This window comes from Mesocricetus auratus, unplaced genomic scaffold (assembly GCF_017639785.1).
Source record: "Mesocricetus auratus isolate SY011 unplaced genomic scaffold, BCM_Maur_2.0 Super-Scaffold_100676, whole genome shotgun sequence".
Classification (NCBI taxonomy): domain Eukaryota; kingdom Metazoa; phylum Chordata; class Mammalia; order Rodentia; family Cricetidae; genus Mesocricetus; species Mesocricetus auratus.
Window position 1 is genome coordinate 182,916,365 of NW_024429266.1, and position 71,541 is coordinate 182,987,905.

The following is a 71,541-nucleotide window of genomic DNA, read 5'->3' on the forward strand; positions in this document are numbered from 1 at the left end:
CATGGCACTGCTCCCCAATAACAGTCACGCCCCCTTTGGGAATTGGCCTGGAGCAGGATGTGCAGTGTAGCTCCACTCCCAGAAGGTTCAAGACTGTGTAAAAACGTCAGATTCATTAAATTACCTTGAAGGTTACTCTGCAGCCGAAGCTGACATTCTGCTTCTCCGTTGATCCTCATCTGGTGTATGCTCAGCCCTGCTATCTGTAATTCCCAGAAAGCCAGGCAGAAAGATTGAATAAAGTGATGGAAACACATCAGCAATATCTTGGCCTCATTTTTAAAAAGTGTGGCCAGGCATGGAGGCTCACAAGTGTTATCTCAGCACTTAGGAAACTGAAGCAGGAGGATTGCCACAAATTCTAGGCCAGCCCAGACTACACAATGAGTTCTAGGCCAGTCGGAGCTACAGAGTGAGACCCTGGAGAGAAAGAGGGAGGAGGGGAGAAATGGACAGAAGAAAACAGACAAATTTTAATATACTTCTTTTAGTGTATATTTTGCATATTTGTATTAAAACAATACATAAAGCCATTGAGATGGCTCAGTAAGCAAAAAACGCTTTTACCAAGCCTGATACCTCAGTTCAGTCCCTGGAACCCACATATGAAAGAAGAAAACCAACTCCTGGAAGTTGACCTCTGACCTCCACGTAAGTGCTGTGGATCACATATACACATGTGCACACACAAAATTAACAATGTTTAAAGGTATAATATATCAAAAGTAATAACAGATTTTTATCTATCATAATGGCCACTCATCTGTTTTTTAATTTTGTACATTAAATGTGCAGAACAATGTACAGTTATATGTCGCGCCCGCTGCGCAGCCGAGAATGTGCAGAGGGTGTCGGGATTGATGACACAGAGACCAGTTGGCAGTGTAAAGAAAACTTTAAGCAGGCCCCAAGAAGGCTCAAGAAAACTTCCCAAGAAAGGCTTCCCTCAAGAAAAGCTTCTGCTCCCTTCCTTACCCCTGGCTGGTTCTCTCTGACACCAGAGGTGGCGGTGGGTGGGTCAGGAAGAGGCGGTTAGTCTTTGGAAAAGGTTGAGGTCAGGGCCTTCTTGTGGGTGAGCTCTTTTCAGGAACTTATTGCTCCAGTAAACATTTCTTATGGACACTGGATTGTTTTCAGTAAACATGATTTTAGTAAACATTGTCTCACAGCTGCCTGCCCCCAGGCTGATGGGGAAGTGGGTCTCCGGCCAAGGTCTGTTGTTCCCACAGTTACACTATTTTACATTTAAATAATGCACCTTGCATTCTCCTATGTGCAAATGATGTATTTGATCTTTCATTCCATTTGACTCTCCTGTCCACCCTTCCCTGCTTCTGGTGCTCCTTCCCTCTCCTTGGTTGTCCCCCTTCTCTTACATCTTTTATTTTTCCACTCACAAATTAAAAGAAAGAGGAAATTTAGGTCAGAAAGCAAAAGGATAATTCATAGTATGTACTAAATGCACATTTAAAATAAGTTCATCCTGAAATGGTGAAAATAATAAGAGTAGATAAGAGAAAGCAAAACCAAACAAAAAGAAAGAATTACAAGATAAATGTCAAACATAATAAATTCAGGTCCAAAAGCACTACATGAGGGAGAAAACTACTTCATAACGCTAACATGTGTAATTCCCTGTGAAGACAGCACTTTTACGCTAAAACAGATAAGCAGGGGCTGTACTTGAGACGGGCGTACAAGAGATCTTCCGCCAGTCTGAGATGGATGGATAGAGTGGGCTAGGACTGTGGAACAGCCTAGGTGTCCAACAGCAAAGGACACCATCAAATTGTTTCAGCCATGACTAGAACGAAGTTAGGCTTCTTGCAGGAAAATGGATGTGAGTGAAGACAGTCACATCAAAGCAAACGAAGCCAGTCTCAGAAAGACATGTATGTTTTCTCTCATCAGTGGCCCTATATTACATAGTCACATAGAATTGTGTGTGTGAGTGCAAGTGCTTATATAAGATGAAACCAGAAGTGAAAATGTCTAGGAGCAAACAGGAGTGCAGAGGACCAAAATACTGGAGGTAGAGAGACTTTGGCAATATATGTTCAGTTTATGTGAAGTTTTTGTAGTTTATACTTTATTTATTTGTGTTTATGAGTACAGGTGTTTTGCCTACATGTACGCCTGTGCATGTCTGGTGCCCACAGACACTAGAAGAAAACATGAGGTCCCCTGGAACTGGAGTTACAGGTGCCTATGAGTCACCATGTGGATGTAGGAATCAAAGCCGGGTCCTCTGGAAGAGCAGCCAGTGTTCTTACACCCTGAGCTGTCTCTCCAGGACCCAATTGTTTTTAAATTAATAAATACTCATGTGCAATCAGTTTGTAAAGTGTCTGCCACACAAGCATGAGAACTTGACTTTTGATCAGCAGCCGCCATGCAAAAAAGCTAGGTGTGTCACCGTCCACCTGCAGCCCCAGAACCACAGAGACAGAGACTGGAAGATTCCTGGTGCTTGCTGGTCAGCAGACCCAAACTGGTGAACTCTGGCCTCCACACTCATGTTTATATGCATATACACACATTGTATACATACCATACAAACATATACATACACATAAACACCTAGGCATGCATACAACACACACATCAAAAAATAAATAAAATAGAACCTCATTTACAGAGAAAAAAGTAATAAAGAAGGCTCATGGTGTGTGTCTTGTGATCCTAGAACTCAGAACCAACAAAATTAAGCGTACTTCATTTTGAAATTGGTGTACAGTGAAACTAAATAGATGTATCAAAAGCATGGTCCTCGAACAAAATTAAGAAAATAATAAACCATTAAAAACGATCTTAGAAGTGCCCGGCAGTGGTAGCACACTAGTCCTAGCAGGTGGATATCTGTGAGTTCGAGGTCAACCTGGTCTACAGAGTGAGTTCCAGGACACTCAGGGCTACACAGAGAAACCCTGTCTCGAAAAAACAAAAGCCAAAATGAGCAAAAACAATAACAACAAAAACCTGACAAAAGAAAAGGGTTGTTGTCCCAACCTGCAGGACACTCAACGTGGGTCTGGTGGACACCTAGGAAAAAGATGGGGGGCAGGGGACACAAGGACAGACGCCAAGACAAGAGTCTGATCAAGGCAACAACTTTATTCATCCCAAAGGGATTTATATAGGGGAAGGGAGGAGGGGAAGGAATGGGGGTGTGCTGCAGCTGCAGTAAGCCTGGCGGAGCAAAGGTCAGTGGGATGGGTAGGGCATCCTGGGTCCTCTGGTAACCTGACTGCAGATTCTAACTTTATATTTCACATTCCACCTTCTATTGTTTAAGCCTATGCCCTAGATGAACCGCAGGTCTGTTTCTGGAATTTGGCAGGTAGCAGGGTGGTCCAGAGTCATGTACTTTCTGCAGCAGTTTCTGGTTGATGGCCAGAGGACCCTGACATCTCCTCCTTTCTGGTTAAACAGAAATTAGGTGCAGCCAGAGTATAAGTTACCCCAGAACCACAGTGATGATGGAGCCTGTCTTAGGATGGATCTGAGAGGCTTCCACCTTACCCGAATGGATTACTTTGCCAGCCGTCAAAGCTCCTGGCTTAGGAGGTGAAAGCATCAGAAGGGAGCCCGTCCTCAGTCTGCCATCAATAGGGGTGGTTATTTTTGTGGGTAAAGGGGCCTTCCAAGGCCCCTGGCTAGGGCTGCAAGCGGGGCATGAGCGGATTATGTGCCCCAGGGGAGTTTGTCTCCTTTTTGCTATGCGGAGACTGGAAATTAGGTGAAGGTCGCCTTCCTCCTTGCCATGACTATCCTCAGCTTTCTGATAAGGACCACTCTCTTTCATGGCCAGCCTCTGATAATGGATCTGGATAGGCCTTGCGGCAAGATTATCTACTTGCTGTTTAATAAAGTCTGTCATGTGCCTAGGGGCCCATGGGCCAAAGGAAATAAGCAATATAAAGCCTAATAGAGGGCCCAAGATGTTGGGTAATAAATAGAGATAGCCAGGGAGAAGTGGAAAACCAATTATTACACCAACTCCCCTGTTGCTCTCTCCCTTTTTCTTTTCTCTAGACCCTCTCTGTTTTTCTTCACACTATCTATGACTCTCCCTGTTTTGTTAACGGAGAAACAGATTCCTCTTTGTAGGAGAGCACTATGAATGGAATTCTAGTGCCTGCTCCCGTGGCTCCCAGCCCCAAAAACACATCTAGTTAGAATAATAGTTAAGGCGGGGAATCACTTTAACTAAAATGTAAAACATAGGGGCAGAATTTAGCAGGTAGTAAGGCCATCCTTGACAGGCCCATGGTTCTCAGGGATCAGATAAGAGGAGGGGTTAGTATCCTGGAAGAGAGAGAGGTTGCAGAGGTGGGATAGGTTGAGGGAATTTGGAAGCTGGGCAGGGGAGGGGGCTATGCAGATTCAGGAACTCTGGTTCAGCATGTTTCCCTGGACTGCTTTCCATGGTTTCAGGTCCGGCTTTTTCTCTGCTCCATGCATCCCGCCAAGCTTTGTTCTTTTCCTGTAAGAGAGCACAAACATTCCCTCCACCCCAAATTGGGTCTTTTCTACTGTCTAATGTATGGATATCTTTATCTGACCTGGGCAAAAGTCGCTCGAGTTCCATCATGTTAGAATCTGTCTTTAGCAGATTGTTTACTGACAGGTTGTAGCATGAAAAGAAGAAAATTATCAGACAAGTTTTTTTGTTTTTTGTTTTTGTTTTTAGTTTTTCGAGACAAGGTTTCTCTGTGGCTTTGGAGGCCGTCCTGGAACTCACTCTGTAGACCAGGCTGGCCTCGAACTCACAGAGATCCGCCTGCCTCTGCCTCCCGAGTGCTGGGATTAAAGGCGCGTGCGCCACCAACGCCCGGCCAGACAAGTTTTTTTTTTAAATCTTTTTCCTTAAATATGAGACTCTATCGTCCCAGGTCAAGTAACCTAGGAAATGCACACTGACGTTATCAGCAAGTGCTTTGGGAGCAACGTCTCCCAGGCAGACAAGAGAAGAGTTGGACAAAGAGATACTCAACTACACACACACAGACACACACACAAAAAACAGCAAAGGCCAATGGAAGGGCAGCATTCATATAACCTGTCTAGGTCACCAGACCATGGGGGCCACATGTAGAACACTGCAGAAACTCCAAAGGTTGAGCTGCATGTTATCCCTGCATGGGGGCTGTCTGTCTCTACAGCAAGCAGACTGGAATGGGTATTTGCCGACTAAAAGGATGGACTGTTAGCAAGACAGCTAGCTGATGACTCAACACCCACACTCCTCACTATGGTCAAGCAGCTGAACTACAGTTCCCAGCCTCTCCTGCTATTAAAATGCTCGTAGTATTAGTATTAGCCAGCAGGCCATAAGAAGAATGGTAAATGCTGTTCCCAGGCCTTGCTTTTGAAACCCTCCCAGGTGCCATCCTCTGACTCTGGTACAACTGCTGGAGAGAGACTCCTGCTGGTTGAAATGCTGACAAGTTGTGCAGGGAGCTCCAGGCACACAGCCTTATGAGCCCTCACCCATGGTGGTGTGAGTCATCCTGAAGTAACTCCTAATAAACTCACTCCTAAAAGTAAGTCCAATCAACTCACTGGTTCACCAAGGTAGACTCGAGAGAAGTTGTTTCTTCTATCTGTGACTGGTGCTCTATCTGGGGTGACTGGGCATTTGTTCATGTCTCCCCAGGAAAAAAAAACCACCCAACAGAAAGTGACTATGTAACTGCACTCCACTGAAAGGCTTCCTCCCACCCCACCCTACCCCAGAGCTTGGGGTAACTCTCAGTCTTCTACTTTCCAACCATTGTTTCCAGGGAGACATAAAAGAGATGTCTATTCACCCCAAATAAGGAGGAAGCAAACAGACCAAAGAAATATTCCACCCAGGACTGGTCAATGAATAAACAAGTATATAGGGGTCACAGGAGCATGGGTAACATTTTGGGCCTCTGCATAATTTAGATTATTATGGCAGGGAGTGGTAACTGGACTCTTACAGGAGAGGCTGCTGACCCTCCCTCCTTTCCAATAGAGAACACTAACACATTGTCAGTTAGATAGGTGGTGAATGCCTGCACCCCAGAGTTTAGGAGGCATATGCAAGAGGATCAAGAGTTCAAGTCGCCGGGCATTGGTGGCACACGCCTTTAATCCCAGCAGAGATGGAGGCGAGGCAGGTGGATCTCTGTGAGTTTGAGGCCAGCCTGGTCTATAGAGCGAGTTCCTGGACAGCCTCCAAAACAATACAGAAAAACCCTGTCTCAAAAATCCAAAAAGAAAAAAAGAAAAAGAAAAGAAAAGGGTTCAAGTCATTCTTCTATACAAAGTAAGTTAGAGTTCAAGGTCATTCTTCTATACATAGTGAATTAAAGTTCAAGGTCATTCTTCTGTACATAGCAAGTTAAAGTCCCTATGCTACATGAGAACCTATAAAAAATGTTATTGTAGATCTGGCTATTTTTGTCTAACTCTGTTTATGTCATCGACAAGGTCTCCTGTTGGTCACCACAGCCCTTGACTTCATAATGGCAATGGTTATGTCCTGGTCAGAGGCCACAGACATACACACCTGCTCTGTCATGAACTCTACAGCAGCTCTGAGGGACTGTCTCAAAATAATATGCTTCAGTTAACGCGATTTTAAATTAATATTTAACTTACTGAAATTGTAAGTAGAAAATCTGATTTCACATAAGCCTCTAAATTCAGCCTGTAAACCTTGATATCCTATGTATAACTGTACTAAATGTCATGTTCCAAAAGTCACTTCTTGTTCTTTGGTTGCTGTTTAGGTCACTATGAACAGATTTGAATCCCCTTAACCATCAGCCCTGTGTTCATTCCCTCTCTCGTTGCTATGGGGTTCATTACCTTATTGCTGTGACAAACACTGACAGAAGACGATTTATTTGGCCTCGTGGTTTGGAAGGGACAGCCATCATGATGGAGAAAACATGATGGAGTTCATGATGGCGGGAGATGCTGCTGGGACTTTGTCTTCGGTGACCAGAGTTTGAGGTGCAGTTTGTCATGCCCAAGGACCCGCAAGGTGGACGGAAAGAATCAACTCCTATAAGCTGTTCACTAACCTCTATTCACACACAGTTGCCATGGAGCGTACTCACACACACACACACACACACACACACACACACACTCACACACACTCACATACACACACTCACACGTAAATAAAACTGTAATAAATGTTTAAAGGATTTTTTATTCCATTAAATGTTACAGTCTTAGTTACTTTTCTATTTGCTGTGACAAAACATGACCAAGGAAAGTTACAAAAGAAAGCGTTTAATTTGGCTTCCGGTTACAAAGAGAGTTCCTGATGGCAGCAGCAACAGCTGAGAGCTCACATCCTGATCCATAAACAGGAGGTACACAAACTGGAAATGGTCAAGCCTTTTGAAAACTGAAAGCCACCCCTGTGACACACTTCTTCCAACAAAGCCACATCTCCTAATCCTTCCCAAACATTTCCACCACCTTGGGGCTAACGACTCAAAATTATGATCCTCTCAGGGCCATTCTCATTGAAACCATCATAGCCATAATATTGCTTATTACTTTTAATAGCATCAAATTGCCTGCAACTGAAAGTTAACCTAAAGCCAACACATATTTCCAGTTAAAGATATAGAGCTCATCCAGGCATAGTAATGCATGCTTAAAATCTCAGGACTTGAAGCAGAGGCAGGTGGATATCTGTGAGTTCAAGACCAACTGTGGGAACACCAGACCTTGAGCAGAGACCCACTTCCCCTTCAGCCTGGGAGTAGGCAGCTGTAAGACAATGTTTACTAAAAACATGTTTACTAAGAACAATACAATGCCAGGGGCAATAAGGTCCTGGAAAAGGCCTGCCCACAGAAACCGCCCTGACCTCGACTTTGTCCAAAGACTAATCGCCTCTTCTGACACGCCCAGATCAGTTTCTGGTGTCAGAGCAGAACCAGCCAGGGGAGAGGAGAGAGCAGAAGCTTCTCTGGTGGGAGCCTTTCTTAGGAAGTTTTCTTGAACCTTTTTGGGGCGTGCTTAAAGTTTTCTTTACATCGTTGAACGAGTCTCTGTGTTGTCAATCCCCGACACCCTCTGCACATTCTCGGACACAGGCTGCGTGGCAGGCATGACAACCAACTACAGTTACATAGTGAGAACTTGTCTCAAAAAAAGGAGCAATTTTCAAATTCAACAAAATCCTAATTAAAATACCCATAACACTCCCCACTGAAATAGGAAAAAAAAAATCCCCAAGTTCAGATGGAACTGTAAAAGATCCCAGATAGCCAAAGTAACCCTTAGCAAAGGGAACAATGGATGGATTACCATTCCATATTTTAAATTACATTATAGAGCTCAAGTAACAAAACTGTGACAGTGGTACAAAAAATTGTGTAACAATGGGACAAAATAATAGACCCAAGCATGGGTACGCATAACTACAGTCACCTGTTATATTTGACAAAGAAGCAAAAACATACTGAAAAATACAGTATCTTCAACAAACGGTCCTTGAAAACTGGGATGTCCACACACAGAAGAATAAATTACACCTGTATCAATTCTCTACACACACACACACACACACACACACACACACACACACACACACACACTAACTGCAAGTGGGTCAAAGGGGCCTCTAGTGAAACAAGAAACACTGAAACTGCTGGAAGAAAACACAAGTGTAGGAAACGACTTTCTGACTCTGAGCAGGACTCCACCTGCTCAGGAACGAAGACCCACAATTGGCATGTGGGACCTGTGAAACTGAAAAGCTTCTGTCTGGCTAAGGAAACAGTGAGTTAAGTGAAGGAGAAACCCACAGGGTGGGAGAGTATCTTTGCCAGCTACACATCTGACAGAGGGTTAACATGCACAATATACAGAAAACTCAAAATACAAATAATGAAGAAAATAAATGGCCCAACTAAAAACCAGGCTATGGATCTGAACAGAGAGTTCTCAAAAGAGGAAAAACATGGCTAAGAAATACTTCAAAATATTCATAATCTTTAGCAGTTTAGTAAGTGCAAATTAAAACAACTTTGGGATTTCATCTCACCACAATCAGAATGGCTAAGGTCACCAAAACAACTGGCCGACACAAGGGCTGGAGGTGATGTGGGGAAGGGGACCCTGGCTCACTGCTGAAGGGATGGCAAACTGGAGTGACCACTCAGAAAACGAGTACGGAGAATCCTCAAAAGCACCACATGGCCCAGCTGTGGGTATAAGGATAGGGACTTAGAATACAGTTAGAAACTATGCTGGTTTAGTGAGTATTGTTTAAATTTAGTAAAAACACTAACCACTCCTTGACACACGTCCGAAGGACTCAGTATCCTACTCCACGAGTGTCCAGCCATGCTCGTTGCTGCTCTGTTCACAATAGCTAGGAAACGGAAACAACCTAAATGCCCTTCAACAAATGAAAGGATAATGAAACTGCGGTACAAAATGGAATACTAGCCAGCTGTAAAGGGAAATGGAATTCACAGGTAAATGGGGGGAAATAGAAAATAGTATACCGAGTGACATGACCCAGATCCAGATGGAGAAGCCTCATGTTCTCTCTCGTCTGCAATAACGCTTCAGAGCTGAACATACAACCTGGAATAACCTCAGAAGCCAGCACAGGGAAGTGAAGAGGGGCCACGAGGGGGATGTATGTATGTATGTATGTATGTATGTATGTATGTATGTATGTATGTATGCATGCATGTATGCATGCATGCCATAGTCTAACAAAACCTGCAGTACCAGACATAAGAAAGTTCCTTTGGAAGGGGTCAAGACCAGACTGAGGAAACCCACAGAAACATCTGACCTGAGCAAGGGGGAGCTAATGGTCCCCAGACTGACAGCTGGAAAACCAGCACAGGACTGAACCAGGTCCCCTGAATGAGAGTGTCAGTTAGGAGGCCTGGGCAGTATATGGGACCTCTGATAGTGAAACAGTATTTATTCCTAGTATACAAATGGACTTTGGGAGCCCATTCCCCATAGAGGAATACTCTCTTAGCCTAGATACATAGGGGAGGGCCTAGGCCCTGCCCTAAATGATGTTACAGACTTTGATGATCCCCATGGAAGACCTCACCCCCCCCCTGGGGAGCAGAAGGTGGATGGGATGGGAGGGTTGGTGGGGGGCATGGGAGGATGGGAGGGAGAGGGAACTGGGATTGATATGTAAAATAAGATTGTTTCTAATTTAATTTTTTTTTTTTTGGTTTTTACGAGACAGGGTTTCTCTGTATTGTTTTGGGGGCTATCAGTCCAGCCCGGCCTCGAACTCACAGAGATCCGCCTGCCTCTGCCTCCGGAGTGCTGGGATTAAAGGCATGCGCCACCAACGCCCGGCTCTAATTTAAAATTTTTTTTTAAATCTAGAGAAAATAAAAGAAAGTTCCTTTGGAGTGTTGGTCAGGGGAGTCCAGGTGACTCCCAAAACAATCCAGGCTATTGCTGTCACCCTTTGGAGTGTTGGTCAGGATAGTCCAGGTGACTCCCAAAACAATCCAGGCTATTGCTGTCACCCTTTGGAGTGTTGGTCAGGATAGTCCAGGTGACTCCCAAAACAATCCAGGCTATTGCTGTCACCCTTTGGAGTGTTGGTCAGGATAGTCCAGGTGACTCCCAAAACAATCCAGGCTATTGCTGTCCCCCTTGGTTGCCTCTCAGAGGATGACGGTAAGTTCCTATTGCTGAAGACACCACACACTTAGGACACAGGACTTGGATGATTCAAGTTGATCTGATGTGAAAGCCACTTCCTGAGGGCTAGCTTGCTATGCCAAGCCGCCAGCAGAGGGAAGCAATGAACAGTCCTACCCACAATTAAGGCCAACATAGCAGGAGACCCCTAAAGATGCAATAGTGGCACTCGCATCATGGTGATAACCAGCATCTCTCTCACTCACATCATGGTGATAACCAGCATCTGTCTCACTCACATCATGGTGATAACCAGCATCTTTCTAACTGGATTTAAGGCCTCAACAGAAAGGAAACCATGCCTGGTACAGGAAACGCACCAGACTCTCCCAAGCTAATGAAATCATGAACTTAGAGAAGAACCTCCTAGCACCACTTGGCTAAACCTGCTTATTTTTCTAACAGCATTCTTAATACCTATCTTTTTTAAGATTAATTTTTTATTATTTTAATTTTAAATAGCTTATTTTACATGTCAAACCCAGTTCCCTCTCCCTTCTCTCCTCCCGCACCCCCCACCATCTCCCCAGCCTCCCACCCTATCCCCAGTTCCTTCCACATAGGGGATATCTAGAGTCTGTCATTTCATTCAGGGCAGGGTCCAGGCACTCCCCTAAGAGTCCAGGCTGAGAGAGCATCCCTCTTTGTGTTATGGACACACGATGTCTGTTAGTATTCGAGGGATAAACACTGATCCACTGCTTAGGGCCCCCATAGGTAGCCCAGGCCTCCTCACTGACTCTCACATTGGGGGGGGGGTCTGGATCGGTCACATGATGGCCTCCCAGCTGTCGTTCTGGGGTCCAAGAGCTCTCCCCTGTTCAGATCAGCTGTCTCTGCTGGTTTTGCTAGCCCATTCTTTGCCAATTTGCTCATCGTTCCTCTCTCTCTCTGTCACTGGGTTCCATGGGTTCAGTTCAGTGTTTAACTGTGGGTGTTTGCCTCTGCTTCCATCAGTCACTGAATGAAGGTCCCAGGATGGTGATGGACATCAAGTTTGTTATCAGGAATAATACCTATCTTTATACCCACAAATACATGTAGATCTCACACCTCATCTAAGAAGCTTCCCTTTTAGGCAGATGGAGGACAGTATAGGAAATCACAACTCGCCAAAGTACAGGGAACAACTGATCATGTAGCGCCCGTCCCCAACAGATACACCCACAATACAACTCCTGTACCTACGGCTCAGGAAACATCATGGAAAAGGGCATAGAAAGATTATAAGAGGCAGACAGCCAGGAAGACAGTCCCTCTGCTGTGAGACTGTGTCTCCTAGAATAAACAGGGAAGTTACCCCCATAACACCTCAACAGTGTGGCTGTCAAATAAGACATGAACAGATTTGCTACCATGACATTACAGGGGCAATGTCACTTCTAGACAAGGAACTATAGGCAACGAATGAATGCTGAGAGAGTTTTTCACAGCTTATCCAACACCAAGTGATACGCCCTGAAATCATATACACACAAGCAACAGATCTTATTTGTATATATTTGTGTGTATGTTTGTGTATGAATGTGTGTCTATGTATGTGTATGTAGAAATAATAATCAAAGAAAAAGAAACCATCAATTAGAGAAGAATTGGGGGTATGGAATGGTTGGAGGGAGGAAAGAGGAGGGGCAAGTGATCTAGTCCTATATGTAAGCTTACATATAAAGCTTAATTTAATTATAAATTCAGACTTCTAAATTTATTTTCAAATTAATTTCAAGACATTATGATTTTTCCTGTCTCTACTCTAAATTCTATACCTTCTCAGGGTTTTATGTAATTTGTCCCACTAATCCATGACGTTTGACCTTCTCAAGGAGGTTGAAGTCATTCAGTTTAAGAGCTGGGAGGGAATTGGGAGGCCTGCAGCACAGTGTCAGAGTACTACTTCTCCAGCATGCACAGACCCTGGGTTTGACCTTTAACACCACAAATAAGCAAAAAATAATAGTGTCCGTCATGAGCAAAATGCTGTGTCTACCCATTCATACACTGAAAACCCAATCTGGTCATATAAATGGCTGGAGCCTTGGGGAAGTAATTAGGTCATAGTGTTGAGACTTCATGAATGGAACTAATGCCAATGATGGTCGGAGTTCATTGTCAGCTAGAATTGTGTGAGCCTCTAGGCGCATCTGTGGAGAATTGTCTTTATTACAGTCACTGATGGAAAGCCCCATCTTAATTGTGGGCAGGGCCTTTCCCTGGTTATTCCTTCTGGAATGTATACAGTGGTGCAACCAAGCTGAACACTAACACACGTGCATTAATTCACTGGCCTCTGCTCTTGACTGTGAGAACAAGGAGTCCAGCTCCCACAAGTTCCAGCTGCTGTAATTGACCTGCCATGATGGGCTGTAATCAAAAACTGGAACCAAATAAGCGATTTGCCCTTTGTTGGGGGCATTTCACCACAGCCATAGGAAAAGGAACTAAAGATATACAGCTCTGGGAGGTAATAGGACCATTTGCCCTAGCCCTTGATGCTTCCTTCCATGTGAGAACAGAGGAATGAACTAATCTACAAACCAGGAAGAGAGCCGTCACCAGACACTGGATCTCTTGGTGCCTAGATCTTAGACACCCTAGCCTTCCAAACTGTGACAAGTAAATGCTTATCGTCTAAGTCACTCAGACCATGGTACTCTGTTATAACATCCCAAGCCAACAGTCAGCTTTTTAGTGATCTAACAAAATGTCTGAGATAATTATAAAGACACTTTTGCTTCCAAAATATGACATGATAGAACAATTGTTTGTAGGCCATTGTTGTCATGCCAGGTGGCAATGACAGGGAATACATGCCATAGCAAACTGCCCACCACATGGTCCGGAAACAGGAAAAGGAAGGAGGTCAGGAACCCACAATCCCTTTGATAGTACAGCCCTAATGACCTAAGAGCCTCTCACCTGGTCTCTCATTAATTAGATGCCATCTCCTAAAACGTCCATGACCTCTCAACAGTGACACTCTGGGACAAAACTTTCAATCCAGTGGCTATAGAAACATTCAACAACCCAACTACAACTCAGTACCAGGAAACTCACTTTCCAGATGAGACAGCAGCACAGGAAAGCTCAGGGCTACACAATGTCATGGTCATTCTTATTGGTGACCTCTTAGAACTTTCTCCTGGTGGAATTGCCTCTGCTGCCCTCCAGTTGAAGTACATCATGATTCATATCAACCAGGTATCTTTCACATGGTGCTATATCTAGTCTTGGGATACATGGGCTGATCCTGCACTCTGCAGAGCTCAGCCAACTTCCCTCATATAATAGACTCTGTACACCCTTGGCATTTTGATAATCTACACCAGACTCTATTGACCTGTCAACAGCCTCTTGTCAGCTTCCCATTGCCTTAGCAAATGCCTGAGATAATCTACTGAAGGAGAACAGGTAGGACCAAGGAAGCTTAGTCGGTGAGGGTCATTGGGCCAGTACTTTAGGCAGGAACCAACTCCACGGGGACAGGTGGCATGGTACTCTGGAAGCATAGTCATACTGTTGTCTGAAAGTTGTGCAACTTCTATACCATCCTTTGGACTTACTTTCCCTCTCCACAGTGCTATGGAAAGAGAGAAGATGCTTCATGGTGACCTAGCAACAAATCAAAGGTATTCTCTGATTGGCTGTCATACCTACTAACAGACTCCCTGAGCCAGCCTCATTGCAACCCACAGAAAAAGGAGGAAAATACCAACTGATAAGTGAGGGAGGAGGGACTGGAGGAACTGGGGTCATGTCTTAGAGCCTGGGAATTGAAAGAGCGGCTCCTTCATCCTTGTGGACTAGAAGGCACACCCTGGAGACGCAGGCTTCTGACGCTTTCTCTGACAGAGCCAGCTCCAGTATATCCCAGAGTCTCCATCCCCCTCCTTCTATCCACTGTCTCTAAATTTAGAGCTTTGTCTGTCCTTTTCTTGTAGGATGAGGGTATTTTAAGTACTCTCGGGATGATGTCGCAAAAGAGGCGATAGCTCTAGCACCACGGAGGCAGATACATCAGCTCCCCCTGCTGCCTGCCAGGGGCTTACCCATCACCCTCACACCTTCCTCCCTTCCCCATAGCTTCCTCCCTCTCAGAAGGAAACTGGAGGGGGAGAACTGTGAGCCTCTACAAGCTGCTGAGTAAAGTGGACTCAGGAAATTGGTACCCACGGTGCACGGAGGAACTGTGTGGGCACCAGTCCATTCTCACACGGTATACTTACAGTCAACCTCAGCAAACACCCAAGGGGTTGAAGAACCTAAGGGACCCTCACACAGCCCAGTGGAACCCCATATTGTGACTGGATTTGGGAGTTTTAGTGAGTCTACTTCAGGGAGTTCCTGAAAAGCTGAAATCTGGAAGGAACCCGAGATCTTCCACAACTCCTGGGAGAAGGAGAGTCAACTTGTTCTTGACTCTTCCCAACAGAGCCCCCAAGGTGAGGGCTGGTGGGTTGAGAATCCCTAAGTGTTACTGACCAGCCCCAAAGAGCAAGGTGGATGTGCACATGCCTCCACTGAATTTGCACCCTCCTGCCCTGATGACACCAAGGCAAGTCTCCAGGTCCCTGGTCTGGTAACATGAAGAAAGACACAGTTTGTTCTTGACCTAGTGGTTGACACACCTGCCTCTCCAGTGCAGCTTCCCAAGAGCTCATCTCTTCATCATGGATCAAGCTAATTGATTTTTACAATCAAGGGTGGACTTAGGAAGGAAAGAGCCTCCCACTGCAGGAGGGAAAAATTGACTGTGGCCAAGGGAAATGCGTTTGCCATTTCTAATTAAATTGAGAATAGGTGAAGCTGAAGTCCAGCCAAATCTGAGATCCTGGAGTTTTGCCAGATTCTGTTAGGGAGGCTAGAGAATGTTCCAAGAGATCTTGAGAAAGAAAATAAAAACCCATTTGGACTCTTGCCTGCTGCCTTTTCCCTGGATCATTGAAGTTGGCATCTTGCCTAATTCTATTCTATTAGTCTCTCTTAATCTCTCTCTCTTTCTCTTGTGTGTGTGTGTGTGTGTGTGTGTGAGAGAGAGAGAGAGAGAGAGAGAGAGAGAGAGAGAGAGAGAGAGAGAGAGAGAGAGAGAGAGAGAGAGAGAGAGACAGGGAGACTAAGAAAGGCCAGGTCAGAAGGCGATCAAGAGATCAGGAAGAGGAATGGAGACATGCGATGGTGCAGAAATTATGAAGAATGAACTGAAAGTGAGTGATGACCCCAAGGCCTGAGCCTCGGTCACAGCATAGGGGGCTCCAAAGCAAATAAAAACAATGGTATGGCCTGGCTTCCGCTCTTCCTCTTGGGAAGCCTCGGTCTCTGAGATCCAGGATGAATGCAGATCAGGAGGCTGACAAGAGAGGGAGGCTGGATTCACTAAAAGTCATGACCATGGACTTCAAATTCCCTTGTACTCTGTGGATAGGTAAAGCTTTCAGTTCTCTGGAGCCTCTTCACCTTGGGCTGCTGAGACATGACAGGAGTATGACAACACCCATTCGGTGTTGTCACAGATACTAGCAACACCTCGGGGCAGCTGCTGGGCCGCCTTCCACCCACCTTCTTCTGCCTCTCTGGGCCACCTTCCACCTGCTGCCTTCCCAGGCCAATGGGTCATCAGTCAGGGCAGCTCTCCTCTCTTCCCAGTAAGTCTTCTCTGAGTCTGAGGACCACCCGCCACCCCCTGCATCATTTTCTGAGCTCTGGTGTGTGCCTGGCCCTGCACAAGTTGCAGAGGATCCAGAGAATCTGATAGACACACGTGTGATAGCCTCAGATGAACATGCTGTCATGGAGTGCGACCACAGGGCACCTGAGCACAAAAGACTTCTCAGAAGAGGCACAGTTTGAATGGAGTCTTGGAAAATGAGTAGGGCTGTTAGGCAGCCCAAGGGGAAAGACGTGATAGGCGGAAGGAACAATTCATGCAAGGACACAGGGGCAAGAAAGGACAGGGCAGCTCTAGGAGGTGCGGGGGGGGGGGGGGTTGTGCACCCTGCATCCACAGGTGCAGGAGTAGCTGTAGCAAAGAAGCCAGAGAGGCTGAGGGGCTAAGAGGCTGCCAGGGTATCTGGGATTGACTCAACCAGCAACAGAAGGAACATTCCAAATAAGAGAGTGACATAGCCGGAACTGTGTGTTAGAAAGGTCACTAAGGCCTGGAGTTAAAGATGGAGTCGGTCAAGACAAGAGCAGCTGAGGACAGGTAGGGCTCTCAGGACAGGACAGGTCAAAAGTGAAAGGCACAAACCAGTGTGACAGCAGCAGCAGCATGGCCCATCTGAGAAAACTGAAGAAACAATGACAAGGTTTCATCACCATTTGGACATGGGGATGGGTGGGAGAAGGGAATCTAGACTGACAGCTTTCTGGAATGGGGCACTGCATGCGAAGGCTAGGGAGAGATAACCATGACCACAGATTGAGCAAAGGCTAAGTCTGAGGCAGAAGATACCAGGCATTCATACCAATAGATGGCGGAAATACTGGACAGGAAGAAGGCCTGGGTATACGACACACATGTGGGGTCATCAGCATACACAGAGAGCTGGAGCTGTGCTTTAGGTCCAGGGCACCCGGAGGAGAAGCATCAACAGACTAGAAAACTCCAGCTCCGCCCCCATGTTGCTACAAAGGACCAGGCAGAACTGGGGAAAGGCTTTTTAGAAGGGAACTAAGGTGTAGGTCCCTGGTATTGCCAAGGGCGGGGACAGTAGGGGGGGTAGTGTCTACAGCAGCAGGGACAGTGCAGTTCAGTGTGAAGAGAGCTAAGGCCCCTCATAGCCTCGTTGGGGAACATAGCAAAGCAGAGGTCCCTGGGGCCCGAGTCACAGATTGGTCAGCAAAAGCCAGATCCTTTAGCTGCAGGACTGCCAACGCCATCCCTCAGACTCTTCAGCTGGGAACCAATGTGCAATGGGCTTGGAGTGGGATGTTGAAAGTGATGGGGGGGGGCTGACAGGGTCCCCAGAGAGCACTGGGCATCTGCCCACACTTCTGTGTTATTCTTCTCCAGGACGCAGACAGAAGAAGACAGTGTGAGTTGCCGGACCTCCATCTTACCTTCCCAGGAACCTGACAACCTAGGGATCCACACAGCCGGGCACCACATGACAGCCAGAGCCTTCCCTGCCTTATCACCACAACCTGCTCAGGGGCCTAATGTGGCCCCTGAGATCTGAGAGCTCACAATCACACAGCATCGGCCAGGCAGACAGCAGGCTAGTGCTTTTTTCTAGTTGTTTTATTTGAAAACCCTAGGGTGTGTCCCCTCCTTTACCACACCCATCCCCTACCCTCACCCCAGGACATCACAATGCCACACACACGCACACATACAAGGCTGTGAGCTGCACACAGAAACACGGGAGCTGTGCTCACGACGACATTGAAAAAATATACACTATATATAATACACCTGGGGCCCCTACTCCTCCTCCTTCCCCACAACCTAGGCACAAGCAGGCCATGGAGGAAGGGACGGGGGCTGTAGGACCTTGGGACTGCTCAGGCAGGAGAGGAAAAGAGGACAAGAGAGGGAGGAGACTGAGAAGAGGGAGGAACAGGGATCCCCAGAGTGAAATGGGAACAGAGGTGAGGGATCCTACGGGAAGCAGGGAGGCCCAGCGGACGGACGGCACAGAGCAGGGAAGGGCACAGCAGCAGGCTCCTACCCTCCCACTCCCGCCTCGACCACGGCTGTGGATGTCCCCGCCCCACTGCAGTGCATGGCTGGCAGGGTACGCCTCCACAGGTGGGCCAGAGGGCAGCCGGAGTCACCCAGCCATTCTCCCAGGGCAGCCAGCTGGGGCAGACGCCTCAGGAGAAACCAGGGGAAGAACAGCCCAAGGCCCGGGCAGGCTGGAGGAGGAGGGCAGGCCCTGTGGGGCCTGCTGGGGTTCTGAGGTTGAAGGAGCACTCCTTGTGAAGGTCTCTCTCCTCTCGGAATGCCTTCCTCCCTGTCTTTCCTGGACGCCTGTCTCCCCAGGGCAGGCCTCTCTCTAGGCAGGGTTGGAGGCTCAGTAGCGGTGTGGGGGACTTTCAATGATGCGTCTCTCATCACTGCTGGGGGAGTCGGCTGCCTCCGAGTCACTGCTGTCCTCATCCTCTTGCTGGCCACCAGCAACCCCTGCCACACCGGCCTGCTGGTTCTGGTAGGACTGGAGAGGACGAAAGCAGAGCTCAACAGCCTAGCAGAGCCTCTCCTTGGAGACCACCACGGTGCCCCTCCCCATCTCCTTCCCAGTCTCATCCTTCCTCCCCCATGGCCTCGGCAGCAGTGCCGAGCTTTCACCCAGTCCGGGCCCTCACCAGGGGTATTTACTGTAGATGTGCCCCAGGCCACTCACCTCCATGGGGTTCACGATGATGGTGAGAGCAGAGTCATCCCAGAAGAGGTCAGGGTCTTTCGGGTCAGTGGAAGCCCCTGAGGGTCCGCCAGTTCCTGAGACGCGGCGGTGAAGGGAGTGGATCCTCACTAGGCCCAGGATGACCATAAGCACCAGGAAGCCCACACACACCACAATGATGAGAGTCGCAGCACTGGGGACCACTGCAGGGACAGCCAGGAGTCAGAGGGGACACAAGACACCAGGGAGACTGGGGCACAGGGGCTGTCAAGTGCTGAGGGAAGAGACTGTTCAGGAAAGATGTCCTGGGAAGAGAAGACCGCCCACCCTCATGGAGGTCTTGAGAAATGACTAACTTGAGAAACTAGAAGACAAACAGACCGGACCAGGAAGGGTCAACAGGAAGGAAGTAGAGAAAGTCTGCTCCAAAGACACACAGACAGGAAGAGAGGTGTGCAAACAGAGGCGGATGGTGTGGAGAAAGCCCCCAGCCCAGTGCTGCCGTGAGCAGCCACATTGTCTCCAAATAAATGGCAAAGACTAGAAGCTGCCTGTGTCTTTCTGCCTGGACCCTTCCCCCGGAACTACCTATTTTCCCAGAGGGAAAGAGAAGGGCAGCTACAGGGGATTGACTGGGATGAGAAGAGAAACAGCTCTAGGCCTAGCCTGCTGACCAGAGGAGCTGCTGTCCCCAAGGCTGGGAACAGGTTCGAGTGGCAAGGACTGGCCCCTTCACTTACCCACCTGGTCTGAACGCACTCCTGCTCCGTGACACCTCCCTTCTCCTTGCAGGCTTGGGGTTCCTGGTCCTGCGGGGCTTCCGTTCCTCCCCAGGCTCCCCCCTGAGGTGTCCCTACCTCCACCCCTGCGCCCCCAGGCCTACTGCCCCATAGCCTCATCCTGATGCCCAGGCTCAGGGGCACATGGACTTGCACGGGCAGTGAAAAGCAGAAGGGCACGTGCACTCTCACATGGACCTTGGAGCTGATGGTGGAAAGGCAGGCGTGCATGCACAGGCACAGGCCAATGAAGAGCCAATGGGCACACAGCTGGGCAAACATCGCCGGGCCCCACACCCGAGCCAGGCCTCTAGTTGCCCACACGCCTGCCTGGACCAGCCGCCTAGCAGCCTGCTCACACAGCGCGGTTAAGGGGATACGCGTCAGCGTCTCCAGCACGGCACCAAAGAGCTGCATAGGCAGGGTCACCGAGCTCCCTACCAGCTGGGCAAACCAAGCAACCCCCTGAAGGAAGATGTAAGCACTGCAGGCATGGGCCCTAAGGGCCACAGAACAAGCAGCTGTAACCACAACCCGGACCCCCTTCTGCACACACACACAGAGCACCTGGAGAAGCATAAGGAGCCAAAGCAGGGGGACCACAAACCCCCCGAGACAGCAAGTGCAGGAAGAGACCCCACAGACGCACTCCCACGCCCACAGCCCTCTTGGGCAGCTGGGTCACTACCTGCCACATGGGTTCACACTTCTCTTCACACCCCAGACAGTCCTACTGCTGAGAATTAGTGTGTGTGTGTGTGTGTGTGTGCGCGCGTGTGTCCCAGACACACCGAGCAGTCACACAAGCAAGCAGTACATATAAAGATCACATTGCAGCCCAGCCTCAACTTTACCTACATCCTAAAACTCATGCATTAAGAAACAGAACAGCATAGAGGAGACAGCATAAAAGCCCCATACACCCAGATGCAGACACCCCTTGCCCAGCAGCCAAGCCCATAAACAGCCACCACTCCAGGACCAACCAGGTAAATGGGGAAAGCCTGCTGGGGCTGTCCTAGCTGCCACACACCTCCCTGAGGCTCTCTGACAAGCTGGTTCACATCCTGACCTGACCCATGGCCCATTTGGGACTTCTTGCCAAATAGAGCTAACTCTGTGGGGGTGGTGCCAGCAGGCTCACTAGGCACTGGCTCCAAGGCATAGATGGGCCTGGTTGAATCAGCATTTCTCAACGCCTGGGCATGGGGGAGGAAGGGGAAAGGGGACAGAACTTCTCTTTCTGTGCAAGTGCCCAAAATAGCCCCCCTCAGGTCCCCAGGTCACCAGACAAGTCCAAGGAGTAACACCCTGCCAGCAGATGGCCCCTGTGGTCAAGCCCAGGCAACCCCACTTTCAGAGTGCAAGCCACAACAGGTGACCTTACACTAATGGGGACCATAATAATGAACCAAAATCAGATGCATTTGTACTCCTGAGGCCCTGACATAATGAAGGAGATGACATGCTGATTGCCATGAACATGAAGTGACTTTAAAAAGGACAAAAAACGCAAACACTCCAGCTGTAGGTCAACAACTCCGATTCATTAGGACAAATAAGCCAGTAGGTTGGGGGAATTTTTTAAACTAGCTACAGACTTCAAACTGCCCACTAGATCTTCCTGCATTAGATGTGTGCAGAGAACCCTGGCCTCGAGTGACCACCGCAGCCAACATTAAGGGATGTTTAACAAATGGTTTATGTGATCATAGAGATGCTATTGAAAGCACTGTCTGTAGCCCAGCATAGCGCCACCCCCTTGGTGAGGAAAGGACCTCAGAAAAGATGTCCTTCTGCACTCGGTCCCTAACCTGTGAATCCACACGTCTCCAGGCTCCTTTACGCATTAGCTGCCAGCTCAGAGTTTTGACTGTGGCACAGCTCTGCAACGACACAGCAGCTCCGAGTAGACACTTTGTATCAGCTGACATCGGTCCCTGGCCTCTGCACCCACACAGCAGCTCCGAGTAGACACTTTGTATCAGCTGACATCCGTCCCTGCCTTCGTTCATCCCACTCTCCTTCTTCCTTGCTTCCTAATTCTTTCCTCTTTAAAGTATTTTGGTCTGGGCTCATTTGTTTTGTTTTAGTTTCATGAGATGGCATATCGCTTTCTTGACTGGGCTGGACTTGAACTCATGGGCTCAAGTAATCCTCCTGTCTCCACCCCAAGTAGCTGGAAATATAAGTGCACAATGGCAGGCTTATTTTATTCCTTCCTTCTTTTATTTCTTTCAATCATTGACCCTGAGAGGATCAGTCATCTTTGTTAGAAGGAATTCTCTTTTTTTTGTTGTTGTTGTTTTTTGTTACTTTGTTAAACAGGGTTCCACAAGGTTGTTTTTCATGCAAATCATCCCAATACCCCGATACTCTTTCCATTCTACCCCACCACTCAAATTAGTCCCTTTGTTCCCTCAGACAGCTTCAGTTCCTCTCCCGCATCATTATCATTTTCTTTTTAACACTATTTCTTTGCATGTCTTTCTGTGTGTTTAGGATACTTATAAAAAAGTAGAGAAATGGTCCCCGAAGTATGCTGAGCAGTGGAGTTACGTGGGGCTCTTTAAAGTTAAACAGAGAATGGCTGATGAGACGGCTCAGCGGGGAAAGGCGTTTGCCTTGCAGGTCTCATGGCCTGAGTTCAGTCTCTAGAAAGCACGGGAAGACAGAAGACGATAATTGGCTCCACAAAGTTGTCCTCTGACCTCTGACACATGTGCCCACTTCACACACACACACAAATACACAATAATAACTAATTAAAATCAAGTAAAATAAAAAAACACTGATACCTGTCTCAAGTCAATCTGGGGTGCCAATCACCAGGAGATTTTAGAATTCCTCATACAACAGATGTGAGCCAGTGTTGGCATGACAGCGTCATGCCTTCATCATCTTACCTCACTCCTTAACTACTCTCAAGTGCTCACCCTATCTACCGTGCTTCTTCTGCCTGCCCGGGACCTCTTCCTCTCCAGGATACAAGTGCAAAGTTCACATGCGTCTCAAAATCGTCCTTGACCATTCTTATTCCCCAGGATCTCTTTTGTCTGATGCAGAAGACGTTGCACAGAAATTAGCCTCTGTGGAGGAGACATAGTCTTCTACTCTCTACATCTATCTACTCCACAGCTCACCTATCTCTGAGACGATAGAGCTGCCTCTACTGCAGCCTTAGAGTACTTCCGCTTCACGAAACCTTAATTCTGCAAAGCAGTGCTTGGACTGAGGAGGTGAACGGGAGGAAGCACCTTAGTGTCAGATCAGTGTATGGAACAGGTTTGGGAAGTGTGGCTGAAGTGTGTCACCTGGTGAACTCAAGCTATATCACTCACAAATGGCCTCAGAAAAATGGTGAGCTCCGTGCCTACTAGGGACAAAATAAGGGAAGAGGCTCAGGGCAGGTAGCTGCTGTCTATTGAAATCTTAGCAGGAAATGTGGTTGGCCTGATGTACGTCACAAAAGGACATAGCACACACGTATCAGAGCAGCTCCTGACAAAGCAGGGGGATGAGGGATGACAGACACTGTCCCCGGAGCCAGCCAGGACAAAGCAGCTGGGCGCTCTGGGCAGAAGCCCTGAGCAGGTAGAAAAAGGACATCCTTCCTGGGACCTCAACTCAGAGAGAGGAAGGACTGAGATCAGGGCCATGGCACCCAGATCCGGCTTGAACCTACCCATGGAGCAGAACCCAGTGTCCAGCCCAATGAAAGGTTCGTGAGGTGACCCAGAGGCCATGAGCTCCTAAGGGAATTGCCTAAAGAGCCTGTGACCTTTTGCTGCTTTTCGAAAGTGAGAGTCTGTAGCCTTTGGGGTGGGATTAATGCTTAAAACATTGACAAGATCTCCAGAGTCAACCCTGACAAAAGCGGACAGTGAAGCTGGGTTACTTCACTGGGCCAAAGTAAGGTGTGTCTCAAAAGTGACAAAAATAAACAAATGCACCTCCAAACAGGCTCTGAAAATAATTCTAAAAGGGTTCCCAAGAGTGACTTTCAGCAATGTACCACCATTGTTTAGATTTTAATAATGTAAGACAAGACTTATATATATATATATATTTTTTTTTTTTGGTTTTTCGAGACAGGGTTTCTCTGTGGCTTTGGAGGCTGTCCTGGAACTCGCTCTGTAGACCAGGCTGGCCTCAAACTCACAGAGATCCACCTGCCTCTGCCTCCCGAGTACTGGGATTAAAGGCATGTGCCACCAATGCCCGGCTGACAAGACTTATTTTATAATCTGAAGTGTATCAGGTTACAAGACAGTGTGATGTCACCTCTATAAAAGATAGATAGATACATACATACATACTTACATACATACATACATACATACATACACAGACAGACAGACAGACGCATGAAACAAAGTAGAAACATAACATGCCCTAGCAGGAGGTTGCCTCAATCTGACAGAAGCAAGGTTGATTTTTTTTCTTTATATTCATGTTTTCTCCTTTCTTCTTTTATTTTTTTCTTTTGTAATTAAGCAACTCTTAGTATTAGGAAAGAAACGTTGAGCTACTCGTAAAGGAACATAACCAGTAAGCAAGTCTGCCCCATTCCCAAACAACATTTGACATGTGCTGATTTAGAAATATTCTTGAGATTTTACAGAGAACATACAATTACATGCTTAATAGTGCCTACTCTTTCCCATAGGGTGGGGGTAGCTATTCTGTAATTCTTTGTTTGTATTATATTTTTATTTGCATGCGTGCGCGCGCGCGCGCGCGTGTGTGTGTGTGTGTGTGTGTGTGTGTGTGTGTGTGTGTGTGTGTGTGTGTGTGTGTTAATGCATATCCCACGGTCCATGTATGGAAGTCAGAGCCCAACTTGCAGGAGTCAGTCTCACTTTCTACTTTGTAGGTCCCAAGGCTCAAACTCAAACTCAAAAACTTAGGTTTGAGAGCAAGTGTCTTTATCCGATGAGCCGTTTTACCGTCTCCTCGTTGTTCTTGTGTTTTCTTTCTCTCTCCCTCTCTCTTTTTAATAGACAGGTGTCATCACATAACCTGGGCAGGCTTCCCTCTGGTCTGTCCCAGACTCTCCAGTGCTGGCACCCTAAGCATGCACACCACATACAACTCCTAAAAGTCCTTCATTCCCCTAGTAGCATCTCCAGGTAATGCTGGTATGCCATCGACACTAAATAAATACTTCCCTGCAGAAGATCTCTAGTTGCCGGCTAACCTGACATTAGGAGCATGGAAGGCAGCAAAAATAAAATGCCTACACCCTGCACTGCTTTGTGTTTCCAGCCTTGAGCACCCGGCTGACTCGGGATTCACCTTCGTATTGGAGTTAACAGTGGGGGGGGGGGGAAGCACAGGTTATCCCACAGCCATCAACAGCCATCACTAAGGTAGGTACCTCAGAGAGCAGAATCTACTGTCTCATCCTCCTCCCCTCCCAATGATATAGGGATGGGGGTCATGCCACAGTCGCCATGCTCACTCAGCATACTTACTGGAGTTCCGGTGGGAGCTGGCCAGGCTGTGCCCAGCCATCTCAGGAGGAGGCTGGTGACCCCGGTGCAGGAACTGCTGTGAGCTGAGCACGTGGCTGGGGTGGGCCACCCGGTTCACGCTATGAAGGACATTGACCTAGGGGAAGGGAGGACTCTGTAGGCACAGCTGCTTCTCCCGGGGGCCATTTCCACCACACTCCAAGCTCACTCAGGCTCTCTAATTTGAGGTAGGGCTCAGACCACACAGTGTGTGTGGAGGGAGCTCAGAGGACAACTTGCAGGAGACGGCTCTCTCTGTCTGCCATGTAGTTTCTGAGGATCACATTCGAACATTGGGCTCAGCAGTGACCAATACCATGCATCCCTATCACTGTAACTATCACCCCACATCTCCCCTCTTCTTCCTCCTCCTCCATCGGTCAGGGGCCTAGGAGTCTTCAACGCAACGAAGTCCCTAAGTCCATTAAGCAGCTGTCTGAGGCCGATACATGCTGGCTCCTTGGAAAGGAAAGGGATTCTATGGGTACCTCCACGATGAATTCGTTGCTAGAGTAGCGGCCATTCATCTCCGAGCAGGAAAGCCTGAATTTCCTAGCATACAGGGAGGCTCCATGGTGGAGCTGATAACGAGCATGTCTCAGGATCTCTTCATACACAGTGATGGTCTCCACCCCTGGGGAATAAGGAGACAGGCTCAGCGGAGGGAGGTCCAGGGCACTGCCCTGACTCAGGCTCCAACCAGCTGACAACACAATGGAAGGGATGGTTAGCCCCATCCCTCCACAGAGGCAGAAGCTGGCATCTAGGAGAAGAAACACTCCCACACTCTCATCTACGGGGGTAGAGAAAGCAAAGTCGCATCAGCTTCTCTGCCCTCCTCGCCTAGTCTTGTGGCTTCTGGGACTCCCCAGGGAGGAAAGAATCTAGATAGCTATAGGAGAAAAAAAGGCCAAGACGCTGGGTGGTAGTGGTGTACACCTTTAATCCCAGCGCTCGGGAGGCAGAGACGGTGGAGCTCAAGGCCAGCTTGATCTACAGAGGAAGTTCTAGGACAGGCTACAGAGAGCTCCTGTCTCGAAAAAAAGGAAAAAAGGCAAAGACATCATTCCAGGGAAGGAAGATAACAGACAGAAGGGACACAGCTTTGGTGATGCCTGGAATGGAAAGGGACTGGTCATTGTCACCTTTTCCCATTCTCCCTCCCAGATGCAGCTGCCTCTGGGAGCCACCAAACCATGCCCCCCACCCGCGCCCCCCTCACTGAGTGAGCACTTAACGCTATGGTGGATGCAGGAAAGGACAGATACACACATCAAAGAGCTCCAAGACTCCAAAGCTGGCAGGGGAAGGCAGAGGCGAGAGAGAGATGGCAAAGACCTGAAGGGACATGGAAATAGGACCCAGAGAGGAGGGGAGCAGAGAGATGAGAGACGGTTCCAGCTAAGAAGGAACAAAATGGCATTTGACCTGGGAAGGAGTCATGTGCCACACACACACATACCATACACACACACCACACACACCACACACACACATACACACACCATACACACACACCACACACACACACACCACACACACACACCACACACACACATACACACATCACACACATACACACACCACACACACATACACACACACACCACACACACACATACACACACCATACACACACACCACACACACACATACACACACCATACACACACATACACACACCACACACACACACCACACACACCACACACACACATACACACACCACACACACACACCACACACACATACACACACCACACACACACACACCACACACACACATACACACACCACACACACACCACACACACACCACACACACCACACACATACACACACCACACACACATACACACACCACACACACATACACACACACCACACACACACCATACACACACCACACCACACACATACACATACACCACAGACACACACACCACACACCATACATACACACACACCATACACACACACCACACACACACACATACACACACCACACACACCATACACACACCATACACACACACCACACACACACATCACACACATACACCATACACACACCACACACACACATACACCATACACACACACACACACATACACCACACACATACACACACACCACACACATACACACACACCACACACCATACACACACCCCACAGACACACACACCACACACACACACACATACACATACACACATACACACACACACACCCCACATGCATGCACACACAGCAGACACTGGGCCTCACTGACCAGCAATAGTGAGGTAGGCAGACGTATTGGTGAGCTCCAGGCCTCGCTGCTGCAAGGATGCCATGTCCAAGAGCAGGCTCTCTCGCTCAGGGTCTAGGTCATCTCCCACCAGAGAAATTTCACAGCCGTCCAGGTTATGTACAATCTCATCTGACATGCGTGTGTCTGTCACTGTGGGGGAGAGTCAAGGTCTAGGTCACAGCTGTGCCCACTGAGGTTCTGAGACCCGGCCACTCTCATTGCATTACGGTCACTCCTCCTCCCCACCCAGGGCCATTCCTTAAGGAAGTAAACAGTGTCACAAACATCAATACGCAACATTCCCTCACACTTGCGGCTTCCCACGAGTTCTGGTTTTTAAGGGTGAATAGTTCCCAGTCACACTGACACAAGAGAAAGCCTTTCCATTCCATCCCCATAGTCACCCACTCCATCACTCCAGTTGCAGATGTCACTGCTCTCTGGACCATATCACTCCTCGTGGTCATCCCTACCTGTGCCCCGACCACATCACTCCTTGTGGTCATCCCTACCTGTGCCCCGACCACATCACTCCTCGGGGTAATCCCTACCTGTGCCCCGACCACATCACTCCTCGGGGTCATCCCTACCTGTGCCCCGACCACATCACTCCTGGGGGTCATCCCTACCTGTGCCCCGACCACATCACTCCTCGGGGTCATCCCTACCTGTGCCCCAACCACATCACTCCTCGGGGTCATCCCTACCTGTGCCCCGACCACATCACTCCTCGGGGTCATCCCTACCTGTGCCCTGCCAGCTCTCATCTGCTTTGGCCTCCACCTGGTGAGAAATGGAGCAGGTGATCTGAAGGTCGGGGAACAAAGGGACCCCCTCGGGTCCTTCAAAATCCACCGCTGGGCGGGCAAAATGAGCTGTGCCACTCAGGAGGATCTGAGGGGCATCAGGTTGAAGGACCACCACATAGCCTTCCACGTCAGGGATGGAGACGCAGGACTCTTCACTGAAGCACCTAGAAGGAGAGAGGCAGCTTGTCACTCCCTTAAAAACCTAGAGTCTGCCCAAGCATGATGGCGCACACCTCTAATCCCAGCACTTGGGAGACAGTCAGGTGGATCTCTGAAGCATTTGTCACGTCATTTCCTTACAGCAGGTTTCTGATAAGGATGAGATACCAAAGCTTGGAGCCATGCATGATAGTGCCATCTCTAATTCCAGCATTTAAGAGGTTGAGGTAGGATTACTGAGTTCAAGTCTACACATTGGCATACCAAGACAACCTTGGCTAGACAGCAAGACCCTGCATCCCCACCCCACCCCCAAAAAAGTATATGGTACATATAGCTAGACACTAATTACCAAACAGAAGGATGCTACAGTGGTGTGGTGTCATACATTACACATTTAGAACAACAATATTCATCATGAACTTCCCTACACTTATTAAAGATTCTTCAGTTGCTACAATAGAAGCGTCTTCTGTCTACTATATTGTTATTTAAAATAGCTTAATATAGTAAATCAATAATCAGTATTTTGTATCTCTGTAATTAATAACTGTGATCACAGCATATTTATTCTCTACTTCAAACATATGATTCAATATTTTTTTTTTAAAAAAATCCTTGGTGTGGTAATGTTTTGTTTGTGCTCTAACAAATAAAGCTTACCTGAAGATCAGAGGGCAGAGCTAGCCACTATCTAACCATAGAGGTCTGGAGGTCTGTACAGACAGACAGGAAGGGAGATGGCTGGGCGGAGAGAGGACCCCCATGTCTGACTCCGGGCTTTTATTATTAAGACCTACTAGAACCCATGCTAACACCTTGGCTCTTCCAGGATACTGTAGCTCAGTCCCAGTATGTCATGTTAGGTAACTCCACCTCCAGGGACACTGATGCCCCCTTCTGGTCTCTAACAGCACTTGCACACAGGAGCACATATACACAGACAAACACATATACCAGTTGAAAAAGTAGAATTTGAGGAACTTGGTAGTCTCTCATTAAAAGAATAACATTCTAAGCTTGGCATGATTGTGCACACCTGTAATCCCAGGACTCAGGAAACAGAAGCAGGTAAGTCCCTGTGATTTCTTGGCCAACCTAGTCTACAAATCAAGATCCAAGCCAGCCAGTGCTACATGGTGAGTGGGCTCTACATAAATGCCAAAATAAAATAAACAAATGTCAGGAAATAGAAAAGGAAGGAAGGAAGGAAGGAAATACTGGGCCACACAAGCTATATTTGCCATAGAGACAAGTCTTTAACCAGAATCCAACTGCAGCCCATGTTTGAAGGCCTGATTTGTACCAGGGAAATTTTCCCTTCCTGTCTCTCACCCTCTTCCTGTACCTTGCACCATGGGACAATGAAACAAGACAACCGTGACCAGACACCAGTGCCTCAGTCTTGGGCATCCCAGTCTCTGGAACTATGAAAAATAACTTTCACCATACGACAATATAATAAGACAACCCTCACCAGACACCAGCACCTTGGTCTTGGCATCCCAGCCTTCTGAACTGCAAGAAATAAACCTCTGTTTTCAAAAATCCCCCAGTTTCAGCTACTCCATTATACAAACACAACACAGTAAGTCAGGAAACTGGGAACAGAGAAGCAGGGTGTTGCAATAACAAATTTCAAAACTGTGAAGGTAGCTTTGGAACCAGGAACTGGGTTAGAGACTGAAACAGTTTTGAAGGAAATTGGGAGGAGGTTGTGTTGCCACAAATGGAGGATTAAGAAGATCCTACTGAGGACTCAGAAGAAACTACATTGCTTTGTTTTGACGAGTTTCTCCTTGAGCCCAACAGTTGGTTATACTGGATGGTCAGAGAGCTCTGATAATCCATATCTTCCCCACTGCACCTCCCCCAACCACCTCATCACTAGGGTTACAGATGCACATCTGGCTGCTTCTTGTGAGTGTTGGGGATCTGAAAGCAGGTCTCATGCTTGAGGGGTAGGCACTTTACCTACTGAGCCATCTCCCCAGGATGGAACGAACTTCTTAGAGATGACTGGAGATGTCATAATCGGGATTTTGCTAGAGATATGGTTCATAAAGGCCATTCTGCTGAGGCCTAATGAGGAGATGGAAGTGCAGTCTCTTGTAGAAACCAGAGAGAGAGCCACCCTTGTGTATACCGACAAAGGACTCAGCTGCATTGTGTCCAAGTCTGAGCGCTTTTGGAAGCAGAATTTTGATGACCAAGAAGTGCTGGCCGGGAGATGAAAAGATGGTCTAGCAGTGAAATGCGCTTCCTGATCTGCCAAAGGATGCTAATTGAGTTCCCAGCATCCACTGCAGCAGTTCGTAACTGCTGGGGACTCCAGCCCCAGGGGATCTGATGCCCTCTTCTGGGTTTCACAGGCTCTCACAAGCACAGACACAAACACATGTGCATACATGTAGATATAAGATAGTTTTTTAAAGGATAGTTAGCGAAGAGACTCTCAGGCAAATATTGAAGAAGTTGCATGAGTATCTTTAGTTAAAGGATTACGACAAAAAGAAAACTAATTTAAAGATGGAATTTATAATTCAAAAGCAAACAACTTGTGGATTTGAAGGATTCACAGTCTCCCAAGTAAAGAATGAACAAGCAGACAAGGAAGTAGCCGAATGATCCTTTGACAAAGGGATCAGTGTGGCCAGAAGGAAAGGGCTGTCTATCAACACAATGGAAAAATAAAGGCATTTCAGAGATCTTCAAGACAACCAACTCCAGGGTGTGGAGAGAAACCAACATTCCAGGCCTGGGTCACTTTAGGTCTCTGCTCCCTACATTCTGGCGCAGAGCCCCACTCCCACCCCGCCCTTCACCCCACCCAGTAGTCATGGTTCAGTCATCCCAGGCGCAGCTTGGATCACCTACAAGAGCACACACAGGCTTTGGTAGCATCCATGAGATAGATATGAGAGAAGGGGGCATGGTTCATTTCACCTTGGTTTCAAACCATGTCACAGAGAGCCCCAAGAGTCATGAGGGCAGAGACAATATAGACAGTGTCAGGGCACTACTGAATGGAACAGTCAGTCCTCTAGAGCAATGAAGCTAAGTCACCAGAGACCCCAGAGATGCAGAGCTCCCAGCATGGGTCACCAGCCCGGCAAAGCTACTGTAAGAGCTGTTACATAACGGATCCCAGCAAGTCATGGAAGGAGTTCTGTCCGAAGCCTTCTGGCTGACCCTCATCCAGTGTCTAGGAGCAGCACATGGAGTGGGGTTTATTTGAAAGTTTGTGCTTTGTTTTGTTTTATGACAGGAGCCTCATTGTAGCCCAGGGTGGCTTCAAACTCTCTGTGTAGCCAAGCATAAACTCCTGACCCTCCTATCTCCACCTTCTGACTATATGTAAGTCACGGGCCAGTTTGTGTTATGCTGGAACTCAAGTCCAGGACAAGCAAGTCTACCAACTAAGCTACATCTCTACTCACTACTCTGACATCTTAAGGTTTGAAACTAGCATGACTAGGGAGACAGTTCCACCAGCAAAGTACTCACCACGTCAGCATGAATCCCTGAGTGCAGATCTCCAGCACCCCATAAAAGCAGGCATGTGATGTATGCCTGTACCCGAAGTGCTGGGATGACAGAGGGACAAGAGGATCCTTGAACTTACTACTGCCCAATCCAGGCAAATCAGCACACTCCAGGCTCAGTGAGACCTGTCCCAAAGGATAAGGTAGAAAGTGACGGAAAAGGACACCTGGTGTTCATCTCTGGCCTCCACACATGGATAAACATATGTTCACATACAAACAAGTGTGTGTATGCATACACACACACACACAAAAAAAGAAAATAAGACATAATATTAGATAAGTGTGGTGAGGCGCACTTATAACCCTGGCACTCAGGAGGCTGAAGCAGGAGGGTCACAGGTTCAAGGCCAGCTAGAGCCTCGTGGTGAGAAGCTGTCAGTCCTGACCACTTGGAGGTGTGCTTGGAGGCAGCTTTCTCTTTTCCCTTCATTCTTCTCCCTTTGGAAATGGGCGTGTCTAAGCTATGGGTGCTCCTTCCATTGTTCTGGGGAAACAGTTAAGCCACGCAGTCGCACAGGCAAAGAGTCGTCCCAGGGTTCATAGCCCCTGCATCGCGCCTGGATCTCTCACAAGACCTCGGGTTTTTGACCCGATGCAGGCATAAGACAAGACTGTGGGGTGGAATGGACGAGGTTAGGTGCAGAGGGAGCCAGCGCCATAAATGGGGTAGCACTGCCTAGAGGAGACAGGGGCTTCTGCCTGACAGACCCTCCCCTCTCGTGTCCATGCTCTTTCTCTCCATCCCTTCCTTTTCTCCCCTTCTCCCTCCTCCTCCTCCCCCCTCCTCCCTTCCCCCTTCCCAGTCTCTCTAACTCCATTAGGGGATGATAGAGCAAGGAGTCCCTAGCCAAACGCTAGCCACCAATCTTAGACCTCCCAGCTCTACAACTGTAAGAAAAACTAAATCTCCGTTCTTTCTAAACTATCCAGTCTCTGGCATTCCATTCTAGTAAAACAAAATAGACTAAATCCTCGTGTGGTGGTCGATGCCTGTGATCCCAGCCTGACTCGGGAAGCTGAGGCAGAAAGACGGCTGTTAGTTTAAGAATAGTTTGGGCAACGGAGTAAGACTCTGCCTCAAAAACAACAACAAAAGGGGAAAAGGCTGATTCTCCCTTCTTGAACAAACAGGCTTGGCAAAGGGGTTGTGGGTCTGCAGGGCTAGGGGACTCTGGTATCTATGATTGTACTAGGTGAAAGGATTTGGGCAAGAGGCCTGAAGTCATCAGTGTTACCCAGCACACCCAGGTTGACTGCCGGAACTAACAGAACAGCTGTGCCCTCAGCAGGTGTGACAGACTCTGGAAAGAACCTGAATAACCTGCAAGTGGCCCCAGCTGGAACACAGGCGGCAGCAGCCTGGGCTGCACTCATGCCCTGGTGCATTCGAACAGGAAGAGAAGGCTACAGCAGCTTCAAAAGCCAAATGACTGATCTGGCACAGACGTTCTGCATGCACACAGACTTCACACTGCCGGCAACTATGGTCACCCCAGAATGAGTTGGGAAAAATGGAGGAATAAAAGTGGAGATTCAGAAGAAGGAGAAATTCTTTGGGGGCAGGATAATAATGGAGTATTTAAAAACAACAGGAGGGTAGGAAGAATCAGGAAAATTAGCAATCGGGGTAGCTTTGAAAGGGTGAAGGACTGTGCAGAGATGCACTCAAGGAGTTACAGAGTGAGACGCAGTGTACCCAGCAGCCGCTGAGGCCTTGAATCAGTGACCAGATTAGCGTTTAGTTTGCACTTTTATGACACAGACCTCATGGTGTCTTTTTCATTAGAAAATGCTCTGGTTTAGCCGGGCGGTGGTGGCACACGCCTTTAATCCCAGCACTCGGGAGGCAGAGGCAGGCGAATCTCTGTGAGTTCGAGGCCAGGCTGGACCGACAGCCTCCAAAACAATACAGAGAAACCCTGTCTCGTAAAAAATAAAAAAATAAAAATAAATAAGTAAAATGCTCTGGTTTGAGCTAAGCATGATAGGGTACACCTATAATTCCAGCACATTGGAGGCTGAAACAGGAGGGTCTCAAGTTCAAAGCCAGGCTGTATTAAATGGCAGGATTGTGTACTTAAAAGAAGGAGGAGGAGGAGGAGGAGGAGGAGAAGGCAAAACAAAATGTCTGATTTAAGATCACTGGCCCGGTCTGGAGTAGGGGCAAAGTAGAATTAAATCAACTGGTTAGAGCAGGGTAGAGTGGTGAGGCATTGGAGTTAAAGAGCTAAGTTTCAGATGCCCAAGTTCAGGGACAGGTCCTGTGTGACTTGACAATTGGGGCGGGGGGCATAAAGGACAAAAACAGATGAGTCAAAGATGACTCAGGGAACTCGAGCCTGAGTGACTTCAAGGTCAGAGATGCCATTAGAAAAGAAGTTAGAAGCACTGGCCCCTTTGGGCATGGGTTATTTAAAGCTAGTAATTTCAGCACTGGCTCATCTAGGTTGAAGCTACAGCAAATAGGTGTAAAGTCAAAAACCACAGAGGGGACAAAGCTAGAGAAAAAAGATGGCGGTCGTCTATCCAGGGACTAATGTCAAGTAAAGATGGCGGCCGTCTATCCAGGGACTAATGTCAAGTAAGCCGCTCTCCAAGAAATACATCTTTCTGAAGTCTATCGTTTAATTCTGCAATCCTGGTGGTTCAGGCCTATAATTTCAGCTACCAGAGAGGTCGCAGCAGGAAGATCACAAAGTCAAGGCCTGCCTGAGCTGCAGAACAAGTTCACAGACATCCTTGTCAACGTAATAAGAACCTGTGTCTCAAAATAAAATGTGAAAATAGAGTCAGGGATACATCTCAGTGATCGAGCGCTTGCCTACTATGCACAAGGCAAACAGGCAAAAAGTGAAGGATGGGGCAACTTGCATTTAAGCACTGACCAAATAGTCGCTGAAATCTGACTTTAAATGATCGGAAATCCAAACACTGGAAACAGGAAGCTGGGAAAACCATGCAGACAAAGAGAAGGATGTATCTTAGAGAACAGGGCTTATGGGCAGCTCTGTTTCTGCTGTGAATTACACACACACACACACACACACACACACACACACACACACACACACATTTTTTCCTATGACTTCAGGGAAGTGAGGAGGACCAGCCACATAGTAGCCCAGAGGAAAATAAAGGCTGGCAGGTATTAGCTTGAGTTGGAAAGACACTTGCCTAACATGTACACAGCCAGGGCTTGGTCCCGTACTCCACACGAGCTAATGTGGTGGCATGTGCCCACAACCATAGGACTTGAGAAGTAAAAACTGGAGGACAGAGAGACCAAGGCCATCCTCAGTATATAGTGACTTTGAAGCCAGCATGGACTACATGAGACCCTAGAGACATATAAATAAAGGCAAGGAAGGAATAAATTTCATTTTAAAAATGTCAAGCCCCCTTCTCTTTTCTGAAAAGGCCAAAATCAGTTTCCAAGTCTAGTTCTGAATGAGGTAGCAAAGACATTGATGCAAGCCCTTCTGGGATGCCCCTGCCAGAGTTCCACCCTTGCCAAAGCACGGTTCTCTCCTCTGGTGTAGCTCCTGAGCACATGGACAGACTGAGGCGGCTTGGTTCCTGAGGGATGAAAGTCCCTTAAGAATCCTGACTAGCGGGATGGAGAGATGGCTCAGCGGTTAAGAGCATTGGCTGTGCTTCCAGAGGCCCCAGGTTCGAGTCACAGCCACCATATGGCACCTCAATACAGGCTGTAAGTCCTACTCTAAGGGACCTATCGATGCCCCCTTCTGGCCTCCGCCAGCACTGCACAAATGTGCCATGCAGGCATACACGCAGGCAAAACACCCATACACATAACAATAGATAATTCTTTACAAAAGAAATTCTGACTAGTACATAGTGAGGTAGTGAGGGTTCATACAGCTCTGATCCGTGTCCACAAGATACACAATCTTCAACTCCACAGGGCAACCCCAGGATGGCACAACAGCGCCCTCCACAGGTCTAACTGGAGCCTGGTGATTGTGCCCGGTTCCTACAGGCCTCAGCACCCCTCTCTCAAGATATCTGAAGTCAGGTGCCTCTGGGAATTTATGGAGAAACTGAGGCAGAGAAGGGAGAACACATGAAACATGACCCTCCTAAACTGTGCGGTCCACCCACCAGATGGCAGTAGCTCCTAAAACTGCCCTACAGACTACAGCTAGGGTGAAGCTGCCATCACTGAGGGACTGCTAACCCCTGCAGAGCAGGCACTCTAGCAAGCGTTTGCTCCGGATTGCAGCATTTAGTTCATAACAATTCCACTGGTCAGGTTCCATTATCCCTTGAGCTGTATTTTAAAATACCCAATAAATACTTAAACTTTGAAATCCACAATTTTTTCTGGTAAGGAACTCAAAGAGTATCCCATTTGAATGCAAAGTCCAGCAAACTTTTCCTGTAAAAGGACCATAACCTCTCTCTTTTGGAGACAGGCAATCCCTGTCCCAGCCACTCACCTGCCAGGACACTATAAAAGCAGCCGTGAACAGTAGGCAAACAGACAGGGCTGTGTTCCACTAAAACTTTCCAAACTAGACAGCGGGCCAGAGTTGGCCTGGGACCATTCGCGGCCCGGGTTCATCAGATTCATTTTGCAAGAACTTGGTGAAGTAAGATCAAAATAGGCAAAAACAAGCAGAGCTCACCATTTGCCCAAGGTCATCCAAAGAGTTAGTATCGAGTCAGAATTAATGCCAGGTCCCCCAGCTTCCAACCTCTCTGTCCCATTTTATATATCAGCATAGAGAAGATCAGAACCCCCAAACCCTGGCAACACAGTTTCGCAGAGAGGAACAGATTGAGAATCCTGATTCTGGTCCAAGCTCTCCTATCAGCATGACCTTCAGCAGGTCAGCTAGCCTCTCTCAGTGCTCAGAGGGGACATGAAATGAGCAGGGGAAGGCTGGCTCTAGTGATGTCCTAAGACAGGGACGCTGCCGCTGCCGCTGGCGCTGCCCAGCTGCCTCTGCCGCTGCTCTATGGTTTGACCTCCCACCCAGCACTCACTTGACAGCGGTGGTGAGGCGCAGCGGCCTGACGCCCGGAGTGGCGAAGCGCAGAGTATTCATGTAAGCCACATGCTGCAGGGCATGGTTGAAGGTCTCCACATCATCCCCCTCCAGGGTGAGCAGGGACTGCGAGGGGTTCACGTGGACCTGGGCCCCAGACACAGACACAGCTGAGAGCAACACCAGGAGGCAGGGGAGGAAAAGGTGCAGAAGTGTAGAGGGGTCGAGGGGCGGGGCAAGGGCATGCCGGGAAAGAGAGGGAGCGGAAGGGGCTATACCTTCATGCCTTTGCCCAGGCTCTCGAAATCCCTATAGTCCAGCCCCTCCCGACATGCATAGAGGCACTCGATGACCTCACGGCTCTCCAGGCGACCTGAGCGCACGCTGAAACCAGCCAGGTAGCCGTGGAAGTAGTGGTGGATCAGTAAGGGGTCTCCTAGGGCAGGAACACAGGAGCAGGCCAGGTGGTGAGAGGAGAAAAGAGGAGACGGGACAGGTGACACCGAGGATAGGGCTGATAGAAAGGGGAAAGGAAGAACACACAGAGAGCTTGGGAAAGAAAATGAAAATATGGAAATAAGAGATGAGAAGTGAGAAGGGGGACAGGGATGGGGGCGGGGACAGAGAAGACGGGAGAGGCAAAAGGCAGGACAGAATTTTCACCTAGCTTGTGTGAGGCTCAGGGTTCCATCCCCTAGCAACACACAGGAAGAAGAAAAATGAGAAGGGGAGGAGGAAAAAGACAATGCGGAGGAAGGGGAGAAGAAGGGGAGGAGGGGACAGGTAAAACGTTTCTGAGAGGAGAGAGGGAGAGAAGGGGGAACCGCAGTCAAGAGGAACTTTAGAAAACCAACAGGAAATGAGGAGCCTGAGAGGGGCAGTCTTTCCAGGGACACCAGGATGAGTGTGTGTGTGGTCTGCACAGCCGCCTGGACTGTCCCCTGCTGCTACCTGCTTTCTGTCATGAGGAAAGTCAGCAAGAGAAACCTGACCACATTCTATGAGCAGGGGAAAAAGCACCCAGAATCCAGGCAAGCTAAGCCAGTCTTCCTGCTCCGAGAACACCCTGCTCGACACGGTTTAGAAACCCCACCTCGGTGGCAAGTGGAGCAGGATCTAGAAAGGCTGGATTGGGGCAGACAGCTGAGATTGGACTCTGGTCTCCAGCTGTCTACACCGTGTACCTGCGGTTGTGTCTGTACTGTTGTCTCCTCCTTTTTCCGTTTCTTTGTTCTTCTCTTCTGGGAACGGAGAAGAAGAAAAAAGTGGCAGTGAGCTGAGGGCTGTGACAAGTTCTGTAATTCTAAGTCCCCTCAGACCTTGTGGGGCTTGCAGGCTCTCAGGAGAGCCCCCTCTTATGCCATGCTCCACTCTTGCAGGCCTCTGTTACAGATTCCTCTATTGCTGAGGAGGCAGGAACGTTCTGGTAGAATAACTACTCAAACGGAAGACTAGCAGTCCTCTAAAAGATCCCCGTCCTCCTGCGAGGGAGAGGCTGTGGAAATTGTCATCTCTTTGAGGGATGGCTGGAGTTACACTGTAGATTGATGGATGGAAATTCCACCAAGTTTATGCTACTGACCCACACAGTGGGTGGGGGGTATCAGAAGCAGAGGTCCCCTCCAGCAGAGATCATTTGGAGAAGTCTCCCTGTTTGCTGTACAGAGATGCAGGCGGTAGCCTCTGCAGAGGGACAGGCCACCCTCGCTCCTCACCTGCCCACCTCCCCTCAGCCCTAAGCCACTGAGACTTCACTGAGGCGGTCAGGGGACCCACCAGTCCAGCAGGCCCCAATCATGAGTGCAGGCTCCTTCCTGGGCGGGTGGATGAGACCATTGTCATGGATGAGAGCAGGGTCGAAGGAGATGCCGTCAGTGTAGAGTGTGACTGTGGGGAACTCGAGGTTCAGGGCATAGTGGTGCCACTCATCGTCACATACCTGGGGGTGCAAAGTGAGGGCGAGAGCCCCTCAGTTACTTGCTTTCCAGAGAACCAGCCCCAGCCCTGCTCCGTGTCCTGGAGACAAGACAGTCCTACACATCCCCAGTCCTACCAGCAGGGCTGCCCACCCAGCTCAAGGAATAGCATCGTCATCCAAAATCTGCAAGACAGGCAACCTCATAGAGAAAACTCCATGAGTTAGGGAACCTTTAAAACTACAAACAGAGCTAGGCACTGGGGTACATGCCTAAAGTCCAGCAACCCAGGAGGATGAGACAGGAGGATCACTTGAGTTCAAGAGTTTAAAGGTCAGCTGGGCAACACAACAAGCTCTTGTCTCAAAACAGAAAACAATAGCAACAAAAAAACCCCCACTATGTTGTAAATGAAATTTTTCCAAAGATATTTGTGAATGGATGGATGGATGATACTGCGATTTCCAAGGTGGTTTCTAGCCCAACAGGAACCGCTGGGACATCTATTGTTTCACTCTGCCATTTGTCCTGGAATCATCAAGATGGGGGAATGGGCAGAGGAAGGGGTAGAGGTCTCTTCCTTAGCTACTTCCCAGTGTTGGGATTCCCCATGACTCTGGCACAGGTTTTCTCCCTCCCTGCCCTACATCCCCTTCCTAGGAGTATCCTAGTCTATTCATAGGTCTGCTCCTTAGTCCACATTCACACTGGTCATACTGCATGTCCATCTCCAGCCCAGAGCTCTCCCTGAATTCTGGGCTTTCCACGCAGATGGCATTGAGGCCATCTCAAATTTAACAAGCCTAAGATGGAAGCCATTATCCTCCCCAGCTCCCCTCACATCCCATCCTCCACTCAAGCCACTAGCAAGGGCTTCATCTCAGTTGTGGGTTTCTACTTAGGACTCTCCATCTCCTCGGTCACATGTCAGTGAGTTCCCAGGCCCTTTTGTGTGAAGTCACAACAGTTCCGTCTCTTGCTTGACTTACCTCTTCTTCTTTGTAGTGGAGACAGAACCTAGGGCTTTGAGCTTCTGAGGCAAGTACTCTACCTCCAAGCACACCCCTGGTCCAATCTTTTTCTTACTTTTTATTCCTCCTTTGTTTGATTGGTTTGGGGTTTATTTGTTTGTTTGTTTGTTTGTTTGAGATAGGGTCTTTATGTAGCCTTGGCTGTTCTGGAAATCACGTTTTAGACCCAGATGTCCTCAAACCCATTGATACCCACCTGCCTCTGGAGTGTTGGAATTAAAGGTGTGAGCTATAAGCCATCATGTCTGATGGTTTGGTATTTTGAGTCAAAGTCTATTGCTGCCTGTACTAGCCTCAACCTCACCAGGGCCTTGAACTTCTGACCCCCCTGCAGGCACCAGGATACATGGTTATATATGGTGCTGGAGAACGAACCTAGAACTATTCCCGGCTCCCCTCACATCCCATCCTCCACACCCAAACCACCAACAGATGCTTTCTTCTCAGGACCAAGCAAAACTAAGAGCTGTGGGTTTCTATGTAGGGCTCTCCGTCTCTGGACTGCCATTAGGGGGCAGGCACTCCTCCTACTGAGCTGCACCCCCAACAAGCGATGGTGATGATGGTGATGGTATTTGAAAAACAAACACAAACACAGGAAATTGCCAGGAGAGTCTTGAACTTTCAGTCCTCCTGCCTCAACCTCTGGGGTAGCCGGGGTCACTGACCTGTGCCACCAGGCCTGGTTTACTTCCTCTCCTCTTCCTCATCAGAACAGTCCTCCTACAACTGCCCAGGGACCATCTTCAAATATAATTCTGACCAAGTCACAGTCCTGCGTCAAGGCCTTCAGACAACGCTTCCTAGAGCCACTGCCCATCTGTCCACGCATCCTTCAGCCCTTCCTCTGTCTGCTGTGCCCAGCCCCACTCATCTCTTCCTCGCCTTGGACTTTGTAAAACTCCACCTCCACTAGAGGCCGGCCTTGGGGTCAAGGATTGACTTGGAAAAACTGGGTCCTGGGCTAGATTCCCAGTTCTGCCAAAAAGAGGAGATGGGGAGAGAAACAGAAGGCAAGGGAGGGAAAAAGAAAAAGGTAAAATAGTTTACCTACTCAACTAAAATATAAGCTAACTGAAATTGAGTATTTTGAATCATATTCATATTATTTAACTCCATTATACCCCTAGAATCTATCTGTTGAAAAGGCAGGCACTTAGTTGGTGTTTAATAGATGTTTTAAATAAATGAGGATAAAGAAAATTCTAAAAAGAAGGATTAGGGAGGCAGCTCAGTGACAGAGCACTGCCCCAGCCCGGTATTCAGTCCCCAGCAAATTCTCTCTCTCTCTCTCTCTCTCTCTCTCTCTCTCTCTCTCTCTCTCTCTCTCTCTCTCTCTCTCTCTCTCTCTCTGTCTCTCTCTCTCTCTGTCTCTCTGTCTCTCTGTCTCTGTCTCTGTCTCTGTCTCTGTCTCTGTCTCTCTCTCTCTCTCCTGGCATGGTGAATAGGCCTATAATCCCAGATCCTTGTGAGGCTGGGACAAAAGGATCACAAATTCAAGGACAGCCTTGAGTAAGTAAAAGGCCAACACGTGCAACTTAGCGAAACCTTGTCTCAAAATAAAAAGTAAAAAGTGGGCTGGGGACATATCTCAGTGGCAGAGCAAGGCCCTAAATTCAATCTTCAGCATCCCAGGGAAAAGAAAGAAGGGGGTAAGGGGATGGGGGGAAGCCGGCATCATGGGGAAAGATCCAGAAGCAGCAAGCTGCAAATTTCTCTACAAACATGCTACAGCAAAAGCTTTTGCAAACAAACCTCAATTATCTAGTTTGTAAGTTTTCCAGGCCCTTCCTTCTATACTATTTCCTGTGCTTTTTTTCTTTTTCCATTTATTAATTACTCTTACGGGGTGTATAGAAAAGGAAGAAGATGGAAACTCAAATAGGCCCTCACTGACCCTTGTATTCAACTTGGAGAAAGAATAAAGGCTGTCCATACAGGATATGGTGGCACAAACCTATAGTCCCAGAACCCAGGAGGTAGAAGCAGGAGGGTTGAAAGTTCCAGGCCAGCCTGAACTATAGAGTAAAGACCATCTCAAAAGCTTGACTGCAACTTGGAAGTGTTGACTTAAGAAGGGATCTTATTTCCTTTGTCCATTTGTATTCATTCTTCCTTAGCATGGGCAAAAGAGTGAAGATTAACATGCATAGAGTGGTTTTAAGTCTATACAGGTCAATTGTATGATTTGATCATACAATAACCTCAGAATGTGGAATTCTTTTTATCCTTATGAAGACACTGAAGTTTAGCTTGGCATGGTGGCACACACCTGTAATCCAGGCACTTGGGAAGTGGAGCCAGGAAGATCAGGAGTTCAAGGTCACCCTCTGCTATTTAGCAAAGTCAAGATCAACATGGTCTACAAAAAGATCCTGTCTCAAAAATAATAATAATAATAATGACAAAATACCATAAAGTGAAAAGTTACAATTTTTTAAAATATTAGCCAGGCGGTGTACGCCTTTAAGCCCACCCAGCATGTGGGAGGCAGAGGAAGATGGATCGATCTCTGAGACTTTGAGGCCAGCCTTGTCTACAGAGCTAGTTCTAGGACAGCCAAGGCGACACAAAGAAACCTCACCTAGAAAAAATAGATTAACTAGTACTGAAAACCAGCAGGCTTCCCAATCAACACTGAACCATAAGCTCTAAACTTGACCGCAGCATTGCTCAGTTTCCTGGTTACAACTAAGAATCAAGGACAGATACTGTTATATAGGTTATATATAAGAAGAAAATAAGATAAGGGTCAAGATGGATGGCCAAGTTTAGTAGAGAGTTGCCCCTACTTCCCTTCAATCCACGAATGCTTTTCTAGACAGCAAACAGAGAGGACCAGACAGCCTGGGGTAGACTAATCAGGGACTGAGGTTGGAGGAGAGCTATTCAAAACAACAACCCCAGGAGCTCAGAAGCCCCCTCCCTAAAAGTTAGCTCCACCCACACAGCCCTCTCAGAGGCAGGCAGGCCCCTGTCTCACCTGCTCCAACTTCCAGAGGAACTTGACCGGACGGGCACTCTCAAGCAGTGGCCAGTAGAGGAAGGAGATTCTGCAGCCATGGACAGTCAGGGAGTAGTGAGAGAAGCCATCCTCTAAGGGGACAGGAAAGGAGACAGGGATCAAACACAGGCCTGAGGCAAGAAAAGGTTCCGAGTGACAGCCAGGGAGGATGTCTCTTGTGCTCTCATTTTCCACTGCCATTGAGAGGGGCATGTGGAGACAAAGCCAATCAGCTCCTAGAGAAAGGATGGGTAAACCGTTACCACGTGCAGTGGTGGCCCTCAGGGATGAAAAGACGGGACAGGGAAGCAGAGAGACTAACTTGGTAACTGCCAATGAAGATAATGTTGTCTGGGAGTCAGTCAGGAAAGGAACATCTCAACATATCATCTCAGCAAGTCACGGAATTACAGGGGTGGCAAATCCTGCCCATGAACTGGGTATAGTGGCATTTTCCATAGTCATAGTGGGGCAAGAGGACCCCTTGAGCCCAAGAGTTAAGACTCCATCTCTTTTTCTTAAGGTGGTATGGGAAGTAAAATGAGGCAATCCTGGAATCTCAGCACTCAGGAGGACTGTTCAAGTCGAAGGCCAACCTGGGCTACGTAGCAAAAATGTCTATTTAAAAATACAAAGCAAAACTAGCATTGGCAACTTACAAATTAAAAGAGAGAAAGAAGCCTGCCAACAGTCTGCACCGGTGACAGATGCAGGACAAGGAGCCAGTGTCCAACCTCAAGTTAGGGCCCCAAGGAGGGCTCACCATTCTGGACTGTGTTACACACGATGGTCTCCTCCTCCTTCTTCCCCTTGTTGGGAGTCACACCATGCTTCATCCAGAAGGACAGGGTAAAGTGGTCACTGAGGCCATCCTGCGGCCCAGAGCCCAGCCCTGCGGGGCCACCCAGGGGAACTTGCACAGCTTGGGTGCCATTGAACCAGTAGATGAGGCTGCTGTCCTGGCTGTAGTGCACCGAGAGTCCCGCTGTCCAGTTGGCATTGGGGCCAGGCATGGGCAACAGGTCTACCTCCCCCGTGGCAGCGCCTGCAGAGGTACCAACAGGCACAAGTGTCAAAGCCAAGACACAGCAGATGAGGAAATGGGAAGGACGTAGGAAAGGGGGCCTGACAACCATTCGCCACCTCTCGTAGCCTTTCAAAGACAAGAGGCTAGTTCTTTCTTCTAGAAAGGTCTCTCATTAGCTCAGCCCATTCACCAACTCTTCCTTGCTCCCAAATATTGTTCTGTGATGTATCTCGTGCTGGGTCCAACAACAATGCATCTTCACCATCTACCTGCCCTTTGGGCCACCAAAGCTACCCACACGCCTCAACTCCCATGGCGATATAAATACCCGTGATGGCTTGGGGAGTCAGCTTTCAGAAAGGGTACGGGAAAGGTGATGGATGGTTGTGAAGGGACGGTCCTGGGAGTGTGGCGGGGAGGACACACACGCACCACAGAGCTTCCGCAGTGCCCTTTCGGAGTAGTTGTCTCGGTCACAGCCCTTGGCCACATGGCTGGTCTGCAGCTCTATGGTGGCCTGGATGTTCCACAATGGTTCATCACAGGTCTCCAGGCGGATGCCAGGGAACAAAGCCAAACTGCCAGCGCCTGGGGCATACTCAATCCTTTTGGTCCAGCCTGCACAGGTGACACAGAGGGAGAGAGGGCAGATGGTAAGGCAGGCCCTCCTGCCAAGTGCACTGTCTGCAGCTCTGAGGAAAAGGGCCTGCCTGGAAATGCGCTTCCGGCGCGTAGCCCACCTTCTGCGGTCATCAGACAGGGTAGGAAAGAACTCAGGGGTGGAGGGGAAGTGACAGGTGACTTTCAAGCAGGTCCCCACCAAGCACCTCACCTTGCCAGCTGGGCTTGCAGGTGGGCTTCACCTGGATCTCCACCTCCGCATCGTCCGCAGCCCGCTTCTTCCCACAGTCATACGCTGTCACCGTGAACTTGTAGAGCTTCTCACCACTGTACTGTAGCTTCTCTGTGTTCTCGATGTTGCCTGAAGTGTGAAACGGGAAGGCAGACAGACAGGAAGACAGACAGACAGGTCAGGCGCACGGGAAGATAAAGAGAGTCAAGCATCAACTGGTGCATTCATCAGCGGAATGTGGGAAGGAGGTATCTGGAAAGATAAGGGCCCTCCCACAGGGCACAGACGGAACTGGGGGTCCATGGGGGAGGGGCAGCAGCAAAGAGCCTTGCCCTGGGTCAGACATCAGGACAGCAGAGGGTGCTGGGTAGCTAGGGACAGAGAGAGGACTCACCGTCATTGTCGATGAGGAAAGGGATGTTGGGCGTAAGGATCTCATAGTAGCAGATCTGGCTGTACTGAGGGGAGCAGTCACCATCGATAGCTTCCACGCGTAAGATGCGGTCATACAGCTTCCCCTCTGTCACTGCAGCACGGTACAGACGCTCCACAAACACTGGGGCAAACTCATTCACATCGTTGACACGAACGTGCACGGTTGCCCTGCACCCATAGGAACAGAATGGACATGGAACATTAGGCGGCTGCAAACACTGAGAAAAATGCGATCAGGCATCCAGGTGGGGACGGAGAGGAGGGGGGCCAGTCTACCCTTGAGACTGCTCATGCCCACTCCACAGGGCACTAAACTGTGCTAAAGTCATAACAATCATAAAACCTCACAAGGGAGAGGGCCCAAGGAAGAGGGCCAACGACATGAGGAAGGAACAAGCCCTAGAGAACCTCAGAGCCATCTTGGTGACTTCTGTCCAGAAGGCTGTATAGAATGAGGAAGAAGAGGATAGGTTCTGCACACATCTAGTCCCTTCCAGATGTCTGTTCCCGCCTCTCAGCACATGCCATAACTTACACCGCGCTGAGTGCAGTTGGGGAGCCCTCATTAGGAGGCCAAGGTGAAGGGAGTGGCAAAAAATTAAAACTACACAAATTCAGCCAGTCCCTGGCTTAATAAAGTCAAATCTTACAGAAGAAATGAGAAAGACATAGACTTAAAAAAACAAGTTAAAACCCGCCATCAGGGAAGCGGCATTTGACTGGAAGCCAAAAGTTGTCTGATACATCTGAGTAGTTCACCTGTCTAATTGTGTCTCAGCTACGGCCCTTCCTGACTCACACACCTTCCCAAGCAAACAGAGCTAGGTCTAGGACCTTCATTCTGTGCCCTGCCACTGGCCAAGAGCCAGAATCCCAGGCTCAGAGGAGAAGGTCTTGTCTCTAAATGGAAAACTAAGTCACAAAGACCCTTCTAACCTCTGATGCTCTCAGTAACCCAGGGCTCCTCATTACTGATCCGTCTTCCATTGCCAAGTGAGGAATTAGCTGGTGACAGATGGAAGAGCCAATCCTCTTCCATCCCTCCCCTCCCTGGCCCCTCCCAGCTGTGTGTATGTAACAAGCCTGATATATGCTGTGTGCTGTGAGTGGAAGGGATCTGGCCGTGTGTGGAATGTGTTTGTCTCTTCCTCATTGTCCTGCGGTCACCACGAAGCCAATGTGCTGTGCAGCAGGTGCAGAGAGACACACTTTTCATACAGACCACCTCCTGTAAGCGTCCTAGCAATACCTCTGCCTCACAGACAAGGAGAAGCAAGTCCAGAAAGTCAGAGTACATTGTCCAGCGTACCCTCCTGTATACTTGTGACGTTGACCAGAGATCCCTAAACTCTATGAATAGCAGGGGTGGGGTGACATTCAGCCAGTATGATCAGGGACCAAGAGAGCCTTAATATTATTATGCTAGAACAAACAATCATCAGTTGACACAGGAATAAAGAGGACATTATTACTCATTTTTGGTAGTAACTTTGAAATACTAAATTTGGGTCTGGAGACATAGCCCATTGGTAGAGGGCTTCCTTGGCACAGGTACGGTTGTGAGTTCCATCCCCAGGTTCAGGTTGGTCTATCCTCTGCTAACAAGAGACTGAAGGGACTGAACTTGCCCGACTAAGCATCACAGTCTCTGAGAGACCATTGCTGAAGGAGGGAGAAGGGTTCCATGACAAACAGGCATGAGATAGGCTTCCCTCACTTGTGAGACTTCTTGGTGTTGGTGCCATCCGGCCCCTCGCCACAGTCATAAGCCTGGATGGTAAAGGTGTGTTCCTTCTGGGCCTCACAGTCCACAGGCTCCTTGGCCCGGATCAGCCCTTCCCCTGTTGCCTTGTCCAGGATCACAGCCTCAAAAGGTACCCCAGATCCATGCAGCCGGAAGCCACAGATCTCACCTGGAAAGGCAAGAAGAGAAGAAATGAGACTCCGCATGACCCAGAACATCTCCTTCCAGCCCTCAGCCTCCTCGCCTGCCCCGCTGCACATCTCCTCCCAAACTCCAGCCCCTTGTGTTGATGATGCGAAGCATCCTTGATGCCCAGCTTCCCTGAGCAACACACGCAGAGCCAGCAGGTCTGAGGTCTGCAAAGGCTAATGTGTTAACCCCCGATGCTCAACTCTGACACCCTTCGCTACACCTTCCTCCTTCAGGGCAGCCCACCTCCCTCTTGCACCTCCCTTTCTCTGATGTTTTCCCAGGCCTGTGCCCCGCTTTCCCGCTGCCCCCACTACCAGGATCTCTTGCCTTCTGCCTTCCCGTACTCTTTTCTCAATCCCGCCACTGGAGCCCCAGTTACCTGCATAGTGCAGCGGGGCGTCTTTATCCAAGGCAAAGAGTGGTGGATTCAACAGGACAGTGTTGTCATTCTCCATGACAATGCCCTGGTACTCTGCCTCGATCCACGGCTTGTGCTTGTTGGCTGGCCCCACCCCAAGGAGAAGAGAGAGAGAGTACTTAGGAGCTGAACCTCCACTCCCTGGGTGCAGCTCTTGGTAAGCCTACACCCTAGATCAACACCCTTTCCCTGCTTTGCCACCTTGCAAGAGGGAGAAGGGTTGAGCTACGAAGGACTCAGAGGCTCTATAGGAGGTCATAGCCTTCTGTGTAACCAGATAGGCAGTTTCTGTGGCAACAACCTTCCTGTGGGGAAGGGACCACTATCTCCCCCTGGGGATCATGGCTAGGGGCAGAGAATCTCGTATAAGGTCTTGTTGTCTTGGCAAATGGGACTCAAGAAACAATGGTGGCCCTTAGAAGATCCTGAGAAGGGGTGGGGATGAGTGAAGGGAGAGTAAAACAGGCAGGAATATTCACCAGTTTCCTAGGATCTCAGTGCTTTATCCCCCCACCCCACCCCTACTGAATTTCAACCCTAATCCCTTCACTCTATACTTCTCCAAGTCCAGCCCAGACTTCAGGTCACTCTCCCAGAAAAGGAGAAAGGAGAGCAGTATATAGGACAGCAGCAAGGGGACAGAGGACAGGGAAAGAGCAGAGAAGCCAATGACAAATGACTGGACCAGCAGAGCCAACATCCGCGGGGATTATGGAGCTGGCCTAGAAACACAGCAATCCCGCCTCATTTCCCATCCCCACACCCAAGAGAATGCAGTCATAACCAGCACGTTTCCAGGTCCTCTCAAGACAGCCACACCCCACACTTCCTGAACTCTTCTGCAGACCTATGACTGAATCCTAATTTTCTCCTACCAGACTCTGTCAAGTAGGATCTCTTCCCCAAGACCAATTCCCCTCAAGCTCTGGAGAGGCTACAGGGGAGGCACACGTGTCTCCTCTACCTCATCCCAGACCCAGCCTAACTCCACCGTGCTTCCAAAGCCAGACACAGGGAGGGAAACCGAGTCACCAGAGACCTCTCACTCCAGGTTCTCATGACACAAGAAATTCTGATTCCCATTCACTCCTCTAACCACAGCCCAGCAAATGTCCTGGAAACTGCAGGCCTCGCCATGTCATGATGGTCACCGCCATAGCACCCTTCCTTAATGGCCGAAGAGAAAGCCTCAAGGTGGTACATAGGAGGCTAAGCAGGAAGTGACAGAAGGCTCGAGAGCCAGGAGGACCATCCTGAGGTAGGAGCTTCAGCCAGACATAGAAGACAACAGACAGAGTAGCCAGGGACAGAGCCAGGCACCCTGCAACATTGTGTGACTCAGGGTCCCTGCGCCCTCTCCCTCCTCTGTGGCTGCCTCCTGTCCTGTGTCCATCTTCTCTTCTTCCCCTCTCTCACTGGCTCTTTCTTGGCTCCCTCCCCCCCCCTACTTCTCACTTCCTGCTGATTTTCCTCCCTCCTTGCCTGTCTCTGCCTTTCCCCTTTCCCATCCCCTTCTTATTCCCTTTCCACTCCTCACACTCCTCATCTCCCTTCTCGCCTCTTTCCTGGAGCACCCCACACCCCTTCCCACCTTTCCTCCCTCCCCTCTGCCTACCTGAACCCTCTGCCTCCGGCCCCACCCTCCCCCTCCCCCTGACAGTCTCACCCAGCTGAATTTATCTGCTGTCTGCCAGAGAGGGCAGCTGTGGTCACCCACCACCCAGCGGACGCAGGGAGAAGGGTATGGATGCAGAGGGACACGAAAAAAACATACGTGCTCAGAATTGCTGAGCTGCGGTACACAGTTTCTCCCCAGGAAGGGATGGAGACAGCCAGATGTATCTGCCACACACCCTTAGCGTGCACACCCAGTGAAAAGGAAGCTGACGGAACGTCACCCTCGGGGCGCAAGTTCCTTTGAGACAGGAGGTGGCTACCAGCATGGAGGAGTTGGGGGAGGGGGCACAGAGACCCCAGGTGGGAATGGAGACCAAATACAAGCAAACGCAGGCACAGATGGATCAGAGAGGAGGAGGTGGCCCTTGGAAGTGACATGGGTGAAGGGAACAGGTCTGAGCAAAAGGATGGAAGGAGGAAGCCAGAAAGGAAAGGACACCTGTCACGCGCCAGAGTCTCAACGTCTCCTTCCCTCCAAGCCCCACACTGCGCAGCCCGGCGCCCCAGTTCAGATGCCCCCCATCGCGGTCTGTCTCACCTTTGTTGCCAGAGCTGAGCTGGAGCAGAGAGGCCAGCAAGAGGGACAGCAGCAGGAGAGTCATGGTGCGGTGTAAAGCACACCAGGCCGGGCGTTCCTGTCCCCTGGGAGCCTCAAGCCTGCTAATGCCACCTTGGGGGAGGGATGCGGAGACTCCGCAAGGAGGGGAGGGCAGCGGGACAAAATCAGGAAGGAGCCTGCTGACCACGCTAGTCCATGCGACAGAGGCGTGCAGACCCGCTGGGTGGCCCAGATGGGGGACTTGCAGTAGCTTCTCTTCGCTCTCCAGCCCAGCGTCCTCACTCTCGCTCTCTCTCGCTCTCTCTCACTCACTCCCACCCCATCCCCGCTACTGCAGGATGACATCAGCACAGCCAGGCAAGGATTGATGGGGCCGCTGGCCAATTGGAAGACTGGGGGCGCCAGGTGCTGCAAGAGGGGGGGTAGGGAATCAATGCGAGTGGGGAGCAGGGGCGGGAGAATGTGTTAGGCTTTTTCCCCTGGCTGCAGTTTGGAGGAGCAGAGAACTGCGGGGGCTGGAGAGGAAGCTGGAAAGCCATGGAGGGGGGAGAAGGTAAGGGGGACATCGGAAGACCTAGCTGAAAGCCCGGAGGTGGGGTGAGATCAGGAGACGTCAACAGACTTGCGGGTGGCCAAGAGAGGCAGTGTTCACGTCACCCACCCCCAATTCTGCATTAACCTCTTTTCACAGCCCGTTCCATCAGCTAGTCCCTGCTGTGTGCTTTCTGGGAACCAGCATGAACACGAGATATTCTAGCTTTTCAGTTTCAACCCAGGGCCCCGTGGGAGCCAGAGAAGGGGCGATGAGATGAGGGAGGACTCCCTGCACCCCTTTCTGCATAGTTCACCAGCGTCTGGGATGTTAAGCTCTCTTTCCTACTGCCTACAGTCCCTGACTTCCCGACCTTAAACCTTAAACCATGATGGAGCCGCCCTACAGCTTGTGAAGCCAAAGACAGGAGTGTTGGCCAGTTTGGGAGAGTAGTGGGCAGCTGGGGGCAGGGTATACAAGGATTTCAGTAGCTCCCAAGCCATTGTGATGCTGTGTCTTCATAAAGATTGGCGGGTGGCGGTATCCAGGACTCAGAACTGAGAGGGGAACCCAGGGTTTTACCAAAGAGTGTAAAATCCTGAGCCCTCCCTGCCTCCTCTTGAACTCACCACTCAGGAGCTTCAGCCACTCTCTCTTCATTCCTCTCACAGGCCTTGAAGACCATGAACACCAGTTTAAGGACCACATCAGCCAACTGTGAGGGAACTGTGTTGGCCCCTGGCCTTTCTTAAACGCGTCTCCTGGCTATGGGCTGTCCTTACCTCCTTCCCTCACACCTCTAAATAACCTGAAATATCCCCCTCACACCCCGACGCAAAGACTAAAGCTAGAATTCCTCGTAACTGCTCCACTCTGCCATACCACACAGGGCCTCCAGAGGGAGCCCTCCTCAGGGTTCCCAAACCTGCCGGAAATGGCCAAAACTGACACTTGGGAAGAAAGTTCAAGTTTTGAATGACTGACAGCTCCAAGGTCATTGCACAGGAAAAGCGGAGGCCAGGCATGACTTTGTCAGGTGCCTGACTCTCCTCAGGCTGCAGACACCAGACCAGAACTCATCACTTGGGGGAGAGGGGTTGCGGGGGTAGTGGGAAACCTCTCACTGCCACAACCGCCAGCCCTGTAAAAGCCCTGGTTAACCGAAGCTTACCACCCTGTGTGGAGGCTGATCTGGAGTCTGTGAGCCTCTCCTTCCAGACCGCACCCGACCTAACCCTCAGTCTCTTCCAGTCTACACTGAAAATAACGTCTCCCAACCTGTTCCAGAACCTGGGGGTCCTCAGTAATGACCTCATCCTTTCAGACTCCTTTTACTCCCCTTCCTCCCACCCTCTTCCTCCTCTATGCCCTGCTGAAAAGCCACGTCAGTGCAGAACAACACCCTGCCCGCCTGAGGGATTAGGATCCATTTCCCTCTGAAGCGCTGCCCCTTCACAGCCTTGACAGAGCTGTTGCAGGCAGCAAGCACCTGACTAGCCAGCAGAGCCCTCGTAAGATTCAACCCCCCACAGACATCAGTGTGGCCCTGAGGAAGGCAGTAAGGCTGAGGTCGGGTAAGATCACCCACCAGCATAACCGCATAATGGGGAAGCCTCTTGGCTCTGGGCACACATTATGGAATTTGAGACTTTGAGAAGGATCTAAGGACGAAAATGCCAGGTACTGGAGAATCTTCTGGGGCTTTGCCTGCTGTAGTGCGACCCACTGCCGGGAGCTTTGAGGTGAGCTCCGAGTCCACGCCATGCCTCAGGACATGGAGGAAAAGGTGCAGGGCGGGGAGACGTTGGAAGTCACTAGAGACACAGCACCCTTCAGCTATAGGACAAAAGGAGGTAGCTGCCGTGTCGTCCAAACTCAGCTTGACCCAGCAGGGACCAAGGGAGAGATTGTACATTGTCTCGTTCACCGTTATGAGTCTGGAGCCATCAGTATCACCGATGTTTCCTTGCCCGTAACAGCCAGTGGCAGCATAGATCGTGAGCCTCCACTGGTTTGTGGTGTTCCACGAAGCACGGACATCCTCAGGGTCTCTAGCAGCAGCATGGGCCATGGACCACAGATGTCAACACGGCCTTAGGTAGCAGCACAGGCCGCACACATCAAGATGGCCTCTGGTGGCCAAATGGACCACAGACAAGAACATGGCCTCTCATGGTAACATGGACAACATGGCTTCTCGTGGGAGCATGGACCTCTAACATTTCCTTCTACTCTCCCATATCTACCAGTCACTACGAACTTCTTCGATTTTTCACAAATGATTATCATTTATCTATTTGCTTTTAGAGCAAGATGTCAGGCAGGTATCTTAGTTGCATCTTCTATTGCTTTGATGAAGCACCATGCCCAAAAACAAGCTGGTGAGGAAGTAGCTTATTTGACTTACACTTCCATGTCCCTGTTTGTCACTGAAGGTCGGAACAGGAAAGAAACAGGGCATGCACCTAGAGGCAGGAGCTGACGCAGAGACCACAGAGAGATGATGCTTACTGTAGTGCTCCCCATGCCCTGCCAGCCTGCTTTATTGAACCCAGGAAAACTGGCCCACTCTCAATGGGCTGGGCCATACCCCTTCAATCAGTAATTAAGAAAATGCATTACAGGCCCGATGTGGGATGTCCTGTATGCTGTGAATATGTGTTGCTTTTATTGGTTGACGAATACAGCTGCTTTGGCCCATGGCAGGGCAGAATACAGCTAGACCAGAAATCCAAGCAGAGATACAGAGAGAAAGAAGGCAGACTTGAGAGAAGATGCAAGCATCCACTGAGGAGGCAAGACATGTAGAAAATGAGGTAATGCCACGGCCACGTAGCAATATATAGATTAATAGAAATGGGTTAATTTAAATGTAAGAGCTAGCTAGTAATAAGCCAAAGCCATAGGCCAGACCATTATAATTAATATTAAGCCTCTGAGTGATTATAAGTGGCTGTGGGACTGCCAGGCAGGACAGAAGGACTCTGGCTACAAATGGTGTCCAAGGTTAGACTCTTGAGTTTCTATAAGGCCTATTTAAAGCTTATAAAAGGGCTTCTAGACACACAATAATGGAGCCAAAAACAGTTCGTAGTTGATGTCTGTTATTGTGGGCCATAGTGCAGAACTGCATCCCCAGCTGCAGCATGGTGGACTCTGAGGTCTTTCACAGCCACGGTACAAAAAGGCTCCTCCCAGCATGGCCTGCAGGCCTGAGAGCACAGCTGAGGGGCTAAGAGTCCAGCCACATGCTGTATGGTGGGCTCCTGAGGCTGTTTCACGGGCCACTGTAAAGAGGCTTCTCCCAGCTGCTATCTACAGGAGGTAAGCGTGATGCTCACTGCCAACTTTGCCATGCTGGAAAGCCTAATGGGGTGGAGCCAGCAGCCAAAGCTGCCACTTTAGTCCTAGTCATGTCTGCTTAGCAGTTTAAAGCAATGATCCGAAAAGGATTACAATAAAGAGAGATTCAGACAAAAAGAAATTACTGAATGGGTCACAGTATGTTTTAAAAATGTACATAGGCTTGAGAGAGGAAAAATGATAGAGACATAGATTAAAAGAACAATATAGAAATAGAGTAATAAAAATTATAATGAGCCACATAAAGATGAACATACACAGAGAGTCTGGATTTTGTATATTTATGTTTTCTTTCAATTTATTGACTTAATGGGCTAGCTGATGAGAGGCATGTGGTAATTGGACTACTAAGTCAAACCAACATGTTGTATGATTGGTCCATCTCAACCAGAATCCTTGAAACTGCTGTGGATGTTCAATGACCTGGGTCATTGTTCCCATTGGAGACCTTTCAGGGGATCTTGTTCAACCAAACCATATTAACCTGGAAGGAACCCATAGCTTCTCATCTTCTGTGGAAACAAAAGCAGAACCTCTTTTGCAAAGCAATATATCCTTAGACTTAACTTTTAAAGTTAAGATAAATTTAAATGATAATGTTGGGTGACTGTCCAGGCAGCCAGATGTCTCTGTCATTTCTAGAGTTTTGGAAGATGCTTACAATGCACTTCCTGTTTACTTACGTAATATTATATCCTTCTGGGGTCTTTGATGGAATTGAATACTAGACAGTTATAATTAAAGCTTTCCTTGTTTATGATAGACAATAATTTAGATATAAAATTTTAGGTTCACAAAGATAGGATAGATGATAGAGTATTTTCTTTAATTTTGCCAAATATAAACAAACTAAATATTATAACTGTAATTCTTGCTTGATACCTGTTTTGCTATCTGTAATTTTACAATGTTAAAGCTGAAAACTACCTTTTAAATTAGACAGAAAAGAAAAAATGATGTGGGATGTCCTTCTGTATTCTGTGACTGTGGGATGTCCTTCTGTATTCTGTGAATGTGGGATGTCCTTCTGTATTCTGTGACTGTGGGATGTCCTTCTGTATTCTATGAATGTGGGATGTCCTTCTGTATTCTGTGACTGTGGGATGTCCTTCTGTATTCTGTGACTGTGGGATGTCCTTCTGTATTCTGTGACTGTGGGATGTCCTTCTGTATTCTGTGACTGTGGGATGTCCTTCTGTATTCTGTGACTGTGGGATGTCCTTCTGTATTCTGTGACTGTGGGATGTCCTTCTGTATTCTATGAATGTGGGATGTCCTTCTGTATTCTGTGACTGTGGGATGTCCTTCTGTATTCTGTGACTGTGGGATGTCCTTCTGTATTCTGTGACTGTGGGATGTCCTTCTGTATTCTGTGACTGTGGGATGTCCTTCTGTATTCTGTGACTGTGGGATGTCCTTCTGTATTCTGTGACTGTGGGATGTCCTTCTGTATTCTGTGACTGTGGGATGTCCTTCTGTATTCTGTGACTGTGGGATGTCCTTCTGTATTCTGTGACTGTGGGATGTCCTTCTGTATTCTGTGACTGTGTTGCTTTTTATTGGTTGATAAATAAAGCTGCTTTGGCTTATGGTGGGGTAGAACATAGCCAGGTGTGAAATCCAAGCAGAGAGACAGGGAGAAAGAAGGCATTGTTGAGAGAAGACACCAGCATCCACTGAGGAAACAAGACATGTAGAAAATGAGGTAACTCCTTGGCCATATGGCAATACATAGATTAATGAAAATGGGTTAATTTAAATGTAAAAGCTAGCTAGTAATAAGCCTAAGTCATAGGCCAAACAATTATAGAGAGAAAAGGAAGGAAGGAACGAAGGAAGGAGGGAGGGAAGAAGGAAGGAAGGAAGGAAGGAAGGAAGGAAGGAAGGAAGGAAGGAAGGAAGGAAGGAAGGAAGGAAAATGCCAGGTACTTTCCCTTGGACAGGGTAGATGAGCAGGTACCTCCTAACAACGTGAGCCAGGAAAGCAGCCCCTCCAGCCCAAGCCGGGGACAAAGACAAGCAAAGCAGGCATGGGATCCCCAAATAGCAGTCTCTGGGGCCAACAAGCTCCTGCGCTCCCCAACTCCTTCCCACTTCTTCCTTACTCCTCTTACGTTTGTGATAGAAGAGTTTGATTAGTTTACTTTTTCTTTTAATTTTTTAAATTTCCTCCTTTGATTATTTTTCATGTAGATGGCTGTTTTACCTGCACATATCTGTGCACACCACACCTGGTGCCTGAGGTCAGAAGAGGGTATCAGGTTCCCTGGCACTGGAGTTACAGACAGTTGTGAACTGTCATGTGGGTGCTGGGAATTGAACTTGTGTCCTCTGGATGAACAGAGAGTGCTCTTGACCTCTAAGCCATCTGTCTCTCCAGTCTCTCCCTTGCCCCTTCTCAACATCAGTCACCAGAATCAAAAGTGCAGGCCAATGAGCAAACATCTGTTCATCCCGGAGCCTGTGACACTGGGTCTCTGGGTCTGTCTGCCTTTACCTCCTGTGACTGACACTGGGTCTCTGGGTCTGCCTTTACCTCCTGTGACTGACACTGGGTCTCTGGGTCTGCCTTTACCTCCTTAGCCACAGTTTCCTGACATTTTGCCTTCCTAGTCTTCTTTGCAGACGGAGTCCCCTAGCAATCCTGACACCAGGGCCCCAGCTGGATTTTGCTCTTGGCTGTCTTCCTCTTGCCTGTACTCTCTGGGCCCAGTCAACTGCACCCACGCTCTCCGCTGCCATCTGTAAACTGCCCTTGACATTTGTTCCCCAGCCACAGCCGTCGCTGGAGCCCGAGTGAAGTTCTCAATTGTCTGTGTTTGTGTGCCCAAGGTCAAGTCTGAATTCATTGTCTTCTGGGGCCCAAAGTTCCTCTACTTTTGTGTTTACTGTGTCTGTGGATGTCCCTTGTTCCCTTACTGCCACGTCCCCTCCCCTCCCCAAACCACATCCAGAATAACTTTCTGCACTAGCCAACATGGTAGCTATTTGGCATGCAGTCAGTCCAAATGGAAATGTGCTAAGTGTAAAATACATACCACATTGTAAAATAGTATCAAAAACATGCCCAGTTTCCTTATTGTTGAAAATTACAGTATTTTGAATAGTTTATATTACACAAAACACATTCCTAAAGTTAAATGTACTTGTTTCTCTTCTGTCTTCTAGCAGGTCTTCCTAGGATGTCTTACGTATGTGGCTTACATTTCTGTTTATTTCTATTGTATGTGGCTGGCATTTCTGTTTATTTCTATTGTATGTGGCTTGCATTTCTGTTTATTTCTATTGTATGTGGCTTGCATTTCTGTTTATTTCTATTGTATGTGGCTTGCATTTCTGTTTATTTCTATTGTATGTGGCTTGCATTTCTGTTTATTTCTATTGTATGTGGCTTGCATTTCTGTTTATTTCTATTGTATGTGGCTTGCATTTCTGTTTATTTCTATTGTATGACTCTCTGCTAAGTGTCTGCTGCTGTCCCTTCCTTCCTAAGTGAGGCCCTTGCTTCTCACCTGCCCCAAAATGGTCCCCAGTCTTAATCCTCCCTTAGCCAGGCTGCACAACCTGGAGCTGCAGGGTCTATCTAAAGAGTAAAAGTGACCATGTCCTTCCCAGCGATGACTCATTCCACTCCAGATCAATGTATCCCTGTGACCTCCAGGAGCATCTGCCTACCTTCCGGCTTCTGTGCTTTTTCTATCCTTGCTTGAAATTCTCCATCATGAGCCATGCCTAGTGACACGGGCTTGTAATATTTGCAGGCTGAGGAAGGAGGACTGATTGCAAGTTCAAGGCCCCTCCAAAGCATCGAGCAATGTCTGGAAGATGCTGTCCCCATCTTCACCACCCGGCTCCCCAGATTCACCCTCAGTTACCCTGCCCCTCCTCTGCTCTCCTCACGGTCGCTGTAGATAACTCAGCCCCCAAATCTCAGGTCTTTGTGATTGGGGGAGGGGAGTCCTGTATCAGAGCATCTCTCAGAAGAAATGGGCTACAGAAGTCACAGTGGGTTTGTGTCCTGTCTCCAATTTCTCCTTCATCCCGCCTTTCCCTATGGATTATAGTCACCTGGGAGGAGGAGCCACTGGTAGGTACGGGCACATAAAAGGGAGGTTCCCAAGTGGGACTGACATAAAAGGGAGGTTCCCAAGTGGGACTGGCATAAAAGGGAGGTTCCCACGTGGGGCTGGAGATGCTGGTTAGAGGGAGAGAAGCTGGGGAGGGGACACAAACAAGCGTGTCTGGGAACAATCCCGCCAGTGAGGTTGTATCCCCTTGACCACACCTAGAAAGTTCACTGCTCCACCCCACCGTACCCTGCCCAAGAGGGTGGGTAAGAGCCAAAGCACTTAGAGGAAGTTTAGAGAGGAAGACACAGAGTGATCAGGAGGGCCCTGGCTACACTTCCACGATTGTCCATAAATCCCACTGGAGAGCTGGAGACCGCCATTCCATTTCCCTGGCCCAGCAGCCTTCTGTTGTGGGATAATATTTTGGCACACTGTGAAGATGCTTCTTTGCCTTGGTGTCTTCTGCTTGGTTTAATGAAGAGCTGAATGGCCAATAGCTAGGCAGGAGAGGATAGGCGGGATTTCCAGGGAGACAAAGGAAGAGGAGCATGGAGACACCAGCCAGACACAGATCAAGTCGAACATAGAGAATGGGGAAGTTAAAAAAAAAAAAAGAAAAGCCACATGGCAAAGTGTAGATTAACAGAAGCAGGTTAATTTAAGTTATAAGAGATAGTTGGGGATAAGCCTAACCTAAAGGCCACGCTTTCTTAGTTAATATCTCCATGTCATTATTTGAGGGCTGGTGGTCCCACAAAGAAAAGTCCTCTACAACCTTCATTTTCCAGGAAAAGATGAAGATTTGCAACACTGGTACAATCCCCACTTTTCAAATGCCATAGCGGCCATTTCCTGGAGGATTAATGGAAGTCAAGGGCTTTGAAAGGGAGTGAACTGCCACTGACCAGACCTTTCTCTCCCTATTCCCCCGCATCTCTCATGTGTCTGTCCCAGGAACTGACTGTGAGGGTCTTCAGGAAGGTTCCATAGCCAACGACCTCAATCCAGACCTGGATTCAGCCCAGACCCTGCCAGGTCAGGATCTTAGCTGGACCACTGACTCTCTCTCAGTCCCTCCTCACCCTCCCCGTGGTTAATCTGTAGCCTGTAGTCCCCAGCCAGAGCCCTTTCTTTTTTATTTCTCACTGACCAACAGTGACCACCACCCACTGCCAGGACAAGCTCTGATCTCCCAGGTGACAGAGGCAGACAGGGAAAAAATGACCACTCTCTGTTCTCTCCACCTCATTTGGCCCCTGGCTCTCCTTCTAAGAGAGAACTAAGCCATTGGGGGAAGGGGGCCCAACGGTAGTGAAAATGCTATTGTGAGGGACCCTCTAGGAATCTGTGGCTGGGTTCAGGAGTTCAACCAAAAGCATCTGGTACAATATCTTTTGTGGCTTTGTTTTGTTTGGGGGCGCACAGGTGTGTGTGTGTGTGTGTGTGTGTGTGTGTGTGTGTGTGTGTGTGTGTGTGTGTGTGTTCCAGTCCATGAGGTCAGAGGGCAACTTTCAGGATTCAGCTCTTTGTCTCCAGCATGTGAGTCTCGGAGGGTCCTCAGGCTTATCCTATGAGCAGTTTCGATGGGGCCCTGGCAGAGTCTGCTCATTTGTCTTCATTGCTCAGAAAATCTTACATGTTCACCAGAACAAGATCCAAAGCCATGCTCACAGAGACCCACAGACTCACCTCATCCATAGCTGAGGACATGCATGCCCCACGCAAGGCTTGTACAGCCCTGGTGGAAGCCACAAGCTTCCCTTGACCTCCATGGCTATGTGGGGAACCCTGGAGCAGCAAGGGGGCCTGAGGTAGAGGAGGAGATAGCAAACACAGGGTTGGGGACAGAGCCACATGTTACGTTTGGGTTGGAAGTAACAGTATGGAAAGGACAAGCAGGGACACCTGTAGAGACCCTCTGCTTGCAAGCCAACAAGGCTGGGGACGGAGGACAAGAGGGACAGATGCAGACCGAGCAGCAGTCAGTTAGGAGCCTCAAACCACCCACACACTGAGGATAGAGAGCTATTCCACTTGTGGGCAGCAGAGGGCGCAACTCCTGCAACTCTAGTCCATACACTGAGGACATACCACAGCCCACACATACACTCCTCCTTTCCAAACCCGCATACAGCATCGCAAGACAATGTCCCTCCTTCAAATCGACCCCCATTCATCCTTACAAGGAAGAGACAGTTGTCAGGGGGATCGACATTCGAGTAAAGAAAAGGCAAGAGAAGGGCCAAGGGCCAGGTAGGATGAGTGGCATCCCTGAGGCTTCCTCAGCATGGGAAACTGCGGAGTTGGCTTTGCTTGCTCAGAGCCAGGGATATTATCAGGAGTCCTGAATGCTCATCTCCATAATCTATGGAGTGGCTACGCTGACAAGCTGAGCCTCTGCCCCCAGACCCTGAGGCCAGGTTGTCTGACCAGGAGCGGAAATCGGCAGCTATGTCCTCCCCACCCTTGGGTCTCATTGACCAGGACTGGCCAGGGCCAGCTGTGTGGGCAGCTGTGTGTATCTAGAGTTTTTTCTTTTTCTTTCTCACCAGGTCCTGCCACTGCTTTGCCCCAAATCATCACACAAAGACTTACATTAATTATAAAATTGTTGGTCGACAGTTAGGGTTTCTTATTGGCCAGCTCTATCTTAATTATTAACCCATAACTATTAATCTATGTATTTCTACATTGCCTTATCTTACCAGAGAATGTCTGACGTGTCCTATCCTCCCGGTCTCTACATGGCATCTCTCCTCAATCTCTCTCTCTGCCTACCTTTTCCAGAATTCCCCTCGTCTCCTAGTCCCGCCTATCTTCCTGCCTCTACTGGCCAAACAGTGTTTTATTCTTCAATCAATAAGAGAATCATATATACAAAAAGACATCCCCCACCACCTGTGCTTCTCAAAAAATACTGTCCCCCTCACCAGGGACTACCTAGATCCCAAGGGGACAAAGTGGACAGGCTCTCCACACCAGCCCCACAGTAAGAATAAGGAGGCCTTCGGCAGACAATTGTGTGTGCCGGTCACTGGAGGATATACCCAGAGTACTTTCTTCTCCTGGGTGTCTGTGGCTTTTCCTTGTACCATCAGCCAGCAGTGTGCCAGGGACAGAATGTACATGGGGAAACATTAGCTATTACTATTTGAATTTGTAATAACTAGAGCTCTCCAGAGTGGAAGCAAAGCATTGTATTCTACAGATAAGGACAAGGCATCAATCCCCAATTCTGCTGATGTGTCACAGAGGACATAATCACGCCAGTGCATAAATGACTGATTAGTGGCGTTAGTCACCAGAGCTCCCTACCTGGGCTGTTCAGACAGGGAGCTTATCTAGGGTGAGCTGAATGAAGGACAGTTGTTGCTCCCCAGCCTGAGCCCCAAAGCCATGGTCCCCACTACAGTCCAGCCCCTGTGCCCAAGACAGACACGATGGAGTGGGGTGTGCCCATGTCTGAGTGCTTTCTCTGCCCATTCTCGCCTTCCTGACCACTAAAGGGACAGTTAGAGTTGGGGAGAGGAGCTGTCCTGCCCGTGTGCTGCCTGCACAGACTCATCAGGCTTCAGGCCATACTCCACAGTAGACCTGGGACATAGTCACATCTGCAGCCAAGGCCACAACTGGGCCCCGAGCTCCTGCAATCACCAGGTGCAGATTCAGCCATTGTCCCCTACCCTTCCCGTTCCCTGCCTCTTACGTTGGGATGCAGATCCAGAACAGTCTCCCTGCCCTGAGTTCTCACGTTTTTCTCTTCACTGAGGACCCCTCTACATCGGCAGAACCACCCCGTCATCTTTCCACACTGGCCAGCTTCCGGCCCTCCCTCTGTTCTTCTTGGTCTCTAAGCTTTGACGCCCTCCTGCAATGGCAGGCAGAAGGTCCACACGAGTGGGTGCTGAACACTTTTCTCCCACAAAAATTCACACAGGCTGCACCATTCTCTGTCACACCTGTCTTCTCTGTGGGGAGTAGAGAAAGCCCTGGGCATGTGAGAGCCTGAGTGAATGTGGATTGTTTACACGGGCATGGCCAAATCAAGGACCCCATGGGAAATGGCAAAGCCTTCCTTCCTGGTCCTAGAGCATGCCCAAAATGCCCACCAAAGCTTTAACCCCCAGATGATTTTGGTCTGAAGACTGCTCCTGTACAGAAATGCTAAACATGCCTTCTTCCTTAGGCTGTGCACCGTTCCCTCTGAAACTGAAGGCCTCCACCTCAATGAAATGTTTTCTTTGTAAGAGTTGCCATAATCATGGTGTCTCTTCACAGCAATAGAAAACCATAAGACAGAAGCTGGTACCAGGTACTGGGATATTGCTGTGATAGGCCTGACCACGCTTTTGTTTGGAGTAATATGGACTTTGGTGCTTTGGGTTAGGAAAGCAGTGGAATGCTCTAAGCACTGCTTAATGGGCCACACTAGTAGGAGCATGGAAGACAACGGTGCTGACGATGGTTTGAAATGTTAGGGGTTGGCTCAAGAGGCTTAAGAGAAGAATTTTAGTATGTTGCCTAGAAATCATTTTTGCGGTATTTTGGTAAAGACAGTGGCTGCCTTTTGTCCAAAGAGTCTGTCTGAGGCTAAAGTGAAGAGTTTTGTATTAATTCCATCGGCAGGAGAAATCTCAAAACAGCCTAGTATAGACTCTGTCATGTGGATATTAGTGGTAGCTCTACTGAAGATTTATAATGAAAAAGAGCAAGCAGAGCAGGGTAAATCACATGTAAATTTTGAGGAGAAAAATAGCAACAGGAAGTGGAATGGAGCTAAATTCTGTGTTCTAGGAGATAAACAGATGGAGAAAAGGAATATAGGGAGTGGTGGCCTCAGAGAAAGATCCCACCCAGCTGAGTTTCCAACTTGTGGAAAGGAATTAAGGAAAAGCTGAGAGCCAGTGTGGTGGCCCACACCCTAATCCCAGCACTGGGAAGGCAGAGGCTGGTGGGTCTCTGAGTTTGAGACCAGTCTGGTCTAGAGATCCAGCTTCAGGACAACCAAGATTAGGCAGTGAAAGACAGAAAGCCAGTAAGCAGCAGAACTTGACTACAGCCACGTGGTTCTTGATTTAGAGTTGAGGATAGAAAAAAAGGAACTATGGGACAAAGCCGCTGAGGCCGGGGTTGTGACAGGGATGTCCATGAATGGAGGCCTGGAGAGGCCACTGCATGAAGCTGTGAAGTAGAAGCCTGGGTTGCCTTGGAGAACCCAAGATGTTAGTGATGCCAGAGCTGTGGGTTACCTGCTGAGGAGAGCTGCAAAGAGGGAGTGGACCAGCCCAAGAGAAAGGAGCATATTGCTGAATGGAGTTGGGGTACTGAAGAACATTTCCACATCAGACATGAAGATGCAGAGTTGGGAGTTTGCCTGGCTGGTTTTTGGTCTTGTTTTACTTTGGCATTTCTTCTCTATGTTCTCTTTCCTGTGTTTTGGAGTGGTAATGTATGTCCTGTGCCATTATATGCTGGAAGTATGGGACCTGCTTTTGGATTTTAATTTTTGAAGAGGCCAAACTTAACATCAGTGTGGCCATGACAGGCTACAGACTAACAATACTGGGACCAGGCCTCACCCTTGCAGTAACCAGGAGAAACCACAGACTGTACTCTGTGGGGACCAGTCAGAATTGAGACAAGCAAGTACTAGATGCTCCAGACCATTAAGAATGGGTTACCTAACTTGTATGTAAGTTGCCGGTTTCCTTGCAGCAACACCAGTACCAGTCCCTGTTTGATGAGACTTCTGTTACCCTATTTCTGCCCAATCCGAAGTTCAACCCCCATCTGAATCCAGAATTCCCCTTCTCCTCCCATCCTTTACTCCTTAAAAACCCTGCCATAGCTGAGCTAAATGCTCTCCCTGATCCAACCACTGTGCCGGAGAAGACAGAGAGCCCGAGCTCAAGCTTGCAATAAAGGCTCTTTGCATTTACATATGAACTTGGACTCCTGGTGGTCTCTGGGGGGCTCATGAAGTGGGGATAACAATTTTACAGGGGATTACAGTTAAGAGATTACATGAGTCTCAGGAGAGACTTAGGACTTCAGACTTTGAAACAAGTTTGAGCCTGTGATAGATTATGGAAACTTTTGAGACTGTACTGAATGCATTTTTGATATGGCTACAAACCTTTGGGGGACCAGAGAGTGGAATGTGCTAGTTTGAAAGAAAATGCCCCCAAAATGGAGTGACACTATTAGGAGGTGTGGTCTTGTTGGAGGAAGTGTGTCACTGTGGTGGCGGACTTTGGGGTCTTTTCCTCAAGCTTCACTAGGAGTGACAATCAGTAGACTTCCCGCAGCCTTCTGATCAAGATGTAGTCTGCCTGCATGCCGCCATGCTCCCCATCATGATGGTAATGGACTGAACCTCTAAACTGTAAGCTACCACCTCAATTAAATGTTTTCTTTGTAAAAATTGCCATGGTCAGGGTGTCTCTTTACGGCAATAAAAAACCCTAACTAGGGCTGGAGAGATGGTTCAGAGGTTAAGAGTACTGACTGTTCTTCCAGAGGTCCTGAGTTCAATTCCCAGCAACCATATGGTGGCTCACATCTGCAATGAGTTCTGGTGTCCTCTTCTGACATGCAGGCAGAACACTGTACACATAATAAATAAATAGTGACTTAAAAAAAAAAACCTAACTAAGACACCCCATGCCCTGTGTGCAATGGCCTCGCCTCCTGTTCAGCTGTGTGAAGTAAACACACTGACCTTCCCTGATGTTGAGGCTTCCCCATCAGATAGCCCAGTTCACGCAGTCCCAGTTTTGTCTCTGTGTCTGTCCATTCCCCCACTGCACCACACAGTCAAGTCGCTGGAGCTGTGCTAGGATGTGGCACTTCTGTTTGTGGCACGTGTGGATATGTCTGTGTCGTAGTGTTCCAAAGGCTTGCTGCCAGCCAGCCTCTTTTCTCTTTGCTTTGTGTTGAAAACAGTAACTATGACTTCTTCAAGTGGTCCAGGCAGAGCTAAAGACATCCTCGGACAAGCCGCTGCCGAGACCCCGCCCCCCGGATGATCCTAGGCAAATCATGCCACTTGCCCATTTTGCCCTCCTCCGTTCCGCTGTCCGTGACTCCTTGCCTTCTGTTCCAGGCCCTCCCCTTGGGCTCCTCTCTCTCTCTTCCCAGCTATTTTAGGAAAATGCTTGCTCCATCCCCTTGACACAGCTGCAAGGAAACCATCATCATCTTTAATGCAACAAACGTATCCCGTGGGTCTCCAGTGCAGAGAGAACGCTCACGGGCGGGGACAGCTAGACGGCAAAGCCTGCTCTCCGTGAAGTTGCGCCCCACCACCGCTACACCCCACTCATTCCGCGGGAGCCACTGCACTTCTGAGCAGCTCAGATGGGAGCGTGGACTGTCTGAAGGGTTTGCCAAAGCCATGAAGTGGTGAGGGGTGGAACAGAGAACTCCACAGCTCAATGGCTGAGGCACAAACACAGCTTCACTGTGAGCTGGTATTTGTGAGGAAGGGAGGGTGCAGGGTATAACATAAGCCCCTTCGGGTGACAAGCTACCCACACAGGCAACGTGTTGCAGAGCCTTTACTGAGGGTCACTGCTTCAAGATGAAAGTCCACACCAAGTCGGATGTGGGAGGCTTGAGTCTAGACTCTTCAGCAAGGAAACATGCTCCTTCAAACAGTCTTTTCACAAAGCTTCGGACACACTGTGGTTAGCCTCCACTAGGCTAGAAGGGCATTCTGCCCAAGGCTCCTCTAGCCTGCCCTGCTTCATGCCTCCTCAACAGCTCCTTGAGTCTTTGTAAACTCTCGCTGTCCTCTCTAAACCCACCTCCTCTTATGTTTGATCTCCCTGGGTTGTTTTGATCTGCCTAATCCTACTACCATGGAGGGAGAGATGTCGAGCCGCTTCAAATGCTAGAAATGATTCCTGAGGTATTCTCTTTGAAGGACCCTTCACACTCCATCTCTTCCCACAATGCATCGGGTGTGGCCTGAATGAGAACTCAAACATAAAAGAGGTGAAGCTGTGTCACTTCCAAGCCTAGGTCACTCCGGAAGCCCCCCCCAGTTCCTGTTTTAAGGCTTGCTCCCCTGGTTGTGGCATGTTTTGAAGGCTGTAGAACCTTTGGGAGGTGGTGTGTGGCTGGTGGGAGCATTGAAGGTTATGCCCCCTGCTGTCCTAAGGCCTGCTTTCTCTGACCCTTGGTCAGCTGCCGTGTGAACAGACACTGCCCCATGCTCCTACCACCACAGGCTAAACCACACCTCTACACTTTCCCTACCATAATGGACTAAATCCCTCTGAACCTAAGAGTCAGAGTCAAGCTTTCTCTGCTAAGTTGTTTTGGTCAAGCATTTTATCACCATGGTGATACAAGTAAAAAGAATTCTGGCCTCAAACCTTTTTTTTTTTCTATCTTCAGTCATTAATAATGACTCTCAAGTGTCTATGAAGAGGGCTGTGTGGCAAGGGGCAGAGGCCTCAGCCCCTCCTGGCAGCAGACCTCCTGCCCAATAAAGCTTTCAAGTACCCAGTGCCCTGACCACAGCTGAAGCCTGGAGAGAGACCCTGAGGCTAGACCACCCCCTAACTGCTCCTGATTCTAGACTCCAGCAACTGTACAAAATGATGCACGTTGTTTGTTCTAAACTAAGGGAAGGGACAGTTTGTTACACAACAGATAACTTGAATTCCATCACAAGTGACTCATTCCTAGCCTCAATATTTACCAAGTCGGCAAAAGGATGGGGTGGGGATGACTTGGGACAGTAAAAACATGTCCAAACACAAAGGCTACAGCCCTCTCTCTCCGCAGTCCCCTCTTCCCCGGTAGAAACCCAGACGCCAGCTTCTTTACGAGTCTAAGGAGACTTCACCCTCTCTAGGCTTTTGAGAAAGCTAGTTTTTCCCTTTCCTCCTGCTGCAAGCTCCTCCTGCCAGGGTGATGTCAGAGGACCCCCGCCCCATATCCCTCTCCCACCACCGGGTAACGGGTAAAAGGAGTGTCCAGCATTTCAGGTGCATCCCCATCCCTCTCGAGCATGTGTGTCCTCGCTCTGTGGCATCAACAGGACTCTGTGAGCATCGGCGTCGTTAGAGAAAGGCTGGTCCAGAGACAGGGAGACCGCCTCAGACAGCACCAGGTCTGGAACTGGTGACAAATCCCACAAAGGCTTGTGAAGCCAGACTCAGTACCTGGAGGTGTTGTTACGGCACTTGGTATCACAGACTCAGTACCTGGAGGTATTGTTATGGCACTTGGTATCACAGGACTTGCCCCAGCACCAAAGCAGTGTCCCAGCCTGGAGACTGACAACAGGAACCTTTTGCTGTCAACCAACAGGTGCATAGCACCCACCAGGTCCATATCTGCCATCTACGAAACCTGTTACCAAAGGATAGACCCCCAGTGAGGAGCAGCTGGGCCAGCTCAGGCTCACATCCTCATCCACTCAGGGGGTCACTCCCTCCAACAGAAGATAAGTGCTTGGCGATCTCCGGTCACTAGGACAAAATACCTTACAATTCAGGGAGAAATCGTTATGGCTTGTGGTTCAGGGGATATGGGCCCATTATGGTGAGGGAGGCGTGGAAACTGGAGCAGCTTAGTCTGAGGCAGTGGGAGCCTGTGGCGTGACTTGTTCACATCTTGGTGGGTCAGAGAGCAGAGCACTGAGGTAAGGAACAGAAGCAATAGGCTCTTCAGACCTCCACCCCCTCCCACCCCACTTCTGCTAGCAAATCCACACATCCCAAAGGTTTCCTGGCCTCCACAAACCGTACCATTGCCGGGGACCACATTTTTAAATACACGAACCTATGGGGGAAGATTTACATTCAAGCTATAAAGGTACCCAGCAAAGGAGAGGGAAGGCACATACGGTAGCCAGAACTCACGTATGGAGCATGGCTATGCCCACATCATTGGCCTCCACTACACCCTGGGACCCTGGACCCACCCACCTACAGATGCTCTACCTCCCTTGACATCGAGGCCAATGCTTGGTACCTCCGTCCCTGCTCTGGCTCACACCCACCAAAGACACAGGTGCTACCTCTCATTCCAGGCCCTGAACTGGGTCCTGGGGATGCTGGCACCTACATCACAAAGCCCTTCCCTCTAGGAGCCCCTCACTGGGAAGGGCAGACGAGTGAACAGGTGGGTGTCATACGCAAGACATACTCAGTACCCAATAAATGCAGAGCAAGTAATGCCACCCAGAGTCAGGAAGGGGGAGACACGAGGAGAGAAGTAATAATAATGGTGGCTGAGTGCTGCTTGTCAAGCATTTTCTCCTTAAGAGGCAGGCAGATCTCTGTGAGTTCCAGGCCAGCCTGGTCTACAGAGCCAGTACCAGGATAGGTTCCAAAGCAATACAGAGAAACCCTGCCTCGAAAACCAAACCAAACCAAAACAAAACAAAAGGGCCAGGTCACAGGGGTTAGAGAGTTGGCTCCGTGGTTAGGAGCTCTTGCTGTTCCTGCTGCTCTCAGAGGACCTGGGTTCAATTCCCAGTGCCCACATCAGATCATTTCAAGTGTCTGTAACTGCAGCTCCAGGAGACCCTGGGTTGTCACCCACAAACACATAAATAAAAATAAAATAAAATAAAATAAATATATGTAAAAGAGCCCCAGCATAGCTCAGCCCAGTGGTGCACACCTGAGAGGTAGAGGCAGGAGTTCAAGATCATTCTCTGCTGCATAATGAGTGTGGACCTTTCTGGCTACGTCAGGTGGAGATCCGAGGGTGAGATTCTGGGTGGGGGAAGACGAGGGGGCAGGGATATGAATTGCCTTTCTTTGTCTCCATTTTACAGTTAAGGAAACTAAAGGGCAAGTTTCAATCATTTACTAAGGCTATGTGTAAAATAAAAAGGAAATTTGGAGTTTGAACCTAGGTAGGTTGGAATTAACCACCTAAGCCTGGGTTTCTGTGTTACCGTGTTACTAGAGGCATAAGTGTGGGGCGCATTACTGATCTCTACCCACTAGGTGGCAGTAGTATGCCCCCACTTTATTTATTTGTTTGTTTATTTATTCTCTAGAAATTGTCAAATATTCCCTAGGGAGCAATACTGTTCCCGGCTGGGAACCACTGAGGTAGCCATTTTTCTCTCTTACCTCCACAAACTCATAATGAAGCTTATTGCTCACCAAGGACCAGGCATCCTCCTAAACAATTAAAGTTATTAACTCATTTAATCTTCACAACAGCTCTCTAGCGCGAGCTTCACTGCTCTGTATTCTACAGAGAAGGGCACCAGTGGTACGGAGAAACTGAACACATTGGGGACAGTCACAGAACTTCTAGGTAGTGATGCCTTGGTTTGAACCTGTTGAATGTGGCTTGGAGCCACCGTTTTACGGCAGCGCTGTGCTGTTTCTGGTCTCCTGTTACACGCAATGGTCCAGTGGGGGTTGTCGGGCAAATGTGAGAAACAGAGGATCCATGAGATTGATAGTGCGACTGTTAACACACGAGCACAGCCAAACAGAGCAGAACGAGGCCTGGGAAAAGAAGAGAAGACCGCAGTTACTGATAGGGCAGACAGATAGCTCAGGGCTCAGTCCTGGGAACGGTTTCAGATGGGAGGGTGTGACTTAGCTAGACAGACGATGGCGGTAGGGAGGGTGGGCTTGAGAACTAAGACTGTGACTGGATCAGGGGGTTATTTGGACTCTGCTGTGAGCATCCATGACTTAAGTCAATGACTGGAGGGTGGGACAGCATACAGAACAAACAAGTCGTCCGAGCCCCACCCCGGCTCTGATTCCCACACCTCTAACGTCCGTTCAGAACAGAAGCCCAGGATCACAGCCCGGCCGACTGACTCAGGCCACCTCAGCCCCGATGCTGCACTGGATCCTCCTTCAACCCGGGTACTGGACCCAGAAGGCCCAGAGTGCCCTGGCCCAGGGCAAGGCTGGGAACGGAAAAGCCGAGCTGAGCTGGTGAGCTGGCTCAGTCGAGAAGGGCGCTTGCCGCCAAACCTGACGACTTGGGCTTGAAGTCAGGGTCCACAGGGCTGGAGGAGAGAAGCAACTCTCTCATGTTGCCTTCTGACTCACACACACACACACACACACACACACACACGCACGCACGCACGCACGCACGCACCAAATGTTTCCCAAAAGCAGGGTTTGGGGAAGGGCGAGCAGCCAATACTCTCCCAGGCCCCTCTGCCTAGAATGTTCTGTGGCCCTTGTGCAGGGCAGAGCTAGTAACTCCTTTCCCAAGGAAAGCTACAGAAAACCCCGACCCGGAAATCCGGCCCTTTCTCCAAGCCCAACCTCTCCCAGAACAGCAGGTGGCAGTGATTTTCAGACTAAAACCAACGATAAAAGCCAAAACTAACAAGTGTCGATGCCCTTTCTGGATTTGCACCCACGTGTCCTCTCGCTTTCCCTCCGTCCCCCCTCCATGCGCATGCCCTTTGCCCTCCTCGGTTAATGAGAAACAGAAGCCAATGGACTTGGGAACAAACTTAGAAGGTGGGAGGGACATTGGGGCTGGGACATCAATTTGTTGTTAGACATCCCTGTGGTCTCTGGAGCTCACTGTCTTGACTCACCCAGCTCTCCAAGGTTACACCTAAGGTTGAAAAGTTCCTCACCGCCAGAACGATGGCTTAGGCTTTGTCAAGAGCACTGGCTGCTTTTGCAGAGGACAGGGTTTGATTCCCAGCACCTCCATGGTGGTCCATACCTCCAGTTCCATCGTGTCTGACACCCCCTTCTGACCTCTCTAGGGATCAGGCACACACACAGTGCACACACACACACATATAGGCAAAACACTCATGAATATAAAGTAAAATTTTCTTATTTCAAATTCTTCTTAAAAGTCCCTCATTAGTGATAAGTATTGAAGATGCCCAAGAGCCAGTCAGTGTGGAACGTTATCTTCAAGATTCCTTACTGGGGGGACCATTGTGATGCCTCCCACCCGTGACCGCAGCACCTGAGTGCCGAGGCAGGAGGATTACCATGAGTTTCAAGCTAGCCCGGACTATTAACTGAGGGAAAAGAAATTTCTGGATTATATTCCTCCTGATCTAGTTTAGACAGGACCATTACTCAAAATCACAATAAACATGTATTTTTCTGTTGGAGGTAGAATGTATTCATACGTTTGGGGGTGGGGTCACCTGTGCCGCAGCATGAATAGAGTGTGGGGGTCACGGGTAACTCTCCACAGTCAGTCCTACCTCCCACCATGTTGAAGCGGGGTCTCCGTTGCTGCTTTGGCTCCAGGCTGGCTGGCCCGCCTCTTACCTCACTCTAAAGATGCTGGAGTACAGAGATCTGCCCTGTGCACTCTGGATTGAACTTGGGTCAGCAGGCTTGTGTGGATAGTGCGTAACCATCTCCCCACCCTCCCTCAGCTTTTTGAGCTAGAGTCTCCCTGTGTAGCCCAGGCTGGCCTCAAACTCACAAGCCTCCTGCCATGGCCTCCCGTGTACCAGGGTTATAGAGTCTCCTTGTGTAGCCCAGGCTGGCCTCAAACTCACAAGCCTCCTGCCATGGCCTCCCGTGTACCAGAGTTATAGAGTCTCCCTGTGTAGCCCAGGCTG

General features: G+C 49.0%; 1 protein-coding gene and 2 long non-coding RNA genes across 3 annotated transcripts in view; 1 reads left to right on the plus strand and 2 right to left on the minus strand.

The window, feature by feature from the left end:
* Window positions 1-17,917: 17,917 nt before the first annotated feature.
* Window positions 17,918-50,335, minus strand: Clstn3 (calsyntenin 3). The gene is made up of 18 exons (XM_005066024.4): window positions 49,995-50,335; window positions 47,741-47,863; window positions 47,143-47,338; window positions 45,385-45,593; window positions 44,970-45,119; window positions 44,570-44,755; window positions 43,874-44,155; window positions 43,090-43,202; window positions 38,936-39,098; window positions 38,344-38,400; window positions 37,438-37,595; window positions 37,158-37,306; window positions 28,378-28,604; window positions 27,611-27,781; window positions 25,824-25,969; window positions 25,297-25,432; window positions 19,041-19,243; window positions 17,918-18,851 (listed from the first exon to the last, which is right to left on the minus strand). The coding sequence occupies exons 1-18, from the start codon at window positions 50,056-50,058 to the stop codon at window positions 18,711-18,713; spliced, it is 2,874 nt and encodes a 957-aa protein (XP_005066081.1). The 5' UTR covers window positions 50,059-50,335; the 3' UTR covers window positions 17,918-18,710.
* A 108-nt stretch (window positions 50,336-50,443) lies between these two features.
* On the plus strand, window positions 50,444-54,867 carry LOC121136703. The gene is made up of 2 exons (XR_005873763.1): window positions 50,444-50,568; window positions 51,219-54,867. It is a non-coding gene; the product is annotated as an uncharacterized LOC121136703 (long non-coding RNA).
* A 14,277-nt stretch (window positions 54,868-69,144) lies between these two features.
* The window catches only part of LOC121137110, a 9,456-nt gene continuing 7,059 nt past the window's right edge, over window positions 69,145-71,541 (minus strand). The window contains exon 2 of the long non-coding RNA XR_005874335.1: window positions 69,145-69,472. This is a non-coding gene — a long non-coding RNA (uncharacterized LOC121137110). The remainder of the gene's footprint in view (window positions 69,473-71,541) is intronic.

Excerpts from the sequence above, each read along its gene's own strand:
- Clstn3 (XM_005066024.4), bottom strand. The coding sequence starts at position 50,058 with ATGACTCTCCTGCTGCTGTCCCTCTTGCTGGCCTCTCTGCTCCAGCTC. Across the intron at positions 45,594-47,142 it reads AACACCAAGAAGTCTCACAA|GGCAACCGTGCACGTTCGTG; the intron begins GTGAGGGAAGCC and ends CTATGGGTGCAG. Across the intron at positions 28,605-37,157 it reads CGCCTCACCACCGCTGTCAA|GTGCTTCAGTGAAGAGTCCT; the intron begins GTGAGTGCTGGG and ends CTCTCCTTCTAG.